This window comes from Phyllobates terribilis, unplaced genomic scaffold (genome assembly GCF_046119375.1).
Source record: "Phyllobates terribilis strain yellow unplaced genomic scaffold, ASM4611937v1 Scaffold_119__1_contigs__length_5224398, whole genome shotgun sequence".
Taxonomy (NCBI): domain Eukaryota; kingdom Metazoa; phylum Chordata; class Amphibia; order Anura; family Dendrobatidae; genus Phyllobates; species Phyllobates terribilis.
Genome location: NW_027362879.1, coordinates 2384565 through 2456653, shown reverse-complemented (window position 1 = coordinate 2456653; position 72089 = coordinate 2384565). Strand labels below are relative to the sequence as shown.

The 72089-nt window shown below is 44.0% G+C and overlaps 1 protein-coding gene across 1 annotated transcript; it reads left to right on the top strand.

Annotated features, from left to right (window-relative positions):
- The first annotated feature begins 33884 nt into the window (after positions 1-33884).
- Positions 33885-59331, top strand: LOC141201584 (uncharacterized). The gene is made up of 9 exons (XM_073663575.1): positions 33885-34060; positions 34144-34267; positions 34351-34448; positions 48646-48795; positions 48925-49104; positions 49193-49313; positions 49397-49494; positions 54802-54892; positions 57061-59331. Exons 1-9 carry the CDS (start codon positions 34037-34039, stop codon positions 58668-58670), a joined length of 2496 nt encoding a protein of 831 aa, XP_073519676.1. The 5' UTR covers positions 33885-34036; the 3' UTR covers positions 58671-59331.
- The last annotated feature ends 12758 nt before the right edge of the window (positions 59332-72089 follow it).

Here is a 72089-nt window from a genome sequence, read left to right as displayed (position 1 = left end):
ATGGTGCCCACCTTTTATACTCCCTTCTCAATGCACCCAGGAACTGCTTCCTCCCTGCTCCTGCACTACAGGGTTCCCCTTCCTCAGTGTTCCCTCCCCCCACTCCAGCCAGGGACAGGGACTGTCGTGCCCATCTCAGGGGCATATTGGTCGCCCTGCCCCACGGCAATGTGGTGTAATGCATTTAGGTGTCGGGTCCTGATCCACACTCCATCCTTACCTGAGAGTGAGATATCACACCTCTGGGTGAGGTGCAATACGTCTGTAGCAACCGAGCCCTCAGGGTGCTACAGTTCCATTTATCTTCAGCCTAGGTGACGTATTGTGATACAGGGCCGTGATTTTGGCTATAAAAGGGTCCCCTAGACCCCTACCCCAAGCTTTTTAAGAGAATCATATATGGCGTGCCAGGAGACTCTATGGAATGCTTTCTCAGCATCCAACGAGAGTATCTAATTACAAATTTTTAACTGCATCTAGCCCAGGAAATACTTTGTGCCTAGTAGCAGTGTCTGCTAGTCAGCGGATTATCCCGGCTGTTAAGCAAGCTACACCACCTGTAGTTTAGACACTTAATTTTTTCAAAGGAAATGCTTCGGGACCATGGGATACTTAGTGAAGAGCATCAGGAGGCACCCCAAGGCATAGGGGCTGGGACTGGCAGTAGGATGCCTTGCGGTGGACAGCCGAGCTCGATCCTTATAAAAGCTTTTTAACTGCAGCAGCTTTAGTGGACGCTACTGGAGCTGGAATTACGCGGCTGCTGGCATGAGACTTGCCCTCCAATAGATCCTTGTAAATGGATTTAAAGTGTATTCATTCAAATTAGAGAGACAATTTAAATTAAAAAGCTTAGAGCTGCCTCCACCACAGGGGGGCTCGCTCGACCCACCAGCGGACAGGCACCAGTATTGGGAGAGGGGGGCTGGCCATCAGGGTTCACCGCGGCTCTGGCACAAACCCGGCGACACGGAGGTGGCACGGGCAGGAGCGGACTGGCCGTGTCGGCTTCTCACTTTTTGGATTTTAGAAGGGCATGACATGCCTATATCTGTGTCTCCCCCTCCTTTTACTCCTCCACCTCTTTTATATTCGCATGACTATATGTACTTGTCACTTTTCCATGTGTTAGTTATGTCTTCTGAGCAGTTTGTCAGCTTTTGGACACCTTTGAAGGTGTTTTCTATGTGTTTCTATGTGTTTTTGTTTGCCTGCCATTGGTTTTAACGGTGTTCGAAGGTGTTCGACGAACAGTTCGACGAACAGTTCGGCGAACACACGGGTGTTCGACGAACCGAACCGAACTCGAACACTACGGGGGTGGCTCAACACTAGTAGAGACCTTTTTTTAGGCAGCGAAGTTCCTTGTGTGATACTTAATGATGGAGAGTGTAAAGATTGAATTGTGCGGGTTGGTGTGGATAGCGTCCGGGGTGTAGATACATCGCTACCTTCACTGATGGAGATTTTTAATCCATCTAAAAGCTCTCTAGTAGCGGGATTGCCCACAACTGTAGATGAAATATTTAGCTCGGCCATTGCCTGCATAAATGAATCCCAACCCCGAGGCAAATTCCTGCTGGTCAGGGCATAGCTCTGTGTTGTACTACGTACCAAGTCCAGCAAGTTAGATCCTGGTATTACAATTCATTTGAAAATAAATTTGCTTTTATCATTCCAGAATGTAACATTTTTATTCTGCAGTAGCCTGTTTAGTAAAAATTCAGCATTCTTTTTATATCGTTGGTTTACATGGCTTACAATTGGTCTGTGTGTAACAAACTAACTTACATTCACGATTTTTTCCTCTCTAATTCCCTTAACCTTCTGGCTATCACAGAAACCTGGATTCATCAGCCAGACACCACTGCTGCTGCTACTCTCTCGTTTGGTGGGCTGAAATTTTCACACATCACCAGACTTGGAACAGACAGGGTGGAGGTGTTGGTTTGCTCCTTTCCTCACAATGTGCTTTCCAGGTCATCCCACCTTTTCCCTCACTCATGTTTCCTCCTTTGAAGTGCACACCATCAGACTCTTTAAACCCTTCTCCCTGCGAGTGGCGGTCGTGTATCGCCCTCCAGGCTCCTCCCGCTAGTTCTTGGATCACTTTGCCACCTGGCTTCCTCACTTTCTATCCTGTGACATCCCCACCCTCATCATGAGCGACTTTAACATCCCCATCGATGATCCCCTCTCCCAATCTGCCTCTAATCTACTTTCTCTAACCTCTTCATTCCGTCTCTCATAGTTTACTAATTCTCACCCCCACTTACCACACTTATAGGAATACACGTACCATTAATACCCAGAAGCTTATGAACAATCTCCACACATCTTTAGCCCCCATCTGCTTCTTCTCCTGTCCAGACTTAGCATTGTCACACTACAATAATACACTGAAGAGTGCCCTAGATGAAGCAGCACCTTCTACATGCAGAAAAACCCAACACAGACAACGGCAGCCCTGGCACACAATGCGAACACGTTTTCTTCAACGTTGCTCAAGGTGTGCTGAGCGGCAGTGGAGAAAATCTCTTTTAGCAGAGGATTTCATCCACTATAAATTCATGCTCAAAACCTATAACTCTGCCCTTCACCTGGCCAAACAATCCTACTTCACCACCCTCATCACTTCAATGTCCAACAATCCAAAACGACTTTTCGAAACCTTAAACTCACTCCTGAAACCTCAAGCACAGGCCCCCATCACCAACCTCAGCAGTGAGGATCTGGCCACTTTTTTCCTTGAAAAAAATCAACCACATCCATCAGGACATCTCAGCTCAATCTCCTCAGCGCCTGGATCCCCTTCCCTGCTGCACTTCAAGCTCACTTGCCATCTTTGAGCCTGTTACAGAAGAAGTTACCCAGCTCCTCGCTTCTTCTCAGCCTACAACCTGCAACAGTGACCCCATTCCTTCACATCTCCTGCAGTCTCTCTCACCGGTGGTCACCACTCACCTGACTAAAATATTTAACCTCTCTCTTTCTTCAGGTATCTTTCCCTCTTCATTTAAACATGCCATCATAACCCCTTTATTGAAAAAAACATCCCTGGACCAGAACTGCACTGCTAACTACAGACTTGTGTCTAATCTTCCTTTTATCTCTAAACTCCTGGAACGCTTGGTCCACTCCTGTCTAATCCACTATCTCTCAGATAACTCTCTCCTCGACCCTCTACAATCAGGTTTCCGCTCTTTACACTCCACTGAAACTGCCCTCACTAAAGTCTCTAATGATCTACTAACAGCTAAATCCAAAGGTCACTGCTCCCTGCTGATTCTCCTGGATCTCTCTGCAGCATTTGACACTGTGAATCACCAGTTCCTCCTCACTATGCTCCGCTCTATAGGCCTCAAGGAAACCGTTCTCTCCTGGTTCTCCTCCTACCTCTCTGACCGCTCCTTCACTGTATCTTTTACTGGCTCCTCTTCCTCTCCTCGTCCCCTTACTATCGGAGTTCCGCAGGGCTCAGTCCTAGGCCCCCTTCTCTTCTCTCTATACACTGCCCCTATTGGACAAACTATCAGCAGATTTGGGTTCCAGTATCATCTCTATGCTGACGACACCCAATTATACACTTCTTCCCCTGACATCACCCCTACCCTAATACAAAATACCAAGGATTGTTTGTCTGCTGTCTCTAACATCATGTCCTCCCTCTATCTTAAACTGTATCTCTCCAAAACTGAACTTCCAGTAGATCTCTGCTACTGGAAGTGGAAAGGAAGAACAAAGACAAAACAATTTAAATAATAAAAATATGGGAGGAAGAGAAACCAATCACAAACTAAAATGTTTTTATACAAATGCACAAAGCATGGGCAACAAACAAGGAGAATTGGAACTACTAATGCAGGAAAAGGAATATGATGTCATTGGAATCACTGAAACTTGGTGGGACGATACACATGATTGGAATAAAAGGCTAAAAGGATACAACTTATTTGCAAGAAACAGACTTGATAAACGAGGAGGAGGTGTTGCATTGTATGTTAGAAAAGCGTATATCTGCACAGAGATTGAAGCTTCAGAGACTGGGAGTTCTGTGGAAACTGTTTGGGTAAGAATACAAGGAGAGAACAACGGAAAGGACACCATTGTAGGCATTTACTACAGGCCACCTGGGCAAGCTGAAGATATGGATGAACTCTTTATGTATCAAATGACCAAGTTCTCCAAAAAATATGACGTAGTGGTCATGGGAGATTTCAACTATCCAGACATATGTTGGGAATCTCTCTCAAGTAAAACTAACAGGTCAAGCAAATTCTTATCCTCTCTTGCTGACAACTTTATCTTCCAAAAGGTAGGGGAGAAAACAAGGGGATCTGCTACTTTGGATCTAATCCTTATAAACAGGGAGGAAATGGTTGAGGAGGTAAAGGTGGCTGGGACCCTAGGAGGCAGCGATCATGCTATTATAGAATTTTGGATAACTAGAGGAGGAAGACATGTGAAGACTCAAACTTCAAGGTTAGATTTTAGAAAGGCAGATTTTAAGAGACTCAGAAAGAGAATAGGAGGGATCCAATGGCTGGATGTCCTTAAGGACAAAAATGTCCAGGAAGGATGGGAAATTTTTAAAAATGAGATTCTCAAAGCACAATCGTTAACAATCCCGAAAAGTAGGAAGAATGGGAAGCATTTAAGGAAACCAGGATGGATGAACACAGAACTTAAGCACATGCTAAAAAGAAAGAAAGAAATGTTTATTAAATGGAAAGAGGGAGGCATATCTAAAGAAGATTATAATGCAGTCTGCAGATCCTGCAGGGCACGTATCAGGTTAGCTAAAGCTGACAATGAATTAAGGCTTGCAAGAGATGTCAAAAGCAATAAAAAAGGATTTTGGGGGTATGTCAAAAGTAAAAGAAAAGTCAAAGATGCTATAGGATTTTTACAGGATGAAAATGGAGAAATGGTAAGAGAGGATGTTGAGAAGGCCGAACTTTTTAATTCCTATTTTGCATCTGTTTTCTCTCAGAAACAAAATGTAACATCAACTGATCTTCACTGTCCTTTTAAAGGAATAGAGGAATCCAAGTTATCTGTAAACAGAAAGATTGTGAGGGAATATTTAGCTAACATAAATGAGTTCAAGTCTCCAGGTCCAGATGAATTACACCCCAGAGTACTGAAGGAGATCGTAGAAGAAATTTTAGAACCACTCTCCATAATCTTTGAAAATTCTTGGAGAACAGGAGAAGTCCCAGAAGACTGGAGAAGAGCAAATGTTGTTCCTATCTTCAAAAAGGGGAAGAAGGTGGACCCAGGGAACTATAGGCCGGTGAGTCTGACTTCTATACCAGGAAAGATCTTTGAACAAATTATTAAACAACATGTATGTAAGTACATGGATAAGAATGAAGTGATTAACCAGAGTCAGCATGGGTTTGTAACTAACAAGTCATGTCAGACTAACTTAATTTCCTTCTATGACAGAATCACTGACTGGGTGGATCAGGGAAATGCTGTAGATATAGTATATCTTGACTTCAGCAAAGCATTTGACAAAGTATCTCACACCATCCTTATTGAAAAAATGACCAAGTATGCAATGGACCAGGCAACTGTTAGGTGGATTCATAACTGGCTTAGTGATCGGACTCAAAGGGTGGTTGTAAATGGCTTCACATCCAGCTGGATGAATGTCTCAAGTGGGGTACCACAGGGCTCCGTCCTGGGACCTGTATTGTTCAACATCTTTATCAATGATTTAGATGAAGGAATTGAGGGTAAACTGATTAAATTTGCTGATGACACAAAGCTAGGAGGGATAGCTAATACTAGAGAAGAGAGAGAGAGGATTCAAAAAGACCTAAATAAACTGGAGCAGTGGGCAGCAACCAACAGAATGGTTTTTAACAGGGAAAAATGCAAAGTACTACATCTGGGCAATAAAAATGAAAAAAGCATATACAGAATGGGAGGAATAGAGCTAAGCAACAGTACATGTGAAAAAGACTTAGGTATACTAATAGATCATAGACTGAACATGAGTCAACAGTGTGATGCAGCAGCAAAAAGGCAAATACAATTCTGGGATGTATTAACAGAAGCATACAGTCTAGATCACGTGAAGTCATTATCGGTCTTTACTCCTCTTTGGTCAGACCTCATCTGGAATACTGTGTACAGTTTTGGGCACCACATTTTAAAAAAGACATAGACAAACTGGAGCAAGTTCAGAGAAGAGCGACCAGAATGGTGACTGGTCTGCAAACCATGTCCTATGAGGAACGGTTGCAGGATTTGGGAATGTTTAGCTTGCAAAAAAGAAGACTGAGAGGAGACTTAATAGCTGTCTACAAATATGTCAAGGGCTGTCACATTGTAGAAGGATCATCTTTATTCTCATTTGCACAAGGAAAGACTAGAAGCAATGGGATGAAACTAAATGGGAGGAGACACAGATTAGATATTAGAAAAAACTTTTTGACAGTTAGGGTGATTAATGAGTGGAACAGGCTGCCACGAGAGGTGGTGAGTTCCCCTTCAATGGACGTCTTCAAACAGAGGCTGGACAGACATCTGTCTGAGATGATCTAGTGAATCCTGCTTTGAGCAGGGGGTTGGACCAGATGACCCAGGAGGTCCCTTCCAACTCTACCATTCTATGATTCTATGATTCTTGTGTTTCCCCCCTCTACTAACCTAACATCGAAATTACCTTGAAGGGTTCAACCATAACTCCCAAGCAGCACGCCCGCTGCCTTGGGGTCATATTCGACACTAACCTTTCCTTTACTCCCTATATCCGATCACTCACTTGCTCTTGTCACCTGCATCTTAAAAACATCTCCAGAATCTGATCTTTTCTCACCTTTGAAACTGCTAAAACTCTGACTGTCGCTCTTATTCACTCTCGTCTGGACTACTGCAACTCTCTTCTGATCGGTCTCCCTCTTACCAAAATTTCCCCTCTCCAATCCGTTCTGAATGCGGCAGCCAGGGTCATATTTCTGTCCAGCCGCTTCAACCTTGTGCCAGTCATTACACTCGTTACCCATACGCTACAGGATCCAATATAAACTCATTGCTCTCCCCCACAAAGCTCTCCACAGTTCTGCACCACCTTATATCTCCTCTCTCATCTCAGTCTATCGTCCTACACGTGCTCTCCGTTCCACAAATGACCTAAGACTAACATCCCCCATAATCTGAACCTCGCACCTCCGTCTCCAAGACTTCTCTCATGCTGCGCCAATTCTCTGGAATGCTCTACCCCAGACGATCCGATTGATGCATAACCCCCATATCTTCAAGCACGCTTTAAAAACCCATCTCTTTAAACAGGCCTACCACCTCAAATACCCAGTAAATTAACTTCCCCTGTTCCCTCCTAAATACTATTCAGAATTTGCTCCCTACTGTTTCTGTCTCTACACCCTCCATGCACACGATAACTGCACTCGATACTTGATTATTGCACTTAAACATATGGGTTGATGACCTGATCATGCAGCTATATATGAAAATCCCGATTTACTATAATTGCCAGATCTGAAAGAACAAGCACTTTTCACCTATTGTGTCCCCCCTTTTCCTTGTAGATTGTAAGCTTGCGAGCAGGGACCTCACTCCTGATGTAACTGTTTTAACTGTCTCACCTTGTATTGAATTTATTGTCTGTACATGTCCCCGCTTAATTGTGAAGCGCTGCGGAATATGTTGGCGCTATATAAATAAAAATTATTATTATAATTATTATTATTATTAAAAAGCACCATGTACTTTGTGTTTAAAGTTATTGTGCGGTTTTTCTTACCCTGACAAAATATGTTTTGTATCAGGTAGAAAATGCCAAGATTTCTGTGGTGAACGTACTTGGTAAATGCTTTTTCTATCTCACAGTTTTCGCTAGCGCTCTTCATGAGATCATCAACAATAGTCAAATTTACCTTGTCAGGCGGGAATAAACCATCATCTACGAATGTATGCGGCAGACCCTCTACAAATCTGATGTGGGGAAAAGAGAGAGAGAGATTTCATCATATAGTTTTTGCCAGCATGAATAAAACCAAACAATATTATCGTGTTTGTGAGAAAAATGAGTTTCAATATTATGTAACAGCTGTTTTACAAAATGGCTCTTTCCAGAATTAGACGGGCCTGCTAGAATGCATTTGAATGGAAGTTGTAGCCGTGGATCCATCACAATCCCCAACTAATAGCCAAATGGCAGGGTGGTGAAATTGTCTAATAGGCGCTGCTTTGTGTAAACGCACTCTTGTGTTTTGCGCAATGGTCTTGTTTCAACGTCCTAGTACTTTTTATTTCTCACAATGCCCGACTGTTCTACGACAATACGCTTCTGTGTTTCTGTGTCAGAATTACGCGGGTAGTCCAGAATTAAATCTTTCAGACTGCTAAAATTAATAGATTGAGTGTTACCGACATTTAGTGTTATGCCCTTAACTTTTAAGACTGTTTTACCAGTGTTGAGTTTGTATCCGTAAGTTTTGGGACCCGCAGATACAAACTCTGTGATGTGAGTGTCATCGAGTATCTCACTGGTCAGTTCCCCCAGGTAATCGCCTAAAGTCGGCTGCCACTCACCTTCTCTCTGCACAAAAATAACTGAATCTGTGTCGTTATAAAGACACCTCTCCTGCAGCTGGTCCAGCAGAGAATAGAGCTCTAGCCGGGCATACGCGGTTGTAAGACACGCTATAAAAATGTTTGTGTTTTTGTTGACGGTGTGATGGCCTTTTGCATATTCCTAGTTAATGGTCGCAGTTTCATCATCAATGAAATGTAACATTGAAATGTCGTAGTAAGGTATAAACACATACTTAAAAAGCTCATCGGGGTCACTAACAATGCTGGTACATAATAAATTAGATCGCTGACCAAACTTTCCCCATAAAGAATTTAAGAAAAGTTTAGAGATCTGTCTCTTAGCCGGATTCACACCTATATTTTCAGGCTGTAATTGTACACCTTCTTTTTCAAGAAAGACGTCAATGTACTGCTTTTTCTTGACTTCATCAGTGCACCAGCTAGGATTACCTGAGGCCTCCTGCTTATCACAAAGATGTAATTTAATGTAGAGAGCATACAGATCATCAGTTGTGTTAGGAAAATGCCATATTTCATAGATGTGGGCAATCCTGTACCCCTTTTCTACAGCCATCTCAAGTTCTATAGTGCACCATGTACCGGTCAGGGCACGTTCTTCATCACTGAGTGCAAACCTTGGTCTGTGAACTTACAGCGCATGTGTAGCAAAGGGGAAACATTAATTTTTTGTTGAGTTTTACAGGCAGCACAGGGAAAAACAAATTTCTTGGCGGTTAGATCTTGACTTTAGCAATACCAAAGTATTTTTTAATGAAGCCGAAATGGTCATAGATGATATCTGGGTGGCCTACAGGGTATGTTTTAGTTTTGCTTACAAAGGGATACAGACTGGTGAAATCGTAGTAATGCAATGTCTCTCCATCCTCCAAGCCATGATAGAGTTTAGTGGCGTTAGTTCGGCCGCCATAAAGAGCATCTCGTGGGTCTAAAGGTGTTGGGAATTCCATTTGGAGAAGAAATGTTTGAAGGTTAGAATCTTTTTCAACCATTTCATTCCAGTCATGCTCCCACATCACTCTTACTGTGTACCCGCAGCACTGTAAGTAAAGCTTTTTAGCTAAAAATGCAGAATATAACTGCCCATAGGAAGTATTTGTTACCTTATTTGTGTCATTTTCATTATAACACACGGGGCAGCCATGGTAAAAACACCCCTGAAATTCAAATGCTACGTGTTGTTTGTTAACATAGGCGTACCCGTATAGGTGGCGTTTATCATGTCTCACCTCACTGGGGAAGCATTGGCATGGCTAAACCTCTATGGGAGAGAGGGGATCCCCTGGTATCTGATCTTCCGGCTTTCCTCACTGCCTTCCGAAAGATCTTCGATGAGTCCGGACGTAGGACGTCTACTGCCTCCTCACTGCTCCGTCTCCACCAAGGAAGTCTCACCATGGGCCACTATGCCTTACATTTCCGTACCCTCGCCTCTGAGCTCGCCTGGAACGACAAGGCCCTGGTGTCCACCTTCTGGGAGGGTCTTTCCGGACAAATCAAGGACGAGCTAGCCGACCGGGACCTTCCTACCACCCTGGATGACCTGGTGTCACTAGCTACCCAGATTGACATCCGTTTCCTGGAACGAGTTAAGGAGACTACCCGGGAGAAAAGATTTCCTCGTCTTGCTCCTATTTTCCAGAAACCGGCCTCCCAACCAGCAACTCCCTGGGCACACTCGCCCGAACCCATGCAGATTGACCAGACCAAGATGGTCAAGTCCCGCCAAGAGACACGCCGAGCCGAGGGGAGCTGTTTCTACTGTGGTAGTAAGGAGTACCTGATCCGCTCCTGTCCGGTGAAGCCGGGAAACTCCAGTGTCTAGGACCGCTTGGAGGGGTCATCCTAGACAAGAGTAACACCTCTCAGTCATTGACTCTGTTTGTATATTTCCAGTGGCAAGACACTTCTTTGAGACAGCCTTCCTGGATTCTGGATCCGCCGGGAACCTCATCTCACAGGCAGTAGTGGAGCAGTATCAGATTCCTACTATACGTGTGGCTGAACCATTGTCGGTCACTGCTGTGGATGGGAGACTTCTTCCAGTAAACATCCTACTCGTCACAGAGCCTGTAATCCTTCAGGTGGGAATGCTGCACTCTGAGAAGATCTCCTTTCACGTGCTGTCCAGTCTCTCTCACGCTCTCCTGCTCGGTCTGCCCTGGCTTTAGAAACATGGGCCCGTCCTGAATTGGAGATCCGGTGAAGTGCTTCGTTGGGGTCAGAAATGCCATGAGTCCTGCCTGGTTTCAGTTCGTCCAGCTCTACCTCCGTCTACCCCGGCTGATGTACCTGGTCTACCGTCACCTTACTGGTCCTATGCAGACGTCTTCGACAAGAAGGAAGCAGAGACACTGCCACTTCATAGACCATATGACTGCCCTATCGACCTGGCACCCGGCGCCTCTCCACCCCGTGGGCGTGTCTACCCCTTGTCGCTGGCCAAAACTCGGGCCATGTTGGAGTACATCGAAGAAAATCTTGCTAGAGGATTCATCCAGAAATCTACCTTCCCGGCCGGAGCAGGATTTTTCTTCGTAAAGAAAAAGGATGGCTCTCTGTGTCCCTGTATTTATTATAGGGGACTCAACCAGATTCCCATCAAAAATAAGTACCCCCTGCCGCTCATCTCTGAACTGTTCGATCGCCTTAAAGGCGCGAAGATCTTCACCAAGCTCGATCTTCGCGGGGCGTACAACTTGGTTCGGATCCGCCAGGGAGACAAGTGGAAGACGGCATTGAATACCCGGGACGGCCACTACGAGTACCGTGTGATGCCCTTCGGTCTCTGTAACGCTCCAGCTGTCTTCCAAGAGCTAGTTAATGACATCTTTCGTGATCTCTTATAATCATGCGTGGTGGTATACGTGGACGACATCTTGGTCTTCTCTCCGGACCTATCCACACACCGGAGGGATGTTCGTCAGGTTCTGCTTAGGCTCAGGCAGAACCACTTATACGCAAAATTTGAGAAATGCCTCTTCGAGCAAACCTCTCTTCCATTCCTGGGCTATATTACCCCTAAGACTGGTCTACGGATGGACCCCGAGAAGGTCTCTGTCGTCTTAAAGTGGCCCCGAATGGAGTGATTGAAGGCGATTCAGCGATTCCTGGGCTTCGCTAACTATTAACGCCTCTTCATCCCACATTTCTCTTCCCGGACTGCTCACATCTCAGCGCTCACCCATAAGGGAGCAAATCCTAAGGAATGGTTGTCTGAAGCGGAGGAGGCCTTCCGCTCTTTAAAACAAGCCTTCTCTTCTGCCCTAGTGCTGCACCGTCCGGATTGCATTGCAACAAAGTTCTTTCTGGAGGTTGATGCTTCCTCTTCCGGAGCAGGAGCGGTGCTCACCCAGAAGTCTCCATCCGGGAGAATGGTAACCTGCGGCTTCTTCTCCAAGCTCTTCTCCTCATCCGAGCGCAACTACTGCATAGGAGACCGAGAACTGCTGGCCATCAAATTAGCACTGGAGGAGTGGCATCCCCTGCTAGAGGGGGCTCTGCACCCGGTGGTCATCTACACTGACCACAAAAACCTGGCATATCTACAAAATGCACAGACTCAATCCGCGTCAGGCTCCATGGTCTTTGTTCTTCACCCGTTTCAACTTCACTCTACATTACTGCCCTGCTGACAAGAAAATTAAAGCCGATGCTTTGTCCTGATCCTTCCTGTCCTCCAACCAAGAGGAGGAGCATATGCATATCATCGATCCCTCCAAAGTGATGAATGTGGCTCCATTGGACCTGTCTCGTCTCCCACCCAAATTATTTTTGGGAACTTTTTCAAATGGTCCAACAAATGTTATACACAGAGGTCAATCCAGGAATGTGAGATGGTTGGATAAGAATTTTGTTTTTTCTCTAGATAATCCATCCCCTAAGGATTCTGGACTTTATCAATGTTGCGTTTTAACTAAAAATAATTACAAACAATGCAAAGATGTAAATGTTTGGTCAGCAGTAGATAATGTATGTACACAGACAAGGTTTCAAACATCTACTCCTTTCCAATTCAATCAATTCCAATCTAAACCTCTATTGAGAGATGGAGTATTTATGACTATGATATGGACTTTCAATATGACTAATTAGAAAATATCTTCCAGATATCCTCAATGTCAATCACATCTCATTAACATGGAGATGGGAATAGAACAATGGTTTGGAAAAAGAACTTCAACACAGGTTAGAAGTAAGAGGGGGATATTAGAAGGTATTTTGGGGGATTAGGAACAGTGGGAAGTTTAATTAATACTATGGACATTCATACACTTAAATCAGATTTGGAAAATATTGGGTATATTGGAGGTAAAGGGGTAAAAATTCAGAAAAGTTTGAATCAACTCCTTGAAAAGATGGTTTTGAACACTGCTGCTGTGCTGGGATCTTCAGTGTCACATCTACAAGATGCTAATTTAGCTCTAATAGAAAGTGAACAGGAATCCCAAGTGGCCAGAGCATGTCTAGAAGTTCAGATTGAATATTCCACCAATCTGAAAATGATTGCACAGGCATTGCAAAGTGGAATTACACCTTTATGAATAATGAGAAATTTGCCTGCAGAATATAATTTTGCGTTAAATCACACAGATTTGTAGGTAAGTAAGTGGTTAGGATGTGAACAGAATATTTGTATAGGAACATCACTAATCCCAATATCGGGAAAAGAAGAAACCATGGTTCCTATAACTGTTCTGGGCATTCCTGTTATTAATACACAATTGCTGTATTATCTATTACAGTACACGGATTTAGCATTTGATGGTACAAACACTAAACAATTAGACATTTCTTCATGCTTACATTTTGTTTCTAAGGTAATGTGTCTACCTGGACAAGATAAAGTCATTTATAACTCGTGTTTCCATAATTATACCTCATGTCATGCCAGAGTTGAGAATGTGCACACGATACATGACTTGGTGACTCCAATAAGCTCGAACAAAATTTGTTTTCAAGTTATGTCCGAAAAAGAAGTTGTTTCTGCATTCTTCTCATCTTGTATGGAGGGAAATGTGAAAACTATCTCCAAGAAGGAAGGAAGTATTAATATTACGTCAATAGGGACAAGAAATCAGAAAATCCTTCCGATACAGTTCAGTTTGTCACAAATATATAATTTCCCTTGGGATATGTGGACAAATGAGACAAAGAAAGACAAAGGTTTGTTAAATTTATTAACAAAACAACTAAAAGAAGCTGAAATTGTATTCAGACATGAACAAGGTAACTTAAATTATGTTGAACATGAATGGACAAGTATGTCAGCCTCATCTTGGTGGAAAAATCTAGGAAGATCAGTAACTAGTTGGTCACAGTCTTCAGCGAAAATGGCTGCAGGAAGCGTATTAACAAATCCAATCATAATCATATTTATTTTGGTCTCGCTGTGTATTATTATTCAGATTTTTATTATGTGTAAAATTAAGAAAATATGCAAAAAGATATAGAAATGAAAAACGAGGATGATATTTTAAGAGAAATGTTAAAAAGAAAAAGTATAACTCTTTGAGTGAATTTTTATTGTTAATTTAGAAGATTTTGGAAACTCAGATGACATTCAATACAGGTTTTGATACCAGGTTTTCAGAATAAAGAATTAATGTGATATGAATGGTGAGAGAATGAGTTTAGGATTGATTATGATATTTTTTAAATCATAATCGGGGGGACTGTAAAATATAAATTTCTTATGATAGAAAGATACATGCATAAGCTTTAACAAGCTTGGGCTGTAACCATGCTTAGATTCAAATATAGAGAAAGAATGTGCAGTTATTCTGGGACCTTGGTAGAAACCTGTTCAGTTTGTCAAACCTATAGGACTCTTGTCTATATGGGTTATTTGGAGATAACTAGTGATCCTTAAAGGTCATTAGCCATATGTTTAAAATATACCAACAAGAGGTGATGTTCACGTAGCCAAAATGCATATGTCACGAGTTACTAGTTTCGTTCTAATATGGTAGAAGCTACTAATATATCAGCAAGTCGCCATATTGGGTTATGAAACTAAAAATATTCTCCAATGTATGTCTATGAGGCGAGATGGTATATAAGGAGAGCCAGAATTGAATGGGGGAGATCACTCCTTCCTCGAGTATCTCCAACACGGATCATGCTTCTATACTGGATACGTAAGAACCTATAATTGTTTCCTTTCTCTCTTCTAACCTGATTCTTCTTTTTGTGTGCTATGAAATATTTTCTTCATTTTTGTAACCACTTTTGAATGAACATTAAATAAGCTTTTGTTTTATCCACACAATTCAAGATTGTTTTCCTCTCTATTCTCACCGTACCCTTACCTAAAGTAAGGAAGTGTTAGTTTTTCTAACACCAACCAACAACCTTTTCACACTGCTCTGCCTTCAAGAGTGGTATTACACGGCCCCCTAGAAATTGGGACAGGAAGGTAGTTCGACATGATGTGGGTGCCTGTTTTGCTCCCTCAGAAGGCACAGTTTCATGTTGCCCACGGCATTGGCGTGCATATCCACTTCCCCCTCCTTTGCCACTCGCCTTGCCCATTTTAAATGGCGTTTAATATTTGTCACGTTGCCAAAAATGTCTGTATTATTACCGCAGTAATATAGGATCACGTCTGATGACTATGGTTTTACGCAGTAACCTGGGAGTCAGAGATGCTTCCAGAGGTCTTCCCCATGCTGTACCCATGTCTTTTCAGCACTGTATGCATGTGTCTGATGATGTGTCACACACCACATGGCCAGATAAGGTTGTAAAATGTTAAAATGACATTTCCCAGTGAATGCATTTGTCTTGGTTGAAAGCAATGCAAAAGTGCAAAAACGCATCAAAAATGCTACATGTGAACATAGCCCAAGGTGTGGAGGAGTATTTTTGTTTTTGCTTATTTATTTTGCCTTATATACAAGTCTTTACCCTTGAAAGGATGTTCCTTAACATATTTCCCAGGAAAATCCATTTTGGTTTCGTTTTTGTATGTTTTATTGTGAGTCCGTAAAAGTGGTGTAATACCTTTGACAACGATGTTGACAGCAGTGACCTGGGAGTCAGAAATTCTTCCAGGGGTCTTCCCCATGCTGTTCCCATGTCATTTGAGCACTGTTCCCATCGATTTGGGCAATTTTTAGGCCCCCTGCAGACCGCCGGAGGGAGCCGCCTGAAAAGTGCTCTAGTTTCCCATAGACTTACATTGGGCTCATTGCTCGGGTCCAGCATAAAAGCACTGCAATTTGCTCGACCCGAGCAACGAGCATCCGAGCATTTTAGTGCTTGCTCATCACTATTGTTTCACTTTAAATCCAGATTAGTGGCCTGCAGAGCTGAAATCACAAAGATTCACTGTCCAAATATTTCTGGATCTAACTGTATTCATATATTTACACTATATGGACAAATATTGCATCTCTTGCCCCCAAAATAAACCCAAAATGTTCTCCTGCCCCTTTTCCTAACTCCCAATCCCAAAATAGACAAGGACATTTGGAGTTGCCAATCCTCCCTCTTTTGTAGACTTCTGGAGATAAAGCTTCTTCAGCTTCGGCTCTTTACTTCTCATACAGACAACATGGTGGAAAAACGAAGCACTTTCTATAATCAGTTATTTTTTTATTACATTTTTTTAAAGGGAAATTACAATAAAATGCCCCCAATCCCTTTTTCCCTTCTCCCAATCCCTAATGCTGGGGTAAGATTATCTCTACAGAGACCGCTGTACAGGAATATTAGGGCTCCAGCGACATCACATCTATTATACAGAGAATAGCGCTATCTCCATAGCTCTGCACACAAGGACATAGACATCAGACAAGGTCCTCATATTCAGGCAGCTTCTATTTTACTCCAACCCTCTTTATAAGAACAAGATCAGAGTCTCATTATACCGAGCAGAGAAGCTCCAGGGACAAAGACCCCGTCTGCTCCTAACACGCCGGGGGTCCGGAGTATCCAGCCACGGGGCCCGGATTCCCTCATTTGTGGCCCCAGCGTTTCTTGTAGAATAAATCCCTTTCTCATCCCGTCCTGTAGTAATGACTTTGTTATCAGGTTTTGTAGGAGGGTTCGTCTGACTCCATCTTATGTTATCAATATCTGTGCGAGAAACAAGAGACGTCCGAGCACAGTTTTACCGAGTGTCCAGTGTCAGATAAAGAGCCGCGGTGTCTGCAACCGAACCTGGGGGGTATACAGCTGTATACAGCGTACACACAGGGCTCCATATATACACTGCTCTGCACGCCTCGCACACGCGTGGCTCCGCACGCCTTGTACACACGCGGCTCCGCTCCGTACACCTCGTACACACGCGGCTCTGCTCCGTACACCTCGTACACACGCGAGGCTCTGCTCCGCACACCTCGTACACACGCGCGGTTCTGCTCCGCACACCTCGTACACACGCGGCACCGCTCCGTACACCTCGTACACACGCTGCTCTGCTCCGTACACCTCGTACACACGCGGCTCTGCTCCGTACACCTCGTACACATGCGGCTCTGCTCCGTACACCTCGTACACATGCGGCTCCGCTCCGTACACCTCGTACACACGCGGCTCCGCTCCGTACACCTCGTACACACGCGGCTCTGTACACCTCGTACACACACGGCTCTGCTCCGTACACCTCGTACACACGCAGCTCCGCTCCGTACACCTCGTACACACGCGGCTCTGCTCCGTACACCTCGTACACACGCGGGTCCGCTCCGTACACCTCGTACACACGCGGCTCTGCTCTGTACACCTCGTACACACGTGGCTCTGCTCCGTACACCTCGTACACACACGGCTCCGCTCCCTACGCCTCGTACACACGCGGCTCTGCTCCGTACACCTCGTACACACACGGCTCCGCTCCCTACGCCTCGTAAACACGCGGCTCTGCTCCGTACACCTCGTACACACGCGCGGCTCTGCTCCGCACACCTCGTACACACGCGGCACCGCTCCGTACACCTCGTACACACGCTGCTCTGCTCCGTACACCTCGTACACACGCGGCTCTGCTCCGTACACCTCGTACACACGCGGCTCCGCTCCGTACACCTCGTACACACGCGGCTCCGCTCCGTACACCTCGTACACACGCGGCTCCGCTCCGTACACCTCGTACACACGCGGCTCCGCTCCGTACACCTCGTACACACGCGGCTCCGCTCCGTACACCTCGTACACACGCGGCTCCGCTCCGTACACCTCGTACACACGCGGCTCCGTACACCTCGTACACACACGGCTCCGCTCCGTACACCTCGTCCACACGTGGCTCTGCTCCGTACACCTCGTACACATGCGGCTCCGCTCCGTACACCTCGTACACACGCGGCTCCGCTCCGTACACCTCGTATACACGCGGCTCTGCTCCGTACACCTCGTACACACGCGGCTCCGCTCCGTACACCTCGTACACACGTGGCTCTGCTCCGTACACCTCGTACACACACGGCTCCGCTCCCTACGCCTCGTACACATGCGGCTCTGCTCCGTACACCTCGCACACACGAGGCTCCGCTCCGTACACCTCGTACACACGCGGCTCCGCTCCGTACACCTCGTACACACGCGGCTCTGCTCCGTACACCTCGTACACACGCGGCTCTGCTACATCCACACTGTAAACCCCTCCTGACCCCACACATAAACTTCAGCTCATTCAGCACCATGACAACCAGCACAGCAGAGTCCTGCATCCACTGAGGCCCCTGATCATGTGACCCCTGACTCCTCCCCTCCTGTGACCTCATCACAGCTCCTGTGCGCACAGAGCAGCCATATATGTGGTGGCGGCTCTGCAGGTGGAGGTATGTGGAGACCCCATTACTGGGCGCAGGGGGCATTAACCCCTTCAGCACCGAGACTCTTTTGGGGTCTTGTGTTGCCCCTTTATAAGAATCATAAGGTTTTTGTTCTGTTTCCTGTAATAGATACATACGACCCAACTATGGAGACAGGAAGGGAGGAAACGTATTGTTCTCATAGTACAGGACCCCTTTACTGCCCCACAGTGTAATGCCCCCATTATGCCCCTTATGCAGGATGTATGATGCCCCTTATGCAGTATGTATGATGCCCCCCACACAGTGTAATGCCCCCATTATGCCCCTTATGCAGGATGTATGATGCCCCCCACAGTGTAATGCCCCCATTATGCCCCTTATGCAGGATGTATGATGTCCCCACACAGTGTAATGCCCCCATTATGCCCCTTATGTAGGATGCATGATGCCCTCACACAGTATAATGCCCCCATTATTCCCCTTATGCAGGATGTATGATGCCCCCCACAGTGTAATGCCCACATTATGCCCCTTATGCAGTATGTATGATGCCCCTTATGCAGTATGTATGATGCCCCCCACACAGTGTAATGCTCCCATTGTGCCCCTTATGCAGGATGTATGATGCCCCCCACAGTGTAATGCCCCCATTATGCCCCTTATCAGGATGTATGATGCCCCCACACAGTGTAATGCCCCCATTATGCCCCTTATGCAGGATGTATGATGCCCCCACACAGTGTAATGCACCCATTATGCCCCTTATGCAGTATGTATGATGCCCCCACACAGTATAATGCCCCCATTATGCCCCTTATGCAGTATGTATGATGCCCCTTATGCAGTATGTATGATGCCCCCCACACAGTGTAATGCCCCCATTATGCCCCTTATGCAGGATGTATGATGCCCCCCACAGTGTAATGCCCCCATTATGCCCCTTATGCAGGATGTATGATGCCCCCCACAGTGTAATGCCCCCATTATGCCCCTTATGCAGTATGTATGATGCCCCCACACAGTGTAATGCACCCATTATGCCCCTTATGCAGGATGTATGATGCCCCCCACAGTGTAATGCCCCCATTATGCCCCTTATGCAGGATGTATGATGCCCCCACACAGTGTAATGCCCCCATTATGCCCCTTATGCAGGATGTATGATGCCCCCACACAGTGTAATGCACCCATTATGCCCCTTATGCAGTATGTATGATGCCCCCACACAGTATAATGCCCCCATTATGCCCCTTATGCAGTATGTATGATGCCCCTTATGCAGTATGTATGATGCCCCCCACACAGTGTAATGCCCCCATTATGCCCCTTATGCAGGATGTATGATGCCCCCCACAGTGTAATGCCCCCATTATGCCCCTTATGCAGGATGTATGATGCCCCCACACAGTGTAATGCACCCATTATGCCCCTTATGCAGTATGTATGATGCCCCCACACAGTATAATGCCCCCATTATGCCCCTTATGCAGTATGTATGATGCCCCCACACAGTGTAATGCACCCATTATGCCCCTTATGCAGTGTGTGTGATGCCCCCACACAGTGTAATGCCCCCATTATGCCCCTTATGCAGTGTGTGTGATGCCCCCACACAGTGTAATGCCCCCATTATGCCCCTTATGCAGTATGTATGATGCCCCCACACAGTGTAATGCCCCCATTATGCCCCTTATGCAGGATGTATGATGCCCCCACACAGTGTAATGCCCCCATTATGCCCCTTATGCAGGATGTATGATGCTCCCACACAGTGTAATGCCCCCATTATGCCCCTTATGCAGGCTGTATAATGCCCCCACACAGTATAATGCCCCCATTATGCCCCTTATGCAGTACCTCTTGAAGCTCATGAAGAGAATGCCAAGAGTGTGTAAAGCAGTCATCAAAGCAAAAGGTGGCTACTTTGAAGAACCTAGAATATAAGACATATTTTCAGTTGTTTCACACTTTTTTGTTAAGTATATAATTCCACATGTGTTAATTCATAGTTTTGATGCCTTCAGTGTGAATGTACAATTTTCATAGTCATGAAAATACAGAAAAATCTTTAAATGAGGCGTGTCCAACCTTTTGGTCTGTACTGTGATATCTATCTATCTATATATATAATTTTTTTTTTTTTTTTTTTTTTTTTGCTCTTTTGAGGTTGGGGGCCCAAGTACAGCTATTCCTGTGGGACCTGTGATTTCTATCTACGTCGATATATATAGGATAATGGCGTGTAATAAGGTTGTTATGGATGTGACTTAACTAACTTTGTGCAGTCAGCTCATTAACAACATTATGACAGCTGACACCCTGTAGTATCGTCCCCGGACGTTTTTGCGACCGATTGGGGCCAATGAACCCCTTAAATACCGCTGTCAATCGCGACAGCAGTATTTAAATTGTTACAAGGGAGTCATAAGACCCCCTTTGTAACCATCGGACCCCTGCAATGAGAATTGCTGGTCCCGATGGTTACCATGGTACCCTGACTTCATGTGATGACCCCAGGGTTCAGTGGCCTGTGAGATCTAGCTATAAGCTGACTATTCTCATGCACTGCAGTTTATGAGAGCAGTGATAAAAAATAAAATGATACATGTCCCACAGTGAAATTAAGTATGTAAAAAACACAAAAAAACGCACACATCACGAAAAGCCGTTTCGCCATTTAAAGCGCAGCGATTGTGATAAAACAAAAATAAACAACAACAAAAAAAAAAAGTACACACAGTTGGTATCGCTGGATCCGGAATGACCCGCTCTATAAAACTGGCATGTTATTTATTCTGTTTCGCGGACACCGTAAAAAAAAAATAATAAATGCACACCAAAACATCGCTTATTCATCATACTGATTAGCGATCAAAAAGTTATGTTAAAAAAATGGTAAAAATGAAACCACCAAACCGCAAAAAACAAGCCCTAATGTAACTAATAGCCCAAATATAGCTCATTCGGCGAAAAAAAATAAAGAAGTTTCAACTCTCAGAAAATGGCGATGCCAAAACAAATTCATTTTTGTAAAATAGTATTTTTAGTCTGTAAAATTAGCAAAGCACAAAAAATATAAATCTGGTATTGCTGTAATTGCACCGATCCGACGAACAAATCAGTCTAATCACTTTTACTGCACAGCGAATGGCGCAAAAAATATAGAAAAAATTACTGTATTACTGGTTTTTGTTCATTTTATGTCTGAAAAATCTGCATAAAAAGCGATCAAAAAATATGTGCAAAATGGTACCAAAAAAAATCTGCCACTCGACCTGCAAACAATAATCCGTCATACAGCGGTGTTTGCCAAAAAATAAAAAAGTTACGTGTGTTTTAGTCTAATGTGTATGGAGGCATTAAAAAGTAACTTATTGGACTTTGCCTCTGGCCCGGCCTAATAGACTTTCATACATTGCCGGCCCAGACACCATTATTAGGCATTTAAGTATCGTAGTAACTGGGCAGCCCCATACTATCGAGTACTTGGGAAGGAGGGTCATTGAGCCGAACTCTGTCAAACCTTATTAGTAGTGTTGAGCGATACCTTCCGATATCAGGAAATATCGTATCGGATTGGATCGGACCGATACTCAAAAAGTATCGGATATCGCCGATTCCGATACCGGAAACCAATGCAAGTCAATGGGACACTAATATCGGAATGAAAATAAACCCTTTCTTTCCTTGTAGGTTAATTCTACATGAAGTAAAACAACTAAGAATAATGTAGAATGTATTATGCGAAAAGCCGGCAATTCATCAGCGCATACACCGGTACCCGACAATTTACAACAGAAAGAATAGAGCACCACACATAGATTAGATAGATAGAAACATGTCAGTCACATATATATGAAGTACAGTGACAGTGTTGGTTACTGTACTTGTCATTTAGTGTAAAGGATTTATAAAAAAAAATAATAGTGTTTTCATGCACCGTCTCTTTAAAAAAGCCGGCCGGCAATTCAGCAGCGGTACCCGACAATTTAGAACAGAAAGAATAGAGCATCACACATAGATTAGATAGATAGAAACATGTCAGTCACATATATATGAAGTACAGTGACAGTGTTGGTTACTGTACTTGTCATTTAGTGTAAAGGATTTATTTAAAAAAATAATAGTGTTTTCATGCACCGTCTCTTTAAGAAAGCCGGCCGGCAATTCAATCTGTACCCGACAATTTAGAATTTTTTGATTACTGTACTTGTCATTTAATGTTAAAATAAAGGATTTATTTAAAAAAAAATTGGCGTGGGGTTCCCCTTAATTTTAGTCTCTAGCGAAGGTTAAGCAGACAGCTGGGGCAGATGTTTGAAGCCTGGGAAGGGGGTAATACCCACGGAGCTTCCCAGGCTACTAATATCAGCCCCCAGCTGAATACATAGCCTTTACTAGCTATTAAAATGGGGGACCCCCCCAAAAAAATGACGTGGGGTCCCCCCTAATTTAATAGCTAGCAAAGGCTAGGCAGACAGCTGGGGGCTGATATTAATAGCCCAGGAAGGGAGCCATGAATATTGGCCCCCTCCCAGGCTAGAAACACCAGCCGTCAGCCGCCCCAGAAATGGCGCATCCATAGGATGCGCCAATTCTGGCACTTAGCCTCGCTCTTCCCACTGCCCTGTAGCGGTGGCAGTGGGGTAATAGGGCTGGGGTTGATGTCAGCTTATAATGCCAGCTGACATCAAGCCCAGGTTAGTAATGGAGAGGCGTCTATAAGACACCCCCATTACTAACCCCATAGTCAAAGTTAAAAAAAAAACACAAACACCCAGAATAAAGTCCTTTAATTGAAATAAACACACAATTCTTTATTGTTCTAAATTAAACCATACTTACCATCACGCCCATTCCAGCTGAAGCCAACGATCTCCTGCAATAAAAGAAAAATAATAAAGCAACCTCATCCTTACCTTTCCATGGTTCCCACGATGGCTCCAGCTCTGCTACATCGAGATGACAGGCTGGACCGCAGCAGAACGCTGCCATCCAGCCTGTCATCCCGCGGACACTGAGAAGCGCAGGCATGCTTGCGCTCCTCAGTGTCTCTCTGTGACGGCATCCAGATGAGCCGACAATGAACTCGGCTCACCTCATGCACGTCACTGACAGCGTGGGAAAATTCTCCTGCACTCAGCGCTTCACCGTGCGAATTTTCCCACGCTGTCAGTGACGTGCATGAGGTGAGCCGAGTTCATTGGACATGACCTCGGCTCATCTGGATGCCGTCACAGAGAGACACTGAGGAGCGCAAGCAAGCCTGCGCTTCTCAGTGTCTGCGGGATGACAGGCTGGATGGCAGCGTTCTGCTGCGGTCCAGCCTGTCATCTCGATGTAGCAGAGCTGAAGCTCTCGTGGGATCCATGGGAAGGTAAGGATGAGGTTGGTTTATTATTTTTCTTTTATTGCAGGAGATCGTTGGCTTCAGCTGGAATGGGCGTGATGGTAAGTATAGTTTAATTTAGAACAATAAAGAATTGTGTGTTTATTTCAATTAAAGGACTTTATTCTGGGTGTTGTGTTTTTTTTAAATACTTTACTAGAAATTCATGGTGGTCATGTCTAATATTGGCGTGACCCCATGAATTTCGGGCTTAGGGCCAGCTGATAATGCCAAGCTGGCCTTAACCCCTTTATTACCCAGTGAGCCACCGCACCAGGGCCCTGGATGAGTTGGGTACAGCGCCAGAAGATGGCGCTTCTATGAACGCGCCATTTTCCAGGGCGGCTGCGGACTGCAATTTGCAGCGGGTGGGGCCCAGAAAGCTTGGGTCTCCTTGCGCTGCAGATTCCAGCCCCCAGCTGCCTAGTTGTACCTGGCTGGACACAAAAATAGGGCGAAGCTCCACGTATTTTTTTTTTAAATTATTTCATGAAATTCATGAAATAATTAAGAAAAAAAGGGCTTCCCTATATTGTTGTGTCCGGCCAGGTACAAATAGGCAGCTGGTGGTTGGGGGCAGCCCGTTCCTGCCTGCTGTACCTGGCTGGACCCAAATATAGTGCGAAGCTCCACGTCAATTTTTTTTAAATTATTTCATGAAATAATTTTTTGAAAAAAGGGCTTCCCTATATTGTTGTGTCCGGCCAGGTACAAATAGGCAGCTGTTGGTTGGGGGCAGCCCATTCCTGCCTGCTGTACCTGGCTGGACACAAATATAGGGCGAAGCCCCACATCAATTTTTTTTTAATTATTTCATGAATTTCATGAAATAATTTAAAAAAAAAATACGTGGGGCTTCTCCCTATTTTTGTGTCCAGCCAGGTACAACTAGGCAGCTGGGGGATGGAATCTGCAGCGCAGGGAGGCCCAAGCTTTCTGGGCCCCCCCCCCACTGCAAATTGCAGTCCGCAGCCACCCCGGAAATTGGCACGTTCATAGAAGCTGGATGCTGTACCTGGCTGGCATACAAAAATATAGCAAAGCCCACGTCAAAATTTTTGGGAAAAATTAATTAAAAAATAAATAATAATTTAGGGACTGCATCTTTATTAACTCCTCAAATGTCATTTAGTGTTAAAATAAAGGATTTATTTAAAAAAAAAATTGGCGTGGGATCCCCCATAATTTTAGTCTCTAGCGGAGGTTAAGCAGACAGCTGGGGCAGATGTTTGAAGCCTGGGAAGGGGGTAATACCCACGGAGCTCCCCAGGCTACTAATATCAGCCCCCAGCTGAATACCTAGCCTTTACTAGCTATTAAAATGGGGGACCCCCCCCAAAAAAATGACGTGGGGTCCCCCCTATTTTAATAGCTAGCAAAGGCTAGGCAGACAGCTGGGGACTGATATTAATAGCCCAGGAAGGGTGCCATGAATATTGGCCCCATCCCAGGCTAGAAACACCAGCCGTCAGCCGCCCCAGAAATGGCGCATCCATAGGATGCGCCAACTCTGGCACTTAGCCTCGCTCTTCCACGCTGCCCTGGTGCGGTGGCAGGGGGTAATAGGGCTGGGGTTCATGTCAGCGCCAGCTGCCATGAAGCCCAGGTTAGTAATGATGGGCGTCTATAAGACACCCCCATTACTAACCTACAAAGTGTTAAAAAGAAAAAACACACTACACCCAGAAAAAAATAATTTATTTGAAATAAAACACACCATTTTATTTAATTTTTAGTTTACTAAAAAAAAAAATAGTTACCTGTCCACGTTCCTGCGCTGATCTCCCATGCAAAGCTGTCACATCTGGAGATGGTGACAGCTGTGCATGGCTGCTGTAAGCTCACGCTGCCGGGAACACGTCCGCTCCCGGCAGCGGGAGCCACTGACTGAGGTCACCGGAGTGCATTCAGTCAGCGCTGCTCCGGAGACCTCCTTTACGGCACTGCTGTACCGTGGGAATTTCTCACGATACAGCAGGGCCGTAAAGGAGCTGACCGGAGCAGCGCTGCCTGAACTCCGGTGAACCCGCTTATGCAATGACGGGGCTGCTTTACGGCCCCGTCATTCTAGCGGCAGCAGCGGTTCAGAGCGGTCACATTCTATGTGGCTGCTCTAAACTGGAGATCTTCGTGGGACACTCGTGGACTACTACAGATGGGTAAGGATAAGGTTGTGGTTTATTATTTTATATTTTATTACAGGAGATCGAAGGCTTCGGGGAGTTAGGTGTCTAGGTGAGTATAGGTGTAGTTTTTTTATTTTTTACTTTATTTTAGGTGGCGATCGGCGGGGACAAGTAATGTATGAACTAATTTATTGTAGGTAACCACTGGCCACCAATGACATGTATTTAACATTTATTGGGGACACAGTAGGGCAATTTAAATAGCAGGATCAGGCTGATGGGAACTACTGCTCCCATCGAGCTGATCCTGCTGGCACGAGTGGACGGGGGACAGACATAGGCCGATGGGAGTAGTAGTGTCACATCGGCCTATGTCTGCCTGCACGCACACACCCGCACACATCGCACAGACACAGCACACACTCGCAGACATCGCACAGACACCGCACACACTCGCAGACATCGCACAGACACCGCGCACACCCGCACACATCGCACAGACATCGCGCACACCCGCACACATCGCACAGACATCGCGCACACCCGCAGACATCGCACAGACACCCACACACACCAATCATGACGGGCTGATGGTCTGGGAGGTGAGGCTGACCTGTGTGGCCGTGGGAAAGTTCATGTGAGTTCATGCAATGCAGTCAAGCATGAACTCACGTGAACCCTCTGAGGGCACCACGGCTACTTCAAATGAACAGCTGATCAGCATCACCTGATACCTCAGCTGTTCATTTGAAATAACCGGCGGGAAAGCGCAGCACAGAACGGGAAAGCCGGCGGTGAAGTCTTTTCACTGCCGGCTTCCCCGCCTGGGTCCTTCGCTCCCCGCTCCTTGGTGCTGCGCTCCCCGCCCGGTCCTAACTTACGATTGGGATTGGAGGTGGCGAGAGGAGCGGAGGATCGAGGTGGGAGGCTGCCGGGAAGCAGTATGGGGCTGTGTGATTGTTTAAAAGCCGGCGGCTTTAAACAATCAGGAGAATTCTCCCACGTTGGGATGGCATTCTGATGACAGGCTGGATCTCAGCTGAGCGCTGCCACCCAGCTTGTCATCCTTCAGAGACACTGCAGAGCGCAGGCATTATGGGAACTTCCGATTCCGGTATTCGATATTGTAAAAGTATCGGAATTCCGATACCGCGAATATCGGCCGATACCCGATATTTCAGTATCGGAATGCTCAACACTACTTATTAGATGCCATGTTTGCATTTGACAGCAGCAAGTGGTTAGACTGCCAAGGTTGGTGTAGCAGCCGCACCTGTGCCATCCCTGCAGTGTACATCTGTTCTGGTGCTCAAAAGAGTTAATTTCTTTTAAAACAAATGTTTAACATGTTAAAAAGCAACAATATGTGTCTTGTCCTTTTTGCAGGTTTTTTTCTTATTACAAGAATTATTGGTGCCAATTTTCTTTTGAAACATTTTAATATCTGAGAAAAAAAGGTAAGTTTTTGGGGTGTGGTGCAGTCTCAGCCTCGCTCAGATCCAGCCAGAGCAGCCTGGTTCATGAATCATAAAATAGGAGGAATGACCCAGCGTATCAGGCTTTGAACTTGAATAAAACATAGCTTTTATTGAGCCATTAAAAAATGCTGCTACCACCATAATAAGGCTTAGTTCACACAAGGATCACAGCTGTCTCGACCTGCGCTTTTCGACGTGCAGTCTTAATCATGGTCTGTCTGAACTGTGGACTAGTGAGCATATAAAGGTAGGTTGTAATTAAAGATAATAGTTATCATGTGCTCACTAGTCTCTGTGGTCAGTATGATTAGCATAGACAGAAGTGAAATTATAACGTTAGTGACACATTATTATCCTCTAAAATTAATATCATTGACATGTAGAAAAAATAAAAATATTTGTGATACAGATATAGAATAAATATAAAAACTAGCGATATACCATGTCCAAGCTGTAAGCAAAACAGTCATTAATATTGTAGTATTAGATCCTGCCTGAGATTTAAAAATCACAAGAATTAATAATCTGCTGGGATTTTCCAACTCTGGAAATGTATGTGAAAAAGGAGATGATACCAAGGGGATTAAGGCTAAAATAAGTGGCCACAGCCCTGTATGATGAGACATTACAGAGTAGAACTGCATCCTTAGCGATTGTTCATTGAAGTTGATGGGTTAATCCTGAAATATGAGGAGCTCGAATTTACAAAAACTAAAACAGAAATAAAAAGTATCCAATCCTCATTGGAAACCTTTGTGCACAACAAGGATTTCACTAGCCATAATGACAAACTGAAAGCTAATTTAGCGAAGATGGAAGATTTTATTATCAACATTAAAAAAACAAAATTCAAACATGATAGTGAGGATTACTCACAGAACAAAGTGTATGATTGGAATAAAGGTCCATTTTCTATTCTAAAAAAACGTCCCTGCAAACGTATAAAACCTGCCAAAATCAGTTTCTAGGGTATGGATGTTTCTACAGATTTTTCATCTACCTTTCCTACATCAGATGAACATTCAGATTCCTCAGTAAGCTCGGCAAGTGAAAATCAGCAATTTATGACCAGCAGAAGTACTCAGCAAAATACATCTAATAGCATGCCAAAAAACGGAGGAAGGGGGGGCCGCAAACACAAGCGGAAACAGATATACCACCCGGAACAGAAACCACCGCTATTAGAGCTACCGATTTGGAATTTGTCCAGTTTTGTGTTATCAGAGGAACAATTATCACTTTTAGCGAAAGGCCTAAGTTTTGCCCCTACCAATGAGTTTGCTGTATTTAGAGCAATTTTGGATGTTAATAGACTGGCGCGGAACCTTACTGTGAAATGTCATTTTGATAGCTCTGATAATGATGTTGAAAATATTACTGATGTTGCAACAGTTAATTCTGATATTACTCCTAACAAATCTTTTTCAGAACAAAAGGTGTTATTATAATTGAAATCATTGGAGAGGGAATCTATGGAATCTGATACCTCTCTGAATAATCTGTTTCATAGGGGAAATCCATCCTTTAATCCACTTCAATCACGTTCCATGGTTTTAGACCAGTTCAGGATCTTATTGAAAAGGATTTGGGTTCTCTAAAATAATTAAATCACTCATAAGGGAAATAAAAATAACAATCTAACTAGAAAAGAAAAAATTGCCCTGAGGGAACTCAAAATTAATATGAGTTTGACAGTGCGACAAGCAGACGAGTGGGGCACAATAGTGGTATTAAATTCTATTTAGCTCAAGCTCAATTTGATTAATTTAAGAAACAAAAAACACTGATGTGTATTTGGAACTAACCAGAGACCCCACCAATGATTTCAATATGGAATTTATATTGCTACAAGAAGGTTTGAGTACAGGAGCCTTGGATAAAAAAACTGGCGGAACAGCTCTATGTGGAACAACCTTTCATACCTATATATCATTAATTTCCTAAGAACCACAAAAACATATTTCCACCACCACCCAGACCAATAGTAGCGGGCTTAGATTCTATGGGAGAGAGACTGAGTGTGTAGATAGATTTCTATCTTCAACCACTAGTGCAAGAAATTCCCAGCTACATTAGTGACTCTAAATTTGTGGCTACTGTATTTAAAGATTTTTCTATAGCAAGAAAATTATCACTGGCTATTATGCGTTATTATACACACGTGGTCAAAATTGTTGGTACCCCTCGTTTAATGAAAGAAAAACCCACAATGGTCACAGAAATAACTCGAATTTGACAAAAGTAATAATAAATTAAAAACCTATGAAAATGACAAATGAAAGTCAGACATTGCTTTTCAACCCTGCTTCCACAGAATTTTGAAAAAAAATAAACTCATGAAATAGGCCTGGACAGAAAATATGGTACCCCTGAAAATAATGTGACAAAAGGGACATGTTAAATCAAGTTGTGTCCACTAATTAGCATCACAGGTGTCTACAATCTTGTAATCAGTCAGCGGGCCTGTATATAGGGCTACAGATACTCACTGTGCTGTTTGCTGACATGGTGTGTACCACACTCAACATGGACTAGAGGAAGCAAAGGAAAAAGTAGTCTCAGGAGATTAGAAAATTATAGACAAGCATGTTAAAGGTAAAGGTTATAAGATCATCTCCAAGCAGCTTGATGTTCCTGTGACTACAGGTGCACATATTATTCAGAAATTTAAGATCCATGGGACTGTAGCCAACCTCCCTGGACGTGGCCGCAGGAGGAAAATTGATGACAAATCAAAGAGACGGATCATACGAATGGTAACAAAAAAGAGCCCAGGATAACTTCTAAAGATATTAAAGGTGAACTTAAAGCTCAAGGAACATCAGTGTCAGATCGCACCATCCGTCGTTTGATCCAAAGTTGACTTCATGGGAGAGGACCAAGGAGAGCACCATTGTTGAAAAAAAATCATAAAAAAGCCAGACTGGAATTTGCCAAGCTACATGTTGACAAACGACAAAGCTTCTGGGAGAATGTCCTATGGACAGATGAGACAAAAATGAAAGTTTTTGGCAATGCACATCAACTCTATGTTCACAGGCTGAAAAATGAAGCATATCAAGAAAAGAACACTGTCCCTACTGTGAAACATGGTTGAGGCTCTGTTATGTTCTGGGGCTGCTTTGCTGCATCTGGCACAGGGTGTCTTGAATCTGTGCAGGGTACAATGAAATCTCAAGACTATCAAGGGATTCTAGAGAGAAATGTGCTGCCCAGTGTCAGAAAGCTTGGTCTCAGTCGCAGGTCATGGGTCTTGCAACAGGATAATGACCCAAAACACACAGCTAAAAACACCCAAGAATGGCTAAGAGGAAAACATTGGACTATTCTGAAGTGGCCTTCTATGAGCCCTGACCTAAATCCTATTGAGCATCCTTGGAAAGAGCTGAAACATGCCGTCTGGAAAAGGCAACCTTCAAACGCGAGACAACTGGAGCAGTTTGCTCATGAGGAGAGGCCAAAATACCTTTCGAGACGTGCAGGCGTCTCATTGACAGTTACAGGAATCGTTTGATTGCAGTGATTGCCTCAAAAGGTTGTTCAACAAAATATTAAGTTAAGAGTACCATCATTTTTGTCCAGGCCTATTTCATGAGTTTAATTTTTTTTTAAATTCTGTGGAAGCAGGGTTGAGATGCAATGTCTGACTTTCATTTGTTCATTTTCTAATATTTTTAATTTATTATTACTTTTGTCAGAGTCAAGGTATTTCTGCGACCATTGTGAGTTTTTCTTTAATTAAACGAGGGGTACCAACAATTTTGACCACGTGTGTAGCTCTATATCCATCCATACCACAGAGTGTAGCATTAACTAGCCTGAACTATCACTTGGATACCTATAGCACCTATACAGTCAAAATAAAAGATTTCATTATCGTGTCAAATTTCTTCTGGATCATAATTATTTCTGCTTTGACAATCCAATTTTTTTTTTTTTTTTACAAAGGAGAGGAGTAAGAATGGGTAGCAAATTTTCGCCGTCATTGGATTAATGTCCAAATGGGAGGAGCAACACATTTCCAATGAGAGCAATATTTACAGCCCAAAAATCATATGGTACGGTCGATTTATCGACGACCTCCTCCTGATGTGGGGATGCACACAGGAGGAGGTGTTGAAATTTGCAGAAAATCTCAACAACAATGATTTCAATTTGAGATTCACACATTGTTTTGATTCTAGAGAAATAAATTTTTTGGATCTTAAATTGAACGGTGACAAATATCTCAATACTGTAAAAATAACACCATATGAAAAGAGATTGCCAGTAACAGTATTCTGCAGGCCAATTCTTACCATCCGCTGCATATCAAGCGCAATATTCCATATAGGGCGTTAATTAGGGCGAAACTAAATTGTACGGATAATACTGCGTTTGATATGGAAGCCAGTGAAGTTTATGACAGATTGGCAAACAGAGGTTATCCTGATTGGAATCTTATAAAATCATACAAAATGGTATCGAGCCTAGAACGTAAGGTTCTTCTAAAAAATAAGGAGCGGAAAAAAGGTTTGGGATGTGAAACTTCTCTACAACTTATAGTCCGCAGTATAACAAAGTGGTGTCCATTATAAAGAAATACATACCAATGTTACACCAGGATCCGGGGCTTAATACAATTCTTACCAAGGATATTCGGTTTGTGGCAGTGGTACCATCCTGTCCCTCAGTCTTTTCCTGAGTGAAGAGCATAGGCATTCTGAATCTACTACCTGGTTAAACCTTAGTGTTTTTTTCAAATGCGGAGCGAGCCGCTGTAAAGCGTGTTCACACACAGTGACAAAGGATACTTTTACCTCACTGCATAATAATCGTATACACAAAATACATGACTTTATTAATTGCAGCACACCCTGGGTTATATACCTTGTTGAATGTATTACCTGTAAGATCCAATACATTGGTTGTACTACCGGCCCTTTAATACTACGGGTTAGAGGACACATATCTGATGCGGTTAATCCTTTGGCCACAAATATTTCAGCAGCGTCAACACATTTCCGAACGTTCCATAAATGGGAAGTTTCAGCACTGAAATTTGAAGGCATAGAAAGAGTGTATAGACCTATCCGGGGGGGGAGACCATAGACGCAAACTGCTAAATAGGGAACCATATTGGATTTTTATGTTAGAAACCCGAGTACCCTTTGGATTAAATCTCAGGCAGGATCTAATGCTACAATATTAATGACAGTTTTGTTTACACCTTGGACATGGTATATCGCTAGTTTTTATATTTATTCTATATTTGAATCACAAATATTTTTATTTTTTCTACTTGTCAATGATATTAATTTTAGAGGATAATAATATATGTCACTAACGTTTTTATTTCACTTTTGTCTATGCTAATCATACTGACCTCAGAGACTAGTGAGCACATGATAACTATTATCTTTAATTACAACCTACCTTTATATGCTCACTAGTCCACAGTTCAGACAGACCATGATTAAGACTGCGCGTCAAAACGCATAGGTCGAGACAGCTGTGATCCTTGTGTGCACTAAGACTTATTATGGTGGTAGCAGCATTTTTTAATGGCTCGATAAAAGCTTTGTTTTATTCAAGTTTATAGCCTGATACACTGGGTCATTCCTCCTTTTTTCTGATTTTAATATCTGCTTTTTTTATGGAGTTTTTCTTGTATTATAGGAAAACCTAAGGCCAGAAATAAACCCTATAAAACACTGTACATGGAAACTTTGCTATCAAATAACTCCTGTCTTTGTGTTCTTACAAACAAGCTTTTATTAATGCCTCAAACTTCTGGGTGTGAATCAGACCTGAGATCTAACATGATAGAAGAGGACAGTCCGGTGAAGACGGAAAACATATAGACGGCCGGTGGTGATGTAGTCAGTGACGGACTCTGGCCAAATACGTTTCTAGAGCCGTAGTAGAAGATGAAGATTTCGTCTTCATCATGAAGTAGTTATTTCTCATGTCACATGTAATCAATATCTCCTGCAGTATTGCTAATGCCGATTCCAGTGTTGGTAAATGAGATGAGAATTAGCAATAAGGAAGATGAGTCTATGAGAAAGGTATTCACTTACAGATTGTGAGGAAGAAACTGCTTGTTGTGTGTGGCCTAAAATATCTAGGTTTTATTAGTAGATGTAAAGAAGAAAACTAGATACTGTAAAATAATAAATCTCTTCATATGTTTCCCTTATTATCTCCAGTAATTGTATTATTACACAGGGTTTTTATGATGTTACATCTGCTCATCATCTTCTCATTCAGATCTCTACAATATCGGATCCTCTCAGAGAATATCTTCTATATAAGAGAATTTTCCTGATTTACCCATGAAAGATGAATATGGACAGAGACAAGATGGCTGAGAAAATATTACACCTCACCCTAGAGATCCTCTTCCGGCTTACTGGAGAGGTGAGAGATTCTGATAACGTCACATTACATCATTCTTATCTATGGGAATAACAGATGGACAGAACTGGAGAGCTGAGGACTCTGGAAATGTCTGTAGTGAGATTTATTAATGTGTCTCTCCATAACCAGGATTACACAGTAGTGAAGAAGACCTCTAGTGAGCGCTGTCAGGACCCTGTGTCTGAGGGATGGGGAAGACCCCTGAGTCCAATCACAGGACCTCCACCTCACCCCCTGATATATGAGGACATCAATGACCAGAAGATCCTAGAACTCACCTACAAGATGATTGAGCTGCTGACTGGAGAGGTGACACTGCTGGGAATGCTGGGACATTATACAGTAACGCTATGAAGGGATCAGGGGGATGACTGTATCATTGTATGTGTCAGGTTCCTATAAGGTGTCAGGATGTCGCTGTCTATTTCTCCATGGAGGAGTGGGAGTATTTAGAAGGACACAAAGATTTGTACAAGGACGTCATGATGGAGGTTCCCCAGCCCCTCACATCTCCAGGTAATAGACTGGACTAAATACACACCGCCTATAATTATCTATATGTAAAGAATAAATTCAGTCCCTGTATGCGTTTCCTCCAGATCTATCCAGTAAGAGGACAACACCAGAGAGATGTCCCCGTCCTCTTCTTCCACAGGACTGTAAACAAGAAGATCCCAATATTCCTCAGGATCATCAGGTAGATGGAGAGAAGGTGTCATGAGATCTCCCCTATGATGTGTAGACGGCTGTGAAGGTCTTGTGTACAGTCTTGTTTTATCAACCAGAATTATATGGTTTATACTTGTATAACGAGAATGGTGAAGATGGCTGGATTAGAGCTGATCGTTGGTGATGAGCGAGTGTATTCGTTACTATTCGCTATACGCATAGATAGTACGGTATTCGGGTTGCTAGTCATATTGCGAGTATTTGTGTACTCTCTTCTCTATATTCGGATGTCCCACCCTGCAGTTTTGGCGCCTCCTTTGCAGCCACTAAACATGCTGGGCTTCATAACTAATCGTAATGCCGCAGACATCTTGGTTGTGGCATTACTGTGATTGGCTGGGCGCCCAGAGTCATAGGATCTATTTAAGCCCTGCTGCTGCCATTTTGTGCACATTGCATCTGGAGCCTTCTAAAAGCATAGGGAGAGATTGCTGAGCTGCTAGGTAGAGTGTCTAGGCCTCTTGACAAAACAAAAGCCCTTTTAAGGGCTACCTGCAATGTATACTAGTTCTGTGTTTAAAGGAGCCGCTCACTAGCTCCATAATACCATCAAAAAATAGCTCTTTTCAGACCTGAAGACACATAACAAAGTCAGAGTACAAGGAGGGAGAGATTGTGTATTAGGTAGGGAGTGTATTAGGTAGTGTTCTTCCAGTGTCCATATTAAAACAGCTCTTGTCAGAGGCACAGCAATATTTTGCCAGCACACACAGAAGTAGCATTTTGTGCTGCCTTTTTTTTTTTTTTAGCACCGGTCTATTTTCCCTGCTGTTTTAGGGGTCAGAGCCTACCTTCTGTCCATATTAGTCCACTTAAACTAGTGTTTTGTGCCCTAGACAAAGCAGTAGTCCAAACATTTCCTACTGCCTGCTACAAAGCACGCACCAGGCCATTTTAACCACTATTTTGGCTGTGGCAGCTAGCTTGGCTTGTGCCATCATCATCTGAAAATCTGTCAACTAAACCCAAAATGCCAAAAAAGCCTGTTATGGGACGTGGACGTGGTGTTTTCAGTTCTGCGCGAGAAGGCACTCTGTCTGTGTCAGGTTAGAAGAAGCTTGATGCATCCACTATGTTCATGGAAAAATTTCCCAGTCTGGAACGTAAACGTGTGTGGAAGCCAGAAGAGCGAGAGCAGATTCTGTCGTGGATAGCAGACAAGGCCTCTACGCATTTGTCAAGCAGCAACAAATCTTCCACGACCACATAGTCTTCTGTAGATACACAGAAGACTGGCCCAACCAATCCTGAAGCTGGTTCTCCTTCCTCCAGCCATTATCAGTCACAGGAGACATATGACCCCAAGCTTGGCCACTCCGAGGATCTATTTGGTATGTATCCTTTAGTTGGCTCTGGACTATCACCGTGCAGCATTGAAGAGGGACAAGAGAAGGTGGCGTGCGTTGATGCTCAATATTTGGGGACCTACGGCCAGAAGAAAGCCACATTTTTTGTCTCCAGAGGTGGAGGCTAATGATGAGACACAGTTGCTATCAAGTCAGCCTACAATGTCAACTGGGAAGGAGGATTAGATGGAAGACGAGGTAGTCAATGATGAGTCCACTGATCCGACCTGGACCGTTGGCATGCATAGCCGTGACAGCAACACAGAGGAAGATGCATATGTAGCACCAACACAGTCACCAAGGGGTCGTGATTTGCCCAGAGTGAGAACTGGGTCAACTGTTCCCAAGAGCACCCTTGCTGTGCGCCAAGTCATGGCAAGGGGGCATTCAGCTGCTGTGTGGAATTATTTTTTCTGAAAGTCCTTCAGAGAAAAACATTGCAGTCTGTAGCATCTGCCATACCAAGTTGAGCAGAGGCCAGGGCAAAGGCAACCTACATACTCACCATCCAAGGCTCAAGTTCGATGCTTGAAAACCACCTATTCAGGAGACATAAATACAAAACAAAAATCTAGGGTGAGAAGACATCAGCCCACCACCAGGATATAGCAGTACTACCGGACTAAGGCACCCTGAAGGAAAAGTTCCTCCAGGGATGGGCCGCCCTCCAGGCACCCAGTCTTTCATACTTCAGAAAACGTACCTTCACCAGGTCACCTAGGATGTTCTTCCAAACTTCATCTACACTGAGGATTTTACTCTGCATCAAAACTAAAACTTGTGCGATCCACGTGAAATACCTGACCACTACACTTACTATGAATGAAATGGTTCGGTCTCTTCTCCCAAGGTCTCCGAACGCTCCATAGGCCCTTGCGGCATAGGACAGAGTAGCCAGCCAACCAATGGAAACTCCCACCCTGTTGTGCACCTCTCTGTATTAAAGGGACAATGAAGTATGAAGTGCTTCATGCTTTCCAGCATGTTAGCACAAGCCTCACGGGGGCAGCGCCAAGTCAAGTCCCAGTACTTCTTGAGGATCCTGCTAGAATTTAACAAACTCACCCCAACCTCCAGATCCCGACTTGGGCAGTCCTTGAGGACCAATGGACTCTGAAAATGAGAAAGCAAGACCCTCCTATCGAGGAGTTTCCTTGGGAGGGACCTCACCTACATTCCCAGACTCCACTGGTGGATCATTTTCAGAACAATGGTAACCTAAGCAGGGAGATGCCCATGCGGTGTGCTAAGATCCATCAATCTTCCCCCTGTCTCCCATTCCTGGAAGAAAGACTGAAACCATCCCTTGCAGGATAATACCCGCGGAAGAGCCCTCTCCTTCCAGAGGTTTGCCACGTTAACTTTCAAGAAGGTGTTCACTAGGAACACCACAGAGCTCACCATATCCAACCACCTTAGTCTCCTTGTGCGGTAAGTGACCTCCCGCTTGACTAGGTTCAGTCTATTCCCCCATAACATCTGGAAGAACAGACTGTAGACCCGTGTCCAAAGAGGCTCTGGCAAGACACAGATGCTGCCCAGGTAGATTAGCAAGGGGAGCAGGAAAGCTTTGCACAGGCCAACCCTTTCCCTCAGGCTCAAAGACCAACCCTTCCATTGGTCCACTCTTTGGGCGACACCTTTTGATTCTGCCTTCCCAGTTTTTCATGGGGTAATCACCCTGACCGAATTCGGTGCCCAGAACTTTGGCGTGTCCTTGTTGTTCGGGGAGGGTGTCCGGAAGATCAAACTCCGGATCTTCGCCTCCCAGCCAGAGACTTTCACACTTATCCTGGTTGACCTTGGACCCGGATGCCTCCGAGTAGTGCTCCACTTCTGACTTCACCACTATTGCCTCCTCTTGTGAAGAAACAATGACGGTGACATCGTCCGCGTAGGCCACTGCCCTCAGCATAGCCTCCGGTGCCGCCCTGCCCATCCACACCCCTGCCAATGATCCACAATTGAACCTTCTGAGAAAGGGATCAACTGCGAAGGCGTAAAGCAAAGGGCTAAGAGGACAGCCCTGACGGACACCAGATCCTACCCTTTAAGGTTGTCCAGTCCACCCATTTACCAGAGGGAAAGTCTCAGCCCCTGCATACAAGATCTTAAGCCAGTCCACAAACCCTCCAGGCAGACCATACCTCAAGAGTGGACCAGAGGTACTCATGGTTAACCCTATCAAAGGCTTTTGCCTGATCCAGGGTCAGCAAAAACTCCTTCCAAAGGCCTGACCTGCTTTGCTCCATGGCCTCTTGGACAACAAGAACAGCAGTAAAAGTGCTACGGCCAGGAACGCAACAGTGCTGAGCCTTCGTAAGGAGCCGGGGTGCAAACTTCACCAGCCTGTTGAAAAGTATCTTAGCCAAAATCTTCCTGTTCACATTGAGAAGTGCTATGGGACGCCAATTATCAATGCATGACGGATCCTTAGCCTTCGACAAAATGATCAAAGCTGACCTCCTTAATGATCTCGGCAGAGTGCCCGAAGAGAGACACTCATTAAACACCGGAGTCAAGAGAGGGACTAATTAGTCCCTAAAGGTCCTAAAGAATTCGGATGTTAAGCCATCCAGACCTGGTGACTTTTTGGGTCTAAGCCCATCGATCGCCAGTCTTGCTTCCTCTTCAATTTTGAGTACTGCACACACCTCGTGAGCAGTGAGCAGGCTATTATCAGCATAACCATCCCGCAGCTGTGTCTCTTGAAACAATCGCTGCTTAATCTCAAAGAGGAAGCTTTGAGTGCCCAGCATGTTGGTATGGAGCCAGATTTCCCATTGGGTGTTACTACCCAGCCAATTCAATATTCTGAGGCAACAATGGGTGATGAGGGGGAAGATGAGGAGGGAGAAGACTTGTTTTTCTGTGCTACCGAGGGGACTTGTAATGCTACAGAGGGGACACCCAACCCAAGCTTCGTATCTGTCCAGGCTGGATGGGCTGGAGAGAACGAGGAGGTGGAGGAGGAGACGAGTCAGCGTGAGGAGAGGATGGGTACTTTTGGGGACACAGAACATTTGCCTTTTTGCAGCTTGACCCACATGGCACAGTTCATGTGTAAGTGTCTGTGGCAAGACCCTCGCGTGATACACATTTTATCCAACAACCTATACTGCTTGGCCACCTTTCTCAATCCACGGTGCAAGGAGAAATTTCCTTCTCTCCTTTTGGAGTCACCAAAGAGTTTTACAATGGAATCGTTCAAGAGGGCCGTTGTAGATCAGTTGCTGAAAATGTCACCCTCACACAATGCTGGTGGCAGAGGTACCAGCTCTTTTCTACACCAAGGGATAATGGGGAGAGACATGAACATCAGCTCCAATGGAGGTGGATCAAAATGTGCACAAATTGGGCTATTTTCAGTAAACCAGCACAACAGCAAGGTCTATCTGTGCCTGTAACAATGCCAAGGAGGGATAAATTGCTGAAGATGGTCAAGGGTTACTTAAGTGACCATACGTGCGTCGTTTCTGACACTTCAGTTCCCTTTAATTATTGGGTGTCTAAACTGAACACTTGGCCCGACCTCTCCTTATATGCCTTGGAGCTGCTGGCCTGCCTGGCTCCTAGTGTGGTGTCTGAGCGTGTTTTCAGTTCCGCTGGGGCAATCATCACTGATAGGCGCATACTCCTCTCCATGGAAAATGCAGAGTGGATTTACTTTTGCCTAGGACGACCTCTCCGAGCGGTCCTAGACACTGAAGTTTCCCGGCTTCACCGGACAGGAACAGATCAGATCCTCCTTGCTACCACAGTAAAAGCAGCTCCCCTCGGCTCGGCGTGTTTCTTGGCGAGACTTGACCATCTTGGTCTGATCGATCTGCATGGGTTCGGGCGAGCGTGCCCAGGGAGTTGGTGGTTGGGAGGCAGGTTTCTGGAAAACAGGAGTGAGACGAGGAAATCTTCTCTCCCGGGTAGTCTACTTAGCTCGTTCCAGGAAACTGATGTCAATCCGGGTAGCTTGTGACACCAGGTCATCCAGGGTGGTAGAAATGTCCCGGCCGGCTAGCTCGTCCTTGCTCCGTCCGGAAAGACCCTCCCAAAAGGTGGACACCAGGGCCTTGTTGATCCAGGCAAGCTCAGATGCGAGAGTACGGAACTGTATGGCATACTGGCCCACGGTGAGACTCCCTTGGCGGAGACGGAGCAATGAGGAGGCAGTATAAGTCCTTCGTCCAGGCTCATCGAAGACCTTCCGGAAGGCAGTGAGGAAAGCCGGAAGATCGGACACCAGGGGATCCCCTCTCTCCCATAAAGGGTTTAGCCATGCCAATGCTTCCCCGGTGAGGTGAGATATGATGAACGCCATCTTGGCCCGGTCGGAGGGAAACTGATGTGCCAGGAGTTCAAAGTGCAGCGTGCACTGGTTCAGAAAACCCCGACATAAGACGGGGTCACCCCCATAACGAGGAGGTGCAGAGAGCCGGGGTCCAGAGCTGGATGCCATGGCAACAGTAGGCTGAGGCGCCGCCAGAGCGGGTGCCGCTCGGCTTGAGGCGGATGCAGGTGGGACGGACAGCATCTCCAGGCGGGAGTTGACAGACCGCAGGTAGGTCAGGATGGTTTCCTGTTGGGATCTCTGACAAGAAACCTCCTGGTACAGGTCAGCAAGCGAAGGAGCCTGGGGGCCACCGGGTTCCATGGCCCGTGCAAACTGTTACAGATCCGGGTGATGAAACATCTGTGCTGCTGTGCAAGGAGGGGCATGACTAAGTATCAACTCGGTCCGACCAAGGTCGCACGGCGGCTCAGTCGACTCCGTGAACCAGGAAGGAAGTGAGCAGAGGGACCAGGTGCCACTCTGGGACCGACCTTGTATGAGAGCAGGTGACTCCCACGGGTCAGAAGGCAGGAACTGACCAGTACAGCGGATGAGCTTCGGCTGGCATGCTGACAGGTGGTCCGGGTAGACAAGCAGGCTGATTAGGCAGATAGTCAGGAGAGTGTTCCGGGTAGGCAAGATGGCGGCACAACAGGTAGCTGGCTGGTGCTTCCAGGTAAGCGGGCAGGCAGGCACGGCAGGTAACATGCAGGTGCTTCCAGGTAAGCAGGCTGGCAGGCACGGCAGGTAACAGGCAGGTTCTTCCAGGTAAGCGGGCTGGCAGGCATGGCAGGTAACAGGCAGGTGCTTCCAGGTAAGCGATAAAAATCACTGCACACGTAGAGAGGTATGGTATGCTTTAGGTGAAACTTTATTTAAAGGGTGATGCTTGAGGCGACTAGTGGACGTTTCGGCCCACACTGTGGCCTTGATCACAATGTCGCTGTAAGAAAATATGTACAAAAATATACAATAAGTACAACAAATAGGAAACAACATATATACCTACATATGTACAAAACAATGAATGAAAACATGTCCGTGTTATAATGCTGTTCACAGGGTACAGACAAAGTTCAACCATAATAAATCGCTTGTGGTGGAAAAAGATGGTATATCAACATACATGCTGCATTTTGAGAGCAGGTCATAATAACCACATGACAATGATCAGGGTCAAGAGTAAGAATTTTTTTAGAAGAAAAAGTGCGACTTACCAAGTGGATAGATACATCCGGGTAAAAAAGGAGAAGAATTACCAGTCAAGAAGAAGTGAGGGGCAATTCTTAGATAAGGAAACCTATAAAATATGAATGGGTTATCATTGACATGTTGATGGTGGATGGCAAAACATGGGGGATGGGGGCTTACCAATCCGGTAGGAGGTGTCTGGGTATAGACAAGGATGAAGTATGCCCGTCAGTTAGAAAAGTGCTGGATTCATGGTGTCCTGGAGACAAGGGCCACATCTGCTGGGAAATTATAAGTGGCGGACAGAAAAATATGGTCTGGTGCCATGCTGCAGTTGGCTCGGTCCTGTGTGCCACGTGTTTGGGATATATTTTGTGAGATATATCGCAATACACGTGGCACACAGGACCTCCTTCCCTTCCGAACCCTGCCATGCGCCTAAACAGTGGTTTTCCCCCACATATGGGATATCGGCATGCTCAGCAGAAATTGCACAACACATTTTGTGGTCCATTTTCTATTATTACTTTTGTGAAAATAAATTTTACTTCAGACCCAATTTTTTTTTATGTGAAAAAAGTTAAATGTTTCTTTTTTCCTTCCACGTTGCTTCAGTTCCTGTGAAGCATGTGACATAACTCTGATTTAAGGGCATAAGAATTCAAAGTTTGAAAATAGCAAAATTTTCACCAAATTTCAATTTTTTTTACAAATAAATGTAAGTCATATCGAATAAATTTTGCCACTCTCGTGAAGTACAATATGTCACTAAAAACAATCTTTGAATTAGTAAGATCCGTTGAAGCGTTCCAAAGATATTGCCTCATAAAGTGACACTGGTCAGAATTGTAAAATTTGGCTTGGTTATTATTGTCAAAATTGGCTCTAAGGGGTTAAACAACTCTCTTTAGTGCGATCATACAACATACAAGCCTCTGCTTGCTCAGATGATGCACTGTACTACTGTAGTGCTGTGTACTATCACTGCTTGTCATGTAATACTAACGGCCCCATACACATGAGATAAGTGTTGGCTGAACGGTCATTTGGCAGACGGCTATCTCTCCAGACTCCCCCATACACACAAATATTCCAGCTTTCCTGTGGTCTGTATGAGAGTCGCCTCCAGACTCCTCTAGCAGAGGATTATCTACAGGAAGAACAAACAGATTAGCCTCTGAAATTTAAAATGCCAGATCCTACTCTGCCCTGACATTATCTCTCGGGAAGCCCCCAAATACATTATATAGTCAACCAAACCTCCGAAATCAGTGCTTTCATTCAACCTCAGTCTAATGTGCTTATATTTGACCACATACAGTCATGGCCAAAAGTATTGAGAATGACACCAAAATTATATTTTCACATGATCTGCTGGCCTCTGGTTTTTATTAGTGTTTGTCTGATGTTTATATCACATACAGAAATATAATTGCAATCATATTATGAGTACCAATAGGTTATATTGACAGTTAGAATGAGTTAATGCAGCAAGTCAATATTTGCAGTGTTGCCCCTTCTTCTTCAAGACCTCTGTAATTCTCCCTGGCATGCTCTCAATCGACTTTTGGACCAAATCCTGACTGATAGCAGTCCATTCTTGGATAATCAATGCTTGCATTTTGCCAGAATTTGTTGGTTTTTGTTTGTCCACCCGTCTCTTGATGATTGACCACAAGTTCTCAATGGGATTAAGATCTGGGGAGTTTCCAGGCCATGGACCCAAAATCTCTATGGTTTGTTCCATGAGCCATTTAGTTATCACCTTTGCTTTATGGCAAGGTGCTCCATCATGCTGGAAAAGGCATTGTTGGGCGCCAAACTGCTCTTGGACGGTTGGGAGAAGTTGCTCTTGGAGGACATTCTGGTACCATTCTTTATTCATGGCTGTGTTTTTAGGCAAGACTGTGAGTGAGCCGATTCCCTTGGCTGAGAAGCAACCCCACACATGAATGGTTTCAGGATGCTTTACAGTTGGCATGAGACAAGACTGGTGGTAGCGCTCACCTCTTCTTCTCCGAATAAGCTGTTTTCCAGATGTCCCAAACAATCGAAAAGGGGATTCATCAGAGAAAATGACTTTGCCCCAGTCCTCAGCAGTCCACTCCCTGTACCTTTTGCAGAATATCAGTCGGTCCCTGATGTTTTTTCTGGAGAGAAGTGGCTTCTTTGCTGCCCTCCTTGAAACCAGCCCTTGCTCAAAGAGTCTCCGCCTCACAGTGAGTGCAGAAGCACTCACACCAGCCTGCTGCCATTCCTGAGCAAGCTTGGCAATGCTGGTAGTCCGATCCCGCAGCTGAAACAGTATTAAGATACGGTCCTGGCGCTTGCTGGTCTTTCTTGGGCACCCTGGAGCCTTTTTGACAACAATGGAAGCTCTCTCCTTGAAGTTCTTGATGATGCGATAGATTGTTGACTGAGGTGCAATCTTTGTAGCTGTGATACTCTTCCCTGTTAGGCCATTTTTGTGCAGTGCAATGATGGCTGCACGTGTTTCTTTAGAGATAACCATGGTTAACTGAAGAGAAACAATGATACCAAGAACCAGCCTCCTTTTAAAGTGTCCAGTGATGTCATTCTTACTTAATCATGACTGATTGATCGACAGCCCTGTCCTCATCAACACCCACACCTGTGTTAATTGATCAATCACTAAAACGATGTTAGCTGCTCCTTTTAAGGCAGGACTGCAATGATGTTGAAATGTGTTTTGGGGGTTAAAGTTCATTTTCTGGGCAAATATTGACTTTGCAAGTACAGTAATTGCTGTTAAGCTGATCACTCTTTGACATTCAGGAGTATATGCAAATTGCCATTACAAAAAATGAAGCAGTAAACTTTGGAAAAATTACTATTTGTCTCATTCTCAATACTTTTGGCCATGACTGTAGTGCAAGAAATTCCCAGCTACATTAGGGACTCTAAATTTGTGGTTACTGTATTTGAAATTTTTTTTATAGCAAGAAAATTGGCTTTCATTCGATGTTGTTATACACACGTGGTCAAAATTGTTGGTACCCCTCTTTTAATGAAAGAAAAACCCACAATGGCCACAGAAACAACTTGAATTTGACAAAAGTAATAATAAATTGAAAATCTATGAAAATGAAGCCTGGATGCCTGGACAGAAATGATGGTACCCCTGAAAATAATGTGACAAAAGAGACATGTTAAATTAAGTTGTGTCCACTAATTAGCATCACTGGTGTCTACAATCTTGTAATTAGTCAGTGTGCCTGTATATAGGGTTACAGATACTCACTGTGCTGTTTGGTGACATGGTGTGCACCACACTCAACATGGACTAGAGGAAGCAAAGGAAAGAGTTGACAAGCAAAGGAAAATTGATGACAAATCAAAGAGACGGATTATACAAATGGTAACAAAAGAGCCCAGGATAACTTTTAAAAAGAGATTAAAGGTGAACTTCAAGCTCAAAGAACATCAGTGTCAGATCGGACCATCCGTCGTTGTTTTATCTAAAGTGGACTTCATGGGAGACGACCAAGGAGAACACCATTGTTGAAAAAAAATCATAAAAAAGCCAGACTGGAATTTGCCAAACTACATGTTGACAAGTCACTAAGCTTCTGGGAGAATGTCCTATGGACAGATGAGACAAAAATGGAAGTTTTTGGCAAGGCACATCAGCTCTATGTTCACAGATGGAAAAATGAAGCATATCAAGAAAAGAACACTGTCCCTACTGTGAAACATGGAGGAGGCTCTGTTATGTTCTGGGGCTGCTTTGCTGCATCTGGCACAGGGTGTCTTGAATCTGTGCAGGGTACAATGAAATCTCAAGACTATGAAAAATATTTAGATTTGAGAGTCCTCAGTGGTTGATACCATCTTTTCAGTTAGCCATTAAAAGGTAACAAATTGCAAGCTTTCGAGACTACTCAGGTCTCTTCATCAGGCATAGTATACCACAAAATCTGAAAAGTCACATATTTATGCACAATAAGACATACAAAAAATGCAATAGGTAAGACAGGTGATGAAAAGCAGAGTTATTATGGAAGAGATAAACAGTTCTGGCTATAAATATTTTAGCAGTTAATAGATAAAGAGTGTGAAGGTTTTATTGTCCTGTGACTAGGTCCAGTGTTGTGATGGCCTCACTTTCAGATCAGCAATGAATGTGTCGCATGGATTTATGTCATTCTACATCAACTAAGGAATTTGCTCCTCAGACTTGTGAGGTCATCACTACACTGGACCTAGTCACAGGACAATAAAACCTTCACACTCCTTATCTATTAACTGCTAAAATATTTATAGCCTGAACTGTTTATCTCTTCCATAATAACTCTGCTTTTCATCACCTGCCTTACCTATTGCATTTTTTGTATGTCTTATTGTGTATAAATATGTGACTTTTCAGATTTTGTGGTATACTGTGCCTGATGAAGAGACCGGAGTAGTCTCAAAAGCTTGCAATTTGTTACCATCTTTTCAGTTAGCCATTAAAAGGTATCAACCATTGAGGACTCTCAAATCGAAATATTTTGCTATCTACTGGCTAACATGGTACAAGAATATATATTTTCCCTATATCAAGACTATGAAGGGATTCTAGAGAGAAATGTGCTGCCCAGTGTCAGAAAGCTTGTTCTCAGTCGCAGGTCATGGATCTTGCAACAGGATAATGACCCAAAACACACAGCTAACAACACCCAAGAATGGCTAAGAAGAAAACATTGGACTATTCTGAAGTGGCCTTCTATGAGCCCTGACCTAAATCCTATTGAGCATCTTTGGAAAGAGCTGAAACATGCCGTCTGCAAAAGGCAACCTTCACACACGAGACAACTGGAGCAGTTTGCACATGAGGAGTGGCCAAAATACCTGTCGAGAGGTGCAGGAGTCTCAATGACAGGTACAGGAATCATTTGATTGCAGTGATTGCCTCAAAAGGTTGTTCAACAAAATATTAAGTTAAGAAGAACCATCATTTCTGTCAAGGCCTATTTCATGAGTTTAATTTTTTTTTTAATTCTGTGGAAACAGGGTTGAAAAGAAAATCCTGACTTTAATTTGTTCATTTTCAGAGAGTTTTAATTTATTACTTTTGTCAGATTCAAGGTATTTCTGTGACCATTGTGGGTTTTTCTTTCATTAACCCCTTCATGACCAGTCAATATGGTCATGTGAGTGCTTATTTTTTGGGGGACGAGTTGTACTTTTAAACGTCATTACTAGTTTGACCCTATCGTGTACTGGAAAACGGGGAAAAAAATTCCAAGTGCGGTGAAATTGCAAAAAAATGCAATTCCACTGTTTTTTTTTTTTTTTTTTTTTTTTTTTTTCTTTCCACGTTCATTGAGTGCTAAAACTGACCTGCCATTATTATTCCCCAGGTCATTATGTGTTCTTAGACACCAAATATGTACAGGTTCTTTTTTATTTAAGTGGTGAAAAAAAATTCCAGAAAAAAATGGCACAATTTTCCTAGACCCTCAGCGTCTCCATTTTTTTGGGATCTGGGGCCGGGCGAGGGCTCATTTTTTGCCTGACGTTTTTATTGATACCATTTTGGGGTAGAACCGATGTTTTGATCACCCGTTATTGCATTTTATTGCAATGTTGCGGCGACCAAAAAAACGTAATTCTGGCGTTTGGAATTTTTTTCTTGTTACGCCATTTACCGATCGGATTAATTATTTTTTCGGTAAATTCTGAACGGGCGATACCAAATATGTGTGTGGGGGGTTTATTTTTTATTATTTTATTTTGAATGAGGTGAAAAGGGGGGTGATTTAAACTTTTATATTTTTAAAAAAATGTAATATTTTTAAAAACATTTTTTTACACTTTTTGCTTGCTTCTATAGTCTCCATAGGAGACTAGAAGCATCAACTGTCTGATTGCCTCTGCTACATAGAGGCGATGAGCAGATCACCTCTGTGTAGTAGAAATGCTCCTGTGCTATTAGCGCCGACCACTAGGTGGCGCTCATAGCAATCTTTTCATGACAACCACTGGGGTCTGTTGCAGACCCCGGGTTGCCATGCCCACCCATCAGTGACCCGCGATCACATGACGGGGTCACTGATGGGCGGGGTAAGTGACACACTTCTGGTGCGGCCCTGTTAAATGCCGCTGTCAGAGATTGACAGAGGCATTTAACTGGTTAACAGCCGCGGGTGGATTGCGATTCCACCCGAAGCTGTTGCAGGCACATGTCAGCTGTAAGAATCAGCTGACATGTGCCCGGTTCAGTGCGAGCTCAGCGCCGAAGCCTGTGCTGAACCGGGGGTGATGGCCTGGGGCGTGCTAATATGCCCCAGGCCAGTAAGGGGTTAAACGAGGGGTATTAACAATTTTGACCACGTGTAGCTCTATATTCATCCATACCACACAGTGTAGCATTAACTAGCCTGAGCTATCACTTGGATACCTATAGCACGTATACAGGAGAAATAAAAGATTTCATTATCATGTCAGTTAAATTTCTTCTGGATCATAATTATTTCTGCTTTGACAATCAATTTTTTTTTTTTTTTTTACAAAGGAGGGAAGTAAGTATGGGCAGCAAATTTTCACGTCCAATGGGAGGAGCAACACATTTACCATGAGAGCAATATTTCTAGCCCAAAAAATCATCTGGTACGGTCGATTTATCGACGACCTCCTCCTGATATGGGGAGGCACACAGGAGGAGGCATTGAAATTTGCACAAAATCTCAACAACAATGACTTCAATTTGAGATTCACACTTTGTTTTGAAACCCCATAAAACACTGTACATGGAAATTTTGGTATCAAATAACTCCTGTCTTTGTGGTCTTACAAACAAGCTTTTATAAATGCCTCAAACTTCTAAGTATGAATCAGACCTGAGATCTAACGTGATAGAAGAGGACAGTCCGGTGAAGACGGGAAACATATAGACGGCCGGTGGTGATGAAGTCGGTGACGGACTCTGGCCAAATACGTTTATAGAGCCATAGTAGAAGATGAAGATTTCGTCTTCATCATAAAGTAGTTATTTCTCGTGTCACGTGTAATCAGTATCTCCTGCAGTATTGCTAATGCCGATTCCAGTGTTGGTAAATGAGATGAGAATTAGCAATAAGGAAGATGAGTCTATGAGAAAGGTATTCACTTACAGATTGTGAGGAAGAAACTGCTTGTTGTCTGTGGCCTAAAATATATAGGCTTTATTAGTAGATGTAAAGAAGAAAACTAGATACTGTAAAACCTAAATCTCCTCAAATGTTTCCCTTATTTTCTCCAGTAATTGTATTATTACACAGGGTTTTTATGACGTTACATCTGCTCAACTTCTCATTCAGGTCTCTACAATATCGGATCCTCTCAGTGAATATCTTCTATATAAGAGAATTTTCCTGAACTACGCATCAAAGATGAATATGGACACAGACAAGATGGCTGAGAAAATATTACACCTCACCCTAGAGATCCTCTTCCGGGTTACTGGAGAGGTGAGAGATTCTGATGACGTCACATTACATCATTCTTATGTATGGAAATAACAGATGGACAGAACTGGAGAGGTGAGGACTCTGGAAATATCCGTAGTGAGATTTATGAATGTGTCTCTCCATAATCAGGATTACACAGTAGTGAAGAAGACCTCTAGTGAGCGCTGTCAGGACCCTTTGTTTGAGGGATGGGAAAGAACCCTGAGCCCAATCACGGAGCTTCCACCTCACCACCTGATACATGAGGACATCAATGACCAGAAGATCCTAGATCTCACCTACAAGATAATTGAGCTGCTGACTGGAGAGGTGACACTGCTAGGAATGAGGTGCTGGGACATTTTATAGTAAAGCTATGAAGGGATTGGAGGGATAACTCTATCAATGTATGTGTCAGGTTCCTATAAGATGTCAGGATGTCGCTGTCTATTTCTCCATGGAGGAGTGGGAGTGTTTAGGACAAAAAGATGTGTACAAGGACGTCATGATGGAGGTTCCCCAGCCCCTCACATCACCAGGTAATAGACAGGACTGAATACACACAGCCTTTAATTGTCTATATGTAAAGAATGAATTCAGTCCCTATATGTGCTTCCTCTAGATCTATCCAGTAAGAGGACAACACCAGAGAGATGTCCACATCCTCTTCTTCCACAGGACTGTAAACAAGAAGATCCCAATATTCCTCAGGATCATCAGGTAGATGGAGAGAAGGTGTCATGAGATCTCTCCTGTGATGTGTATACGGCTGTGAAGGTCTTGTGTTCGGTCTTGTTTTATCCACCAGAATTATATGGTTTATACTTGTATAATGAGAATGGTGGAGATGGCTGGATTAGAGCTGATCATTAGTGATGAGTCAGTGTATTCGTTACTATTCGCACGGATAGTACGGTATTCGGGTTACTAGTTATATTGCGAGTATTTGTGTACTCGCCTCGCTATATTCGAATGTCCCGCCCTGCAGTTTTGGGGCCTCCTTTGCCGCCACTAAACATTCTGGGCTTCATAACCAATCACAGTAATGCTTCAGACATCTTGGTTGTGGCATTACTGTGATTGGCTGACCACCCAGCTTCATAGGGTCTATTTAAGCCCTGTCGTCATTTTGTGCACATTGCATCTGGAGCCTGCATTCTATAAGCATAGGGACAGATTGCTGAGCTGCTAGGTAGAGTGTTTAGGCCTATTGATAAAACAAAAGCCCTTTTAAGGGCTACCTGCAATGTATACAAGTTCTGTGTTTAAAGGAGCCGCTCACTAGCTCCATAATACCATAAAAGAATAGCACCGGTCTATTTTCCCTGCTGTTTTAGGGGTCAGAGCCTACCTTCTGTCCATATTAGTCCACTTAAACTAGTGTTTTGTGCCCTACACAAAGCAGTAGTCCAAACATTTCCTACTGCCTGCAACAAAGCACACACCAGGCCATTTTAACCACTATTTTGGCTGTGACTGCTAGCTTGCCTTGTGCCATCAACATCTGAAAATCTGTCAACAAAACCTAAAATGCCAAAAGACTGTTGTTAAGGGATGTGTCAGTGGTGCGCGAGAAGGCACTCAGTCTGTGTCAGGTCCGAAGCAGCTTGATGCATCCACTATGTTCATGGAAAAATTTCCCGGTCTGGAACGTAAACGTGTGTGGAAGCCACAAGAGCGAGAACAGATTCTGTCTTGGATAGCAGACAAGGCCTCTACGCATTTGTCAAGCAACAACAAATCTTCCACGACCACGCAGTCTACTGTGGATACACAGAAGGCTGGCCCATCCTATCCTGAAGCTGGTTCTCCTTCCTCCAACCATTATCAGTCACAGGAGACATATGACCCCAAGCTTGGCCACTCCGAGGATCTGTTTGGTACGTATCCTTTGGTTGGCTCTGGTCTATCACTGTGCAGCATTGAAGAGGGACAAGAGGAGGTGGCGTGCATTGATGCTTATGTATTTGAGGACCTATGGCCAGAAGAAAGACACTTGGCGGAACATTATTTTTTGTCTCCAGAGGTGGAGGCTGATGATGATGAGACATAGTTGCTATCAGGTCAGCCTACAATGTCAACTGGGAAGGAGGATGAGATGGAAGATGAGGTAGTCTATGATGAGTCCACTGATCCGACCTGGACCATTGGCATGCATAGCCATGACAGCAACACAGAGGAAGATGGATATGTAGCACCAACACAGGCACCAAGGGGTCATGGTTTTCCCAGAGTGAGAACTGGGTCAACTGTTCCCAAGAGCACCCCCGCTGTCTGCCAAGTCAGGGCAAGGGGGCGTTCATCTGCTGTGTGGAATTTTTTTTCTGAAAGTCCTTCAGAGAAAAACATTGTAGGCTGTAGCATCTGCCATACCAAGTTGAGCAGAGGCCAGGACAAAGGCAACCTACATGCTCACCATCCAAGGCTCAAGTTCGATGCTTGCAAATCTATTCAGGAGACATAAATACAAAACAAAAGACATCAGCCTACCACCTGGATATAGGAGTACTACCGGACTAAGGCACCCTGAAGGAAAAGCTCCTCCAGAGACGGGCCGCCCTCCGGGAAGCCAGTCTTTCATACTCCAGAGACCGTACCATCACCAGGTCACCTAGGATGTTCCTACAAACTTCATCTGCACTTAGGATTTTACTCTGCGTCGAAACTAAAACTCGTGCATTCCACGTGAAATACCTGACCACACTTATTATGAATAAAGTTGTTTGGTCCCTTCTCCCATGGTCTCCGAACGATCCATAGGCCCACCCGGCATAGGACAGAGTAGCCAGCCGTGGCCCACCAATAGAAGCTCCCACCCTGTTGTACACCTCTGTATTAAAGGGACAATGAAGCAGGAAGTGCTCCATGCTTTCCAGCATGTTAGCACAAGCCTCATGGGGGGGCAATTCCTGTCCTCGGAGCTCCTTTACTTCAAATTGCCCCTTACACACAGCTTACCTTGGAAGCAGCGCCAAGTCAAGTCGCAGTACTTCTTGGGGATCCTGCTAGAATTTAACAAACTCAACCCAACCTCCAGATCCCGACTTGGGCAGTTCTTGAGGACCAATGGACTCTGAAAATGAGAAAGCCAGACCCTCCTATCAAGGAGTTTCCTCAGGAGGGACCTCACTCCCCATATTCCCAGACCCCACCGATGGATCATTTTCAGAACCGGGATAACATAAGCCGGGAGATGCCCATGCAGTGTGCGAGGATCTTTCAATCTTCCCCCTGAAGATTGATGGCTGAAACCATCCCTTGCAGGATAATACCCATGAAGGAGCCCTCTACTTCCAGAGGTTTGCCACGTTAACTTTCAAGAAGGTGTTCACTAGGAACACCACGGGGTTCACCATATACAAGCACCCTAGTCTCCTCGTGCGGTAAGTGACCTCCCGCTTGACTAGGTTCAGTCTATTCCCTCATAACATCTGGAAGAACAGACTGTAGACCCGTGTCCAGAGAGGCTTTTGCAAGACACAGACGCTGCCCAGGTAGGATTAGCAAGGGGAGCAGGAAAGCTTTGCACAGGCCAACCCTTTCCCTCATTCTCAAAGACCAACCCTTCCATTGGTCCACTCTTTGGGCGACATCTTTGATTCTGCCTTCCCAGTTTTTCATGGGGTAAGAACCCTGGCTGAATTCAGTGCCCAGGACTTTGGCGTGTTCTTGGGGTTCGGGGAGGGTGTCCGGAAGATCAAACCCGGGATCTCCGCCTCCCAGCCAGAGACTTTCACACTTATCCTGGTTGACCTTGGACCCGGATGCCTCAGAGTAGCGCTCCACTTCTGACATCACCACAATTGCCTCCTCTTGTGAAGAAACAGAGGGTGACATCGTCCGCATAGGCCACTTCCCTCAAGATAGCCTCCCGTGCTGCCCTGCCCATCCACACCCCTGCCAACGATCCACAATCGATCCTTCTGAAAAAGGGATCAATTGCAAAGGTGTGAAGCAAATGGCTAAGAGGACAGCACTGACGGACACCAGATCCTACCCTGAAAGGTTGTCCAATCCACCCATTTGTTTCAATTGACATTTCTCGTGTTGGAGCTATGATTCATGTCAGTTCACTTGGTGCAACAGCTCTCCAAGGTGTGATCACTTCTTTTTAGATACAGACTAACGAGCTGATCTAATTTGATGCAGGTGTTAGTTTTGGAAATGAAAATTTACAGGGTGATTCCATAATTTTTTCCTCAGGATTCAGTGATTCCATAACATAATTTTTTCCCTCTGCTTGGTCTGAAAAATATTACCCTTACTGAGTATCACATTTTTAATCTTGATTTCTTTTAGTGTTTCTTAAAGACCTAAAGTTGCCATTTGAAATGAATTTAGTTTTGTGCCATGTCTATGATCTGCTTTTTTTTCAACATTAAGCAACTGAATGAGCATCCTCCGAGCACAGTGATTCCATAATTTTTGCCAGGCGTTGTACAATGGAATCGTTTAAGAGGGCCTTTGTAGATCAGTTATTGAAAACATCACCCTCAGATAATGCTGGTGGCAGAGGTACCAGCTCTTTTCAACACCAAGGGATAATGGGGAGATACACGAACCCCAGCTCCAACGGAGGTGAGGGGAAAATGTGCCCAAATTGGCCAATTTTCAATAAACCAGCAAAACAGCAAGGGCTATCTGTGCCTATAAAAATTCCAAGGAGGAATAAGTTGCAGAACATGGTCAAGGGTTACTTTAAGTGACCATACGTGTGTCCTTTCTGACGCTTCAGTTCCCTTTAATTATTGAGTGTCTAAGCTGAACACTTGGCCCGACCTCTCTTTATATGCCTTGGAGGTGCTGGCCTGCCCGGCTGCTAGTGTGGTGTCTGAGCGTGTTTTCAGTTCCACTGGGGCAATCATCACTGATAGGCGCACACGCCTCTCCACGGAAAATGCAGACAGACTTTGATTAAATTCAACAAGGACTGGATATCTCCACAGTTTGTAATCCTTCCATATGACAGCAAGCCAACCTAAATTCACCAAAAATGCAGATTCATGCTACTGCTGTTAACCTCGCCCCCTTCTCATAAAAACCAGATTCCTTCCTTTGTCAACCGTGACTGAGCCCATAGGGCTAATTTTTACAAACTATGCACATTGTGCAGTGGACAAACCAGGACAGTATTCCTACTCCAGCCTAACTACTATTTGTGATTGGAGGCCTTTGGCATAGTGGCTTCCTGCATCAACCATGACGCAGCCCATAGGGCTAATTTTTACAAACCCTATGCACATTGTGCAGTGGACAAATCTGGAATGTACAGTAGTCCTACCAAACTAATATTTGTCATTGGAAGTTGATGGAGGGACCGCCCAAATGTCCACAGCTGTCCCTCCAAGTCGCATGTTACAGAGCCACCTGAGGCCTCTCAGGTAAAAGATCTACATACATACAAGTACGTTCTAGCTGAGCTTGTAAAGTGCTGGGGAATAGCAAACTGAAAATGATTTATGACAGAGGGACCTACAAAATGAATAAGTCAGGGCCCTCCCAATTGTAAAAGGTGAAAAAAAGCCACAACATTATGTGTGAACAAAGGCTAAAAGGATATTTTTTAGCTTTCTCTAGTTTATTTAGCCTTGTATACAAGTGATTGTGCAGGAAAAACTGTTTCTTAATCTTTTTGGCCTGTTAAATGCAATTTAGGTTAGGTTTGGTAGTTGTTCTTATGTGTCTGTAAAGTGGCGTAATACTGCGACAAACTTATTCCCAGAAACCATATGTGAGTCAGAAATGCATGCAGGCTCATTCTCCAGGCTCTTTCCATTCTGTTTCATCACTTTCCCATCCATTTCAGCCTTTTCCTAAGGGCCCCAGGCCCCTTTGTAGGGTCAAGCAGAAAACTGCTCGCATTTCCCATTGAGTTGCATTGTACTCGCTATTTGGAATGAATACGCGATTATTACAAAGTACTCGTTACGAGTATAGCGATTACGAATATTACGGTACTCGCTCATCACTACTGATCATATATGTGACTTCTCCATCTGTCTGTGACTTGTACAATATTTGTTTCAGGGTGAAGATCTGACCCTTATTAATACTACAGAGACATATGTGAGGGGTGATGAGTGGTGTAAAGAGGAGATTCCTACATATGACCACCCAGGTGAGTAGTAACCACTAAATGCAGAGAAGTCACAGATTCTTCTCAGTCACCGGCTGTGGCTGCTTTATCGGTGGTGTAGTCCGGCCGTATCACAATCGTGTGATCACCATTTTGCCTCTAGACCAAAACATTGTCCTCCACCAAAAACAGTTCAAATGACTTTGGGCATTGAAATCCCTTTTCTGTAGAACTTACAACCTGGAAGATCCACCTACCAACTGAAATTAGAAGATCCTGACTGTTACCTGCCCAGATCTGTAAACTACCAATCCAAAGGACAGCATATGTAGGAAGTGCTGATATCTTATTGGATGAATCTACCTTCTCTCCCTTCTGTGCTGCTGAATGTGCTCATATGGTCCCTAAAAGACCAGATCCAGTCTTTATGACCAAACCTCGCTTTTATGATAGGCAACATTAAACGTGCAGTGAGGGCCAAGTGTGAATTTCTGTATAATAACAGAGTTTCCCTTTACCCTGGCTTTTTAATTTCTTTTTAAACCAAATAACTTCAAATAGGTAAAGTATACAAAAAACATTACACCTGTGCTATGATATATCTCTAAGCTGTGAGTGGCTGATGGCTGTAAAAAATGTATTCATGTCTGCAGGAGATATGTTGGCATGACTTGATCCCTGGTTTTATGGATTCACTCCACGTCATAAATTATATTATCGATCCTAAAGAATTTAGATACAATTTATCCTGAAATGGGGAGCAGTAATACTTTCTCTACTCTTCTGGTCAGGACTCATAGTAGCTCCAATGGTCCACCATAAATAAGTGCAACTCTGATTTAGTGTTGGAATTGTCCCCCCCCCCCCTCCCAAACATACATTCTTGTTGGGGATGTAACGTGTTTTTTTATTCTGTCTTCTTTTTTTTATACAGCTCCATTCTGTATGATAGTGTGATTGTGGTGGGATCGGCCTGTCTCACTTAACTCTGTAATTCCCTGGTAGTCTTTCAAAATAGATCTCCATTGTCTCTTCCAAATGCCCGAGTTCTACATTTAAGACACCTCAGCTCTGCAGTATTGTAAAAAGTTCGCATTAAATGTATATTTCTTCTTGATACTCATCTGACAGAAAATATTGGCCCTTACTATAGTTTAAATTGCCAGGAGCTACCAAGATGCATACTCTAATTATCCCAGAGAGGTTTCACCACTAGTTACTCTTTTTTTTTTGATCTTTTCATTAGATGTGTTATTGTCTATAGTCAAAGTTTTGCCCATCACCCTTTAACCCCTCTACATTGATCTGTACTTACACAAAGACCCCTAGGATTGGATTTAGTGTTGCCTGCTGTTCTGTGGTGTGAGATGACAAGAAGAATAGTCAGGTAGCCGGGTCAGAACCAGGAGGGCAGAGAAAATACAAAATCAGAAGACATAATAGTAGTCAGTAAACGGGCTGGGATCACAAGAAGAAACTAAGAAGAAAATACACAACACGGGAGCTGAACACAGAGGACTTAACCAGCGGAGAACAAGGCTGTATCGGGCAACTTCCGGCATTATGCATGAGCTTTAGTAGGGTGTGGTGCTTTCCATTTGAGTTAAGTAGGGATCATATTTGACTTTGGAAGAGCGGATTTTGCTGTATTGGTTTATGGAAGCCATGTTTCTTTTCAAGAGTTTTTGAGTCGCTAATGATGTGGAAACCTCTGTTTTTCCATTGACAGATGATGGACCTGAGTGGAGGCTTGTTTTTTGTGAGATGAGTAGGGCTAATTTTTACAAACTATGCACATTGTGCAGTGGACAAACCAGGACAGTATTCCTACTCCAGCCTAACTACTATTTGTGATTGGAGGCCTTTGGCATGGTGGCTTCCTGCATCAACCATGACGCAGCCCATAGGGCTAATTTTTACAAACCCTATGCACATTGTGCAGTGGACAAATCTGGAATGTACAGTGGTCCTATTATTGGTATTATTTTCGCATATTTCATATATGGGAGGCAGAATGGACAAACAGTTGAACACCAAGCTCTACTGGTTCATGCTATGAGGTTTTCTATTAGACTGTGAGTTGTCTTGGTGAATAATTCAATATTTTTACATAACTTGCCATTTGTACCAACAGTTTAAGTAGAAATGTTCAAACATATAAAGTTCAAGAATATTTTATTCAAATATAATACTTTTTTTTTACTTAGCAGATGACTGTACCAGGAGATCAGAGGAACAGCTGACATCTTCAATTTTCAAATCAGATGAGCTGGAGATCTCACAGGATACAATTGAAGTGAATGCTGTTACTCCAAATTTACCATCATCCCTTCACAGCAAAGATGTGTCATCTTATCCTTTCAAACAGGTCCTATCTTCTGATTCATTACCGACTACTAAGGAAAATCAAAGTCACACAATAAGCATTAAAAAACTAACTGCTCCTAAAGCTAAGAAGCCATTTTCACGGTCAGTTTATGGAAATAGTTTTCCTCTCAAAAATTTTTTTCTTAAACTTCAAAAAATTCACGCAGCAAAGAATAGATTTCCTTGTTTCAAGTGTATGAAATGTTTTAATAAGAAAGCAAGTCTTCTTAGTCACCAAAGAACTCACACAGGGGAGAAGCCTTTTTCATGTTCAGAATGTGAGAAATGTTTTACAGGGAAATCAAGTCTTATCAAACATCAGATAATTCACACAGGGGAGAGGCCTTTTTCATGTTCAGAATGTGGGAAATGTTTTAACCGGAAAGCGCATCTTGATAGACATCAGAGAACTCACACAGGGGAAAAGCCTTTTTCCTGTTCAGAGTGTGGGAAATGTTTTTTCCGGAAAGCACATCTTGATATACATCAGAGAACTCACACAGGAAAGATGCCTTTTTCATGTTCAGAATGTGGGAAAAATTTTACAGAGAAATCAGATCTTGTTACACATCAGAGAACTCACACAGGAGAGAAGCCTTTTTCATGTTTAGAATGTGGGAAATATTTTACAGAGAAATCAAGTCTTGCCAAACATCAGATAATTCACACAGGGAAGAAGCCTTTTTCATGTTCAGAATGTGGAAAATGTTTTAACCGTAAAGCGCATCTTGATAGACATCAGAGAACTCACACAGGAAAGATGCCTTTTTCATGTTCAGAATGTGGAAAATGTTTTAACCAGAAATCAGATCTTGTTACACATCAGAGAACTCACACAGGGGAGAAGCCTTTTTTATGTTCAGAATGTGGAAAATGTTTTAACAACAAATCAGCTCTTGTTAGACATCAGAGAACTCACACAGGGGAAAAGCCTTTTTCCTGTTCAGAATGTGGGAAATGTTTTACAGGGAAATCAAATCTTGTTAAGCACTCGAGAACTCACACAGGAGAGAACCCTTTTTCATGTTCAGAATGTGGGAAATATTTTACAGAGAAATCAAGTCTTATCAATCATCAGAGAATTCACACAGGGGAGAAGCCTTTTTCATGTTCAGAATGTGGGAAATGTTTTAACCGGAAAACGCATCTTGATAGACACCAGATAACTCACACAGGAAAGATGCCTTTTTCATGTTCAGAATGTGGGAAATGTTTTGCCGAGAAATCAGATCTTGTTACACATCAGAGAACTCACACAGGGGAGAAGCCTTTTTCATGTACAGAATGTGGGAAATGTTTTAGCCAGAAATCAAATCTTCTTAGTCACCAGAGAACTCACACAGGGGAAAAGCCTTTTTCCTGTTCAGAATGTGGGAAATGTTTTAACCGGAAAGCGCATCTTGTTAGACATCAGAGAAGTCACAGAGGGGAGAAGCCTTTTTTATATCCTTAATGTAGAAAATGTTTTACTTGAAAAGACACACTTTTAGCAAGAAAAAATCTTGCTAATAAATGAGTGCGTCCTATAGACTGGAGGTAGCTTCCTGTGACCGAGAACAATGAGAGACAGTGTCCTTCCTGATCAGTGAGAGAACTGCTCTCTCCTCCAGCCCCACACTTATCTGATTGGTGCAGAGGAGATGAAGGTACCAGGACCTGTACAGAGGCTGCACATCCTGACTGAGCAGCTGAAGAACCTAGCTCAATGACCTTTCAGATTATGTAACACTGTTTTACATATTTTTAAAAGTTGTCAGGTTCCGCTATGAACTGAGCCATTTCTTAATGAGTTTGACCTCCTGAATTCAAATTGGACAATTGAGTTTTCCTTTTACTGCTACATATAATTAATGATAAAAGTTTCAGTACTTTGAAACATTATTATTCTTGTAAATATACAGATGCAGAATATTTTGTTATGCCACTTTTTTGATATTTATTTAGAGAAAACTTAGAAAAATTCAAATAACTAAAACCTGTCTAAACCTTATTGCGAATTTTAAACAGTTACAGAAATTGCACTACAAAATTAGTCCTCATTCAGTGACAACTGTTTTTTGCTTGTTTCTTGTACTCCTGTATCGGATCATCTATTAAAATTATGTAATCTGCAAGCATTGATGGATTTCCTTTTTCCTTGATATCTCTTCTCCATAGCTGCAATATCTTGGTTACATCTCTCACCACCCTCGTCTCTCACTACTCCACAGTTTGGTGTAAGAAAATTCTAGAATGTAAGAAATTAATCATTAAGGACATGTTACAGCCAAGATCCTTATATGTTTTGAGGAGAAATAACACCAACTCTTCATAGTTTCTGTATCTGCCCTTGAGTTTCCCAAAACGTTAGTTACCACAAATGCAAATCTAGACCATACAGCCTTTTCCTTGCCCTGCAACAACTGAAGAAACTCCTCATCTTGAAAAAGCTTACAAATCTGAAGTCCATAAAGACTCAGTCTTTTATATTTGCTTCCAGTGGCGTACCGCCAATGGCGGCAGACCACGCCACTGCTATGGGGCCCGTGGCTGGAGGGGGCCCATGAGGGCCCCAAGCAGCGTGGAAACGAAGAGGATAGGTGAGTAGGAGGTTGCGGCTGCAGAAGAGCGGGTTGCGCAGTGGAGGAGCGGGGCACACACTGTAGCCGGCTGCTGCGGCTACCACGTGTCCCCGCTGCTAAAGGGACATGAATATTATCTCTTCTCCACTCCCATGGGCGTGGAGAAGACGGAATATTCATTCTCTTTAGTATCGGGCACGGAGGAGCGCTGAGCCCCGGCTCCTGCTGTCAGTGCAGAGGAGTGAATGTGCCGGCAGCCGCTCACCTCGGCATCTGAGAGCGCGCACAGCTCAGATGCCGACATGAGCTGCAGCAGACAGGACTCAGCGCTGGAGCAGAGGTGAAGAAGGAAGGGGAGTATAAGTGTTTATTGTTTTGTGTGCAGTGATTGGGTGGTTGAGGAGGCCACACATACCAGGATACTTGGATTGAGGAGGCCACACATACCAGGAATGGGGGATTGAGGAGGCCACACATACCAGGATCTGGGGATTGAGGAGGCCACACATACCAGGATTTGGGGATTGAGGAGGCCACACTTACCAGGATTTGGGGATTGAGGAGGCCACACTTACCAGGATTGTGGGATTGAGGGGGCCACACATACCAGGATTTGGGGATTGAGGAGGCCACACATACCAGGAATGGGGGATTGAGGAGGCCACACATACCAGGAATGGGGGATTCAGGAGGCCACACATACTAGGATTGGGGAATTGAGGAGGCCACACATACCAGAATTGGGGGATTGAGGAGGCCACACATACCAGAATTTGGGGATTGTGGGGGCCACACATACTAGGGATTGTGGGGGCAATACATACCAGGGATTGTGGGGGCCACACATACCAGGAATTGTGGGGGCCACACATACCAGGAATTGTGGGGGCCACATATACCAGGAATTGTGGGGGCCACATACCAGGGATTGAGGGGGCCACACATACGAAGATGGGTAAATTTACCAGTAGCTTCTGCATTTCCCACTCTAGGCATATACTCAAGTCAATAGGTTTTCCCATTTTTATGTGGTAAAATTAGGGGCCTCGGCTTATTTAAAATATACGGTATTTTAAAATCAGTGAGTACGTGGTGCCCATAATACTGCAGGACTGTGGCGTGCATTATACTATATGAGGGCTGCATTTTACCCTATGGGGTGTGTAATATACTGTATGGAGGACTATGGGGAGTGCATTATATTCTATGGAGGACCATGGGAAGTTCATTATACTATATGGAGGTTTATGGGGGGAGCATTATACTATATGGGGGGAGCATTATACTATATGGAGGATTATGGGGGCGCATTATACTATATGGAAGATTATTGGTGGTGCATTATACTATATGGAAGGCTATGTGGGGCCATTACAATATTTTGAGGGCTATGTGGGGGGCCATTATACTGTATGAAAGCAATTATACAGTGTGAATGTTTGTGTGGGGTCATTATACTGTTTGGAGGGCTGTGTGGGGGCCATGAGAGTGTATGGAGGGCTCTGTGGGGTTCACAGTTGGGGGATTATACTGTGTTAGGGTCACCATACTTTGCTGTGGGAGTTGAAGTGGGGTACAATAGGGTCATTATACGGTGCATGTGGAGGAATGCACCATAGGGGTATCATACTGTTTGGGGGGCACTTTTGTTGGCATCATACTTTATGGGGGCAATGAAGGAGGAATCTACGACTTCAGAAGGAGGTAAATTACTATGTAAAGGCTGGAAAGTTATGAGATCTGTTCTTCTGTGACACAGACAAATATTGATTTTTTTGTAGGGGGGGGGCCCAATTAGAGCTTCTGCTATGGGGCCCCATGACTTCTATGTACGCCCCTGTTTGCTTCACTTAACCTTGGAAAGTTATCAATCAGATGCATGAATGCTTTTACATTTTTATCCATAGCCTTTTCAAAGTTCTTCATTAGGCCCACCTTAATAAGATTTTGTTACCACCATTGCCTAGGTGGGTCCTCAATTTCTGGATGCAGGACAGTTTACTCCCTTTCTGAAGTGAATGTCAGAGAGGCCAGTCCCTTTTTTTGTAGCAATATTCCCTTGCATGACTATCCCACTTACACAGAAAGCAGCAGTACTTTCATGCAACAACCCTGACGACATATGTGAACAAGCAGATGTAGGAGCTTGTAAAGATCTGAGGTTGTAGGTTGTAAGTAATCACCTAGGCAGGTTAATGATGCAACAACATTTTATTGATCACAGCCACGGTAACAAAGCAATTCCAAGTAAATGGCCAAAATACCATTCTCTCAGTCCTCAAATTCCCAATCTGGGTTCAGTAGTTCCACTGCCTTTGTATAAGGCCATATTCACTGTCTCCCAACTTTTGGTTGGCCCACAGATTTCTTATCTCCAGCCACTATAGTCTGTAGCCACAGTCTATGATCCTCTAGACAGCAGATAAAACAATGAAAGCACGTGTATCCCGTAGCAGCAGTCCTTGTAAGAAAGTGTAAATCCAAACAACATAATCCATAATGGTAACATGTTTATCCATTCATCCTTCCAATTCCACGGTCTCCATCCTCTTCCTTTCAATTCTTCCACACAACTCTCCCTAAAACATGTCTGTCCTTTCTTCCACTGGGCTCAGTCCCCTCCCAGGTCAGAAGTGATCACACCCTCCCCCTTAAACATTCACTGTTAGCTAAAAACAATGAAGAATAGTCTAGAAGCCTTCATCTGAGACTGCATGTAAGACCCCCTGTGATGATGGCTCCACTGTGTCTCCATCTACACTCACCTAATGAGATTATTGGCTGTTGAGACAATGGACTCCTGAGATAAAGATGAGATTAGTGGAATGCTGGACATTTTACAAGTGAATCTAGTGCACATACTGACAAGTTAGCAGAACTATATAAAACATAACAAGTAAATCATTAATACACAATAATAATATTAACAAAAATGGTGGTCCGTTGCTGGAAAAGTAGCATAGTCTTTAGAAAGTGGGCAGCTCCTCACATACCTCCCCCACTTTTTCAGCAGGGACACAAATGTAAGAGGTCTCGCCTTTATGAGAACGAAACTTTGTATCATCCAGCTTCCTCAAAGCATATTCCATGTCGTCCTTGCGAATATACTCCACAGTCCCCATTCCACCCTTTTATACGTCAGTGTAATAGACATCTCCAGCTTCTCTCATATGGTCTTTCAGATCCTGCCAACTTCCCGATGGGGGAAGCCCTGAGACGAGGACTCTGTATTTGGTTTGCTGGATCAGGGGTCTGTCCCTTCCGCGGAGTCCTCCATATCCCCCCCCCCGATCCCTGGTTTGTCCTGGGAAACTCCCCACGTGCCCAATGAGAACCAAACTTGTATCCATTGCAACCACCCCCTGAGTGATGACACCCAGTTAGGGCGATTGTCACTTGGCGGCCTGGTAAAGGGAGCTCTGGGGGGACATTATCTGGGCTGGTAGATCCAGTGTCCTCCACCATCTGGATGACAGCATTGGGCTGTTGTCCCTCATCCATGTCTGAACTGACCTCCTCATGAAGTTGTTCCTGGTCCCAATAGTCCAAGCGCTGCATTAGGGTCTCCCGATTGTCCTCCGGCAACCACTCTAGTTCTCTCTCAGAGCAAAGGGCTCTCAGCTCCTCCTTCTTGAGCTTCTTGTAGATGGAGTCTGCCATTTCTTCTGCCAAGTCACCTCTCAATAACTTTACCTGGTATGCGGTCCAGAGATAGGTGATCCCACCGCTGCCACCACTTGTAAAGATCTGAGGTTGTGGGTTGTAAGTAATCACCTAGGCAGGTTAACGATGCAACAATATTTTATTGATCACAGCCACGGTAACAAAGCAATTCCAAGTAAATGGCCAAAATACCATTCTCTCAGTCCTCAAATTCCCAATCTGGGTTCAGTAGTTCCACTGCCTTTGTATAAGGCCATACTCACTGTCTCCCAACTTTTGGTTGGCCCACAGATTTCGTATCTCCAGCCACTATAGTCTGTAGCCACAGTCCATGATCCTCTAGACGGCAGATAAAACGATGAAAGCACGTGTATCTCGTAGCAGCAGTCCTTGTAAGAAAGTGTAAATCCAAACGACATAATCCATAATGGCAACATGTTTATCCATTCATCCTTCCAAGTCCACGGTCTCCATCCTCTTCCTTTCAATTCTTCCACACAACTCTCCCTAAAATATGTCTGTCCTTTCTTCCACTGGGCTCAGTCCCCTCCCAGGTCAGAAGTGATCACACCTTCCCCCTTAAACATTCACTGTTAGCTAAAAACAATGAAGAATAGTCTAGAAGCCTTCATCTGAGACTGCATGTAAGACCCCCTGTGATGACTGCTCCACTGTGTCTGGATCTACACTCACCTAATGAGATTATTGGCTGTTGAGACAATGGACTCCTGAGATAAAGATGAGATTAGTGGAATGCTGGACATTTTACAAGTGAATCTAGTGCACATACTGACAAGTCAGCAGAACTATATAAAATATAACAAGAAAATCACTAATACACAATAATAATATTAACAAAAATGGTGGTTCGTTGCTGGAAAAGTATTATAGTCTTTAGAAAGTGGGCAGCTCCTCACAGAGCTCCTGCCGAGCATCTAGCTATTTATCCTATATAAGACCTGACGACCATCCTGAAAATCGTCATACATCTACCAGTTAACTTTCTGAGTGGAGGTACTTTGCTCCAGAGGAATAAAATGACCAGGAAAAGCCACATAAAGACTGCGGGACAAGCAGGCTCTCAGCTCAAAGATGACACCACGGTTGTCACGCTGGAGACAGATTGAGCAGGGGAGACGAGGCAGAGGGAAGTGGTGGCCAGGTTGTAGCAATTTGCCTGAACAGAAACACAGGTCTCATCAGGTGACAGTGGCCTTCTTATAGCAGCTACCCCACACCTGTGCACGGGCTCCAAGTAGAGGAGTTGGGTGTGCAGGAGATGGGAGAGGCAGCCGCATTGAAGGGGATGAAAAGACCACAAAATTGCATGTGGTCTTTTCATCCCTGATGGCCTAATCTGCACCAATGGGACATACATGTACCTGAGGAACCTACTTTAAAAGACGTTTTCATTGCAGTGGTACATTGTAAATTCTCTCGATCTGCTTTCAATGTACATTTTGGTGGTCTTAAAGATGAGATAGCAGGTATACGACACAAACTGCAGAAAATAGAGCAGGGGCAGTGGAAGGCAGAGTCAGCGCCATTGAGGACCAGATAGCCGGTACAAGCTATGAGAACAGGCTTGCAGCACAGCAGATATCAGCACTGCTGGCGGAAACAGATGATCTTGAAAATAGGTCAAGACTCAATGATATACCACTTATTGGTGTACCTGAAAATATAGAAGGCTCCTTTCCTACTGAATTCTTTGAAAACTGGCTGAAATTAATAATCAGGCTTGAAACCTTAACCCTCCTATAAGCTGTAGAACGAGCTCATAGGGTGGTCATCTTCCTCCTGGGCTTCCATAAAGACCAGTGCTGGCTAAAGTTTTACACTACCTGGACAGAGATATTATCCTGCAACAGCCAAGGGATCACCCAGATGTAACAATCAATAGGTCCAAAATCTAGATCTTTCCAGATTATTCTATAGAAGTGCAGAAACAAAGAGACCGATTAATTGATATAAAAAAACATCTGAGAGATCTGCACGTTCCATATTCCAATTATTATATTTAATAAATTTTTCTGAATTGACGTCTTCAATAAACCAGCAGCACGGGAATTATCCACAAATTTCTCCAGATCCTGATATTCATCGGATTTGACAAACCCATGGATCCGCAGCAGCTGAACATTAAACTTAAAACGCCAAAGAGAAGAATACGGATCAGGTTAGCACAATCTGATACAAATACTCTTAAATGTTTGTTGGGTAAGACCCTATTTGCGCTACTTTCCCCCTAGTGTCTTATCTTGGATACAGCAGCAGTATATTGGAATCGTCTCCCGGTCTGGCAATTGTCAAAGGAGATCCCGGTTGCAGAGGGAATTATCTATATATCTACATCATGGAATACTTTTACAATCGACTATCATCAAGGGAACGGCTCATGTTACAAACTATTAGACAAACAGAAGGATCCATTATGGACATGAACACGTTCTACAAACATTTCCTAATGAAAATACGTTTACACTTGAATGGGACTCTAATTTAAATAATTGTATACACATTATGTTAATGTTGCGGGTCCGGGTGGTGGAACCTCTGTGCTGCGGTGCAAGGAGGGACCAGAGGGGCGTGACTAAGTACCTACTCAAGATCGCACGGCGGCTCAATCGACTCCGTGAACCAGGGAGGGACCGAGCTGGGGGACCAGGTGCCACTCTGGAACCGACCTTGTATTAGAGCAGGTGACTCCCACGGGTCAGATGGCAGGAACTAACCGGTACAGCGGATGAGCACGGCAGGAATGCTGATGGGTGGTCCGGGTATACAGCCTAGCAGGCACGACAGGTAACAGGCAAGTGCTTCCAGGTAAGCAGGCTGGTGGGCACGACAGGTAACTGGCAGGTGCTTCCAGGTAGGCAGTCAGGCGGGCACAACAGGTAACTGGCGAGCAGGACTGATAGGCAGACAGGCTAGCAGGACTGTCAGGCAGGCTGGCGAGCAAGACTGACAGGCAGCGGGACCTGAGGGCTGAAGCAAGTGTTAGCATACAGAGCAACAACTATTGCACAGGCACCTCCATTTTGGAGGAGGTGCCTTATATACGGGAAGTCCTCCGGCCATTGACTGGGGACTCTTTAGGACGGCGTGCCACTCCCTCTTAAAGGGACCACACGCGCCATCCTAGAGTCCCCGGCCAATGCACCGTGCCCAGAAAGCTGCGTGCTGCAGCAGCAGGGAGACCAGTAGATGCCGGACCAGGACAGCGGCGGTAAGGAGGACGGCGTATCTGCCTGGCAGGGGGCAGAGACGCCAATACTACAGTACCCCCCCTTTATGCCCCCTCTTCTTTAGGCCCGCAAGAAATTCTTTAAGAAGATGAGGGGCATGGATGTTCTCCCTGGGTCCCCAAGACCTCTCCTCTGGGCCAAACCCCTTCCAATCCACCAGAAAAAAGGTTTTTCCTCTTACCCTTTTGGTGGCCAAAATGTACCTCACATACGTCCTCAGCGGAGACCGGACCTGGGGTGGTACCTGGATCGTCAGGGAAAGAATTAAGGACAACTGGTTTGAGGAGAGATACGTGGAAGGAGTTGGAAATCCGTAGGGTGGCCGGGAGTTTTAGCTTGTAAGCCACGGCATTGATTTGGATCAAAACCTCGAACGGGCCGATGAACCGCGGACTCAACTTATACTATGGTATTTTGATACGAACAAATTTAGAGGAGAACCAGACCTTGTCTCCCGGATGGAATTGAGGCGGATCCAGACGTCTGTTATCAGCATGTCTCTTCATCCGCTCGGAGGACTGAAGAAGTGCAGATCTAGTGTCCTCCCAAATAGCAGAAAATTCACTGACCAGAGACTCCGCAGCATGATTGGCGAGCAGGACTGACAGACAGCGGGACCTGAGGGCTGAAGCCAGTGTTAGAACACGGAACAACAACCATTGCACAGGCACCTCCATTTTGGAGGAGGTGCCTTATATATGGGAAGTCCTCCGGCCGGGGACTCTTTAGGACGGTGCGCGTGGCCCCTTTAAGAGGGAGCGCGCGCGACCTAAGCACCGTGCCCGGGAAGCCGCATGCACCAGCAGGGAGGCCAGACAACGCCGGACCAGGACCGCGGCGGTAAGGGGGAGGGTGCCTCTGCCTGGCAGGGGGCAGAGACGCCGATGCTACAGTTAACATGTTTACATAAAAAGAGAACACAATTGTGCGAAACTACAACTGAAAAAGATCTATCTTTAGCTAAGGACTGTGAAGACCTGGGGTCTTCCATTGGAATAATACTACTCAGACAACACAGTGTGAGGGTAAAGCAGTGTGGCAATATTTTATTGAACCAAAAACGGACATTAAACAGAACAGTCCCAGTAAATACCCAAGATGGTACAACATTACACAGTCTCGTCCTTCCACTGACCCGCCAGCGATAGAACTGCAATTTTGGGACTTCCAGGGCCAACTAACTCAACAAGTGGCCCCCGCTTTTGGCGGGTGCCCACAGAGAGGAGGTAGCAGCAAGCTTTGGAAGCTGACAGTATATCGAGGTACAAGGCCAATAGACCGAAGGGTCCAACCCTGGCCTTGCCGAGAGTTTCTATGGGTTCCAGGCGACCTGGCATCCCCAAACATATCCATGGGGCCAGGTGACTTCATCCTCCCAACCTGGTCTCCTCAAATGTATCTATGGGTTCTAGGATGGTTAATGGAGCAGATCCATATCCTTCCAGTCAGGGCCGTACATCCTTAGGTGGAATCATGTAGAATCCAAATCTGTGTCTCTCTGGATTGAGCTATGCTACCAAGCTGATGCCCTGAAGACTCTGACTAATTTTTGATTTTCTTTTTCAATTCTCACTGCTACAGAGGCATATGTCCCTTAAATAGTTACAGTTGTCCTTTCATGTACGCATCCACAGGTCAAGGATTAGGGAGGGTATTATTCCACAGGGCTCATGTCTCATTGTTTGAGCATTTAATCAATATATATAGTTGATATAGCAGGGGGTTCTTGTAAATCAACATCTAGATGGCTTTAGTACAATATGCAATTAGCATAGTAACAAACATCATTGTTTAAAAACCAAGAGACGTCAACATTCAGCTTTATACAAATAATCGTATGTCCTTCTTGACCTGTCACAGAAATACACATACATTCACAAACACAATACTGGATTTCTCTTGGCTTAACAAATGTATACTTCTGGCTAATTAAAATAAAAAGCTGTTTTGTCACAAGGACCTATTAAGGTTTGAATCTTATCCAGAATATAAAAAAATAAATTCTAACACTATCACATCCATATTACAATTGGAACATGAGCCAATAATGAATAAATTGAAAAAACTGCAACGAGATAGGGATGATTATCATATTATAAAAAAGAAAGAAACACAAAGTGTACCCTGAGTGATCGAACAAAAATCTAAAAATTCTCTACCTATACAACTAAAGGAAAAGGCTAATGAATGTACTGATACAAATAAAAAAATATTGAAAATAATAAGATCGAACCGAAGATAACAAATAACAAAATAATTGTCCTACCAAATAGAATTGAACCTTTATCAATTGCAACAGTTGAATCTACAAAAAGTACTGTGAGCAGGAGAACAAATTTGACAAACACTCCTCCTATACAAAATTCAAACACACTACTTCCATCTTCTGAATAGAAAACCTCTACCTTCATTTCGGTTATTAATGCAAACAAATCTAGACAACATTAGACTACAAATAAATAGAATAAATGAAGAAAGGGAAAGAGCTTGTCTAAGTAAAAATAAAATGGAGACAACTAGAGGCAATAAATGAAATTAAATGTCTAATTCCACCTAATGAAATTGAATCTCTTGCTCTAATCGAATTCTCAGATCCCATTTCTACTCCACTACTGGACCTCTCAATATATGACACTACATCAGACATTGTTTCCTCTACTAAAAAAACAAGCAATATCATCATAGTGGACAATACCACAACTGGTACTAAAGGTCTGGTACCTTTTTTACCTCGGGCTGTATCTCCTAAGAAAGGGCAATTAACCAATACTTCTCCCCTAAACAAGGGAAAAGAAAAAACTACTAGAGGAACGCGAAAAAAAAAAGAAAAGAGGGAAAATAAACCTACCCCAAGCCCCAAACAATAATACTCACAAATATTTTTAATCTGTCAGACTACCTTTTATAAAATGATTAATTAATATTATCAAAAGGAGTTTCCTTTTGTGCCACAAACAAACCCAAAGACTTTGATCTCTTTTTAAATCTTCAGGTATTTACGAGGAACATGACACTGAAAAGACATGGGCAAGTTCTCACTTATGCATTAAGTGGACTCTATCTTTTACCATATGCGTTTCAGAAAAAAAGTACAGACCAAAAGTTTGGACACATCTTCTCATTTAAAGATTTTCTGTATTTTCATGACTAACAAAATTGTACATTCACACTGAAGGCATCAAAACTATGAATTAACACATGTGGAATTATATACTTAACGAAAAAGTGTGAAACAACTGAAAATATGTCTTATATTCTAGGTTCTTCAAAGTAGCCACCTTTTGCTTTGATGACTGCTTTGCACACTCTTGGCATTCTCTTGATGAGCTTCAAGAGGTAGTCAACTGAAATGGTTTTCACTTCACAGGTGTGCCCTATCAGGTTTAATAAGTGGGATTTCTTGCCTTATAAATGGGGTTGGGACCATCAGTTGTGTTGTGCAGAAGTCTGGTGGATACACAGCTGATAGTCCTACTGAATAGACCGTTAGCTGCTTTTTTCTTGCCATAATACAAATTCTAAGTAAAGAAAAATGAGTGGCCATCATTACTTTAAGAAATGAAGGTCAGTCAGTCCGAATAAATTGGTAAAACTTTGAAAGTGTCCCCAAGTGCTGTTGCAAAAACCATCAAGCGCTACAAAGAAACTGGCTCACATGAGGACCGCCCCAGGAATGGAAGACCAAGAGTCATCTCTGCTTCTGAGGATAAGTTTATCCGAGTCACCAGCCTCAGAAATCGCAGGTTATCAGCAGCTCAGATTAGAGACCAGGTCAATGCCACACAGAGTTCTAGCAGCAGACACATCTCTACAACAACTGTTAAGAGGAGACTTTGTGCAGCAGGCCTTCATGGTAAAGTAGCTGCTAGGAAACCACTGCTAAGGACAGGCAACAAGCAGAAGAGACTTGTTTGGGTAAAGAACACAAGGAATGGACATTAGACCAGTGGAAATCTGTGCTTTGGTCGGATGAGTCCAAATTTGAGATCTTTGGTTCCAACCACCGGGTCTTTGTGCGACGCAGAAAAGGTGAACAGATGAACTCTACATGCCTGGTTCCCACCGTGAAGCATGGAGGAGGAGGTGTGATGGTGTGGGGGTGCTTTGCGGGTGACACTGTTGGAGATTTATTCAAAATTGAAGGCATACTGAACCAGCATGGCTACCACAGCATCTTGCAGCGGCATGCTATTCCATCCGGTTTGCGTTTAGTTGGACCATCATTTATTTTTCAACAGGACAATGACCCCAAACACACCTCCAGGCTGTGTAAGGGCTATTTGACCAAGAAGGAGAGTGATGGGGTGCTACGCCAGATGACCTGGCCTCCACAGTCACCAGACCTGAACCCAATCGAGATGGTTTGGGGTGAGCTGGACCGCAGAGTGAAGGCAAAAGGGCCAACAAGTGCTAAGCATCTCTGGGAACTCCTTCAAGATTGTTGGAAAACCATTTCCAGTGACCACCTCTTGAAGCTCATCAAGAGAATGCCAAGAGTGTGCAAAGCAGTCATCAAAGCAAAAGGTGGCTACTTTGAAGAACCTAGAATATAAGACATATTTTCAGTTGTTTCACACTTTTTTGTTAAGTATATAATTACACATGTGTTAATTCATAGTTTTGATGCCTTCAGTGTGAATGTACAATTTTCATAGTCACGAAAATACAGAAAAATCTTGAAATGAGAAGGTGGGTCCAAACTTTTGGTCTTTACTGTACATAGTATAGCTGGATGGAACTGTTTTAAATACGTAAAAACCGCACATCTCTTAGTGGCTTTCTCATCAACCGGACATTCCACGCTAAAATATCTAACATTAATGTCATAGTGATATTCTTGTGTATGTAATACGAGGTTGTACCTTAACAACACAGACATGTCTATAAGCACTTTTGAATGTGATGTAAGATAAATAAATTAACAAATAAAGAGATAAGGAAAGGGAAAAAAAACAAAGGGGAGGGATGGAAAAGAAAAACATGGTGGAAGAAGTTAAAAACAACCATAAACAACCAACTTAACAACCTTGACATTTCTCTCAAATGGAGAGAAGTGGAGCTATTTAAAGGCCTTTAGTCCAAATAAGGCATAGTAGTAAATACTTGTTACCTAGTAAATACTTATTTTCCAGAACAAGATATGTTGGTGTTACGGGGAACGGTTGCCTACGTTCTGTCTGCGGCCACCACACTGCATCTTCCTGCCTATTGGGGTGCACTGCCTCCCTCCCCCTGTGTGCTGCTATCCTCGCTCTGCATGTCCTCCTGCCAGGTTGGGTCAGTTACTATATCATCCACCACCTCGTCTTCCACTTCCGCACCCTGGTCCTCCTCCTGACTTTCTGGCAATTTTGTCTCATCATCGTCCACCTCTTGTGACATTTTCCCACCGTTGCCTTC

Coding starts and splice junctions, on each gene's coding strand:
- LOC141201584 (XM_073663575.1), top strand. CDS start 34,037: ATGATTGAGCTGCTGACTGGAGAG. Junction 49,105..49,192: donor TTGAGCTGCTGACTGGAGAG/GTGACACTGCTA, acceptor TGTATGTGTCAG/GTTCCTATAAGATGTCAGGA. Junction 49,495..54,801: donor ATATTCCTCAGGATCATCAG/GTAGATGGAGAG, acceptor TATTTGTTTCAG/GGTGAAGATCTGACCCTTAT.